This window comes from Rosa chinensis, chromosome 2, assembly GCF_002994745.2.
Source record: "Rosa chinensis cultivar Old Blush chromosome 2, RchiOBHm-V2, whole genome shotgun sequence".
Taxonomy (NCBI): domain Eukaryota; kingdom Viridiplantae; phylum Streptophyta; class Magnoliopsida; order Rosales; family Rosaceae; genus Rosa; species Rosa chinensis.
The window spans coordinates 40,482,353-40,554,441 of record NC_037089.1 but is presented as its reverse complement, the minus strand read 5'-3'; the positions used below and the strand labels follow the sequence as shown (position 1 = coordinate 40,554,441).

The window sequence follows — 72,089 nt, the reverse complement described above, 5'->3', positions numbered from 1 at the left end:
AGATAACAAAGAATGAGTAATATCTGTTGTGTGTTATGAATCTCAGATAACAAAGAATGAGTTATATCTGTTGTGTGTTATGAATCTCACACAACAGTGAATTCTTTCTTCTGTTGTCTGAATGTACCGACACATCCCCGCGCATGCCATGCCAGACACATGCTTGCGTAGAATTCACACAACGGTGAAATCACCGTTGTCTGATTTTTCAATCACACAACACTCGTTTAGACCACGGTTAGTTTGGTCATCACACAATAGAAAATCACCGTCGTCTGATGACGTTTTTGTAGTAGTGAAGACTTAATAAGCGTAGATTCCACCTCTCTTGGGTGTCTGTGTGTGATTTTTGCTATTAATTCACTATCGTTAATTCAAAGTTGTGGTGCTATTTTTGCAATTGCATGTTACTGGGTTTGCGGAGTATGAAGGGGAAGAGAGAGAGAGAGAGAGATGGGTTTGCTGGGTTTAAAGGGGAAGAGAGAGAGTATAGTTTCGTTTTTATTTCTCTCTCTTCATTAATAATTAATATTATTAATTTATTAATACAAATTTTAAAAACTTAACTATAGTTAAATTGTGAGACACGTGGCAAATGTTTATAGAGTGGTGGTATCACCACCTAATCAAAGGTGGTGAGCAAATTTGGTTCCGTCATATTCAGCCAAATTTACAAATTTTATAGCTTAACTTGCTGAGAAATTTTAAATACACAACTCTAATCACTTAATACACATCCCTATTATTTTATATTTCAAATTAGATTTTGTAGGTAGGTTAAATGATCAAAACAGACATCTATGTATTAAAAGAGGAAAAAAATAGTCATGTTTTCCTTATATTATCTTAGGGAAAATTTCGCAAACAGTACACCAAGTAAAGGCCACTAACAATTCTTATACATAAAGTTCCAAACCAAACATTTCGGTACACGAAATCTGAAACTCGACACACTATCAGTACATGACGACAATTTTTGACACAAAAATGTCCATTATGGCCTCAGTTCTTTTTTTTTTAAATAAAATTTTTTTTTCTGTTATTTTTTTTCTTCCTTCGTTTTTATCTCTTTCCACTACTAGAGAAAACCCATTTGGAGACAAATTTTTTCGAGACGAACCAATTTTTCATCCCCCAAACACATGATTAGAGACAAAAAAAATTATTTCGTCCCTAAAAATTTTTGTTTTCAAAACTCTTCATTCGACACTATTTAGAGACAAATAAGTTTCAATTAGAGACAAAAACAATCTGTCCCAAAATTTAATTAGGGACGAAATTTAATTTAGTCTCCTAAACGTTTTAGACTTTGCAAATAATTGGTAAAATTTAACTAGTTAGTTGCGCCAAATTTCAAATTTTGGACAAAAAGAATTAGGGGCGAAAAATTTCTTCTTGTTCAAGGAAAACCTAATTTGTGTTTAGCCCAAACTCTAGGTTACTTGACCTAGTGGTAATAGGATTTAATTAGAAGGATCTAGAATCCTAATCAATGTAGAATTACTTTCCTTGTATGATTGAGATTCTATGCATTGTAATCCTCTATATAAAGAGGCCCCTATTATCAATGAGAATACACAGCAAATTCCTCTCAAATTCAGTTTCTCTATAACACGTTATCAGCACGAGCCCTAACCCTGAAACCATATATTCGTAGCCTTTAAATCCCTGAAACCTCTGCCGCCCACCTTCAAGATCTCAACTCCAGGAGTCCAGAATCGGCGGCCCCACCCCCAGAACCGGCCGGAAAACCACCGAACCGGCCACCGGAAGTATCGAAAGTCCCTCTGCCCGGTTCGATGCTTTCCACCCAGCCAACTGCTACCAAACTTCACCAGCAGCTGTAGCCGGACCCCAGATCACCGGAGACGAAAATTCATCACCGGAACCGGCCTAAATTCTACTGAACCGGCCTCTTGAGTCCACCAGACCTGAACCGGCAGAAAGAAAAAAAAAAAAAAAAAGAACCTGTGCAGCCCAAGCCCGCCTGCAGGCCCAGCGAAGCCCACGTGCAAGCCAAGCCGCCAAGTTACCTGCCACGTCAGCTTCCAGCAGGAGCCCAGTCAGCCCTGCCACGTCAGCAATCGATCTGCCACGTCAGCTCCGATTGCCACGTCAACGGCCTGTCAACCATACTATCAACGGCCGGTCAACACTTTTCCGGCAACTTTTCCGGCCACTTTCCAGTGACTTTTCCGGGCACTTTCCGGTGACTTTTTCCGGTTAGCTACAGTAACTTCCTATCAGCTACAGTACTTTTCCGGCGACATTTTTCTTGCCATCTTTTAAGGTAAACTTTTCTAAAAGTTCCTGTTTTTGAAGTTTTTTTTTTTATTTTTCTTCTACCCCCTTTCTCTACATAGGGGAAACCGAAAGCCGAACTGTGGGGGTTCGCGCTCACTCCAAGCTTGGAGCTTGTAGAGTCCTCCAAACTTAGAGTTTGTTGAGAAGAAAACGATCGACCACATACATCGTTATTTCGATCTAATCCAAAACCCCTCTTGGAATCGGATTTTCTTGGAAGCGACTACGCTCAGAAAATTCCTAATTTCTTGGAAACGACTACGCTAAAAATTTAATAGTTTTTCGTGGTAGCCTTTTCGCTTCGAAACTAACCCGAATCTTGTGTTGTTTTTCAGGATGAGTTACCTGAACAAGTTGAACTTTGTTCCACTCGAGACAACTGGCGCTGGATACCATAGGTGGGTCCGAGATGTGCGCCAACATCTTAAGGCTGATGGAATTCTGGAAACCATCCAAGAGCCTAGTCAGAGCGTGCTCTCCATTGAGCAAGCTACTGCTTTTGAAGCAAAACAAGCTAAAGCCATAATTCTCATGACAAGGTACATGAATGACGCGCTCCAAAATGAATACCTCAATGAAGAAGACCCGAGAAAGCTATGGGTAGAACTTGAGCAGCGATTTGGCAACATTCATGACTCCCTGCTTCCTGATTTAGAAGTGCGATGGCATAGCCTCCGCTTTTGTGATTTCAAGTCTGTGCTTGATTATAACTCGGAAGCTCTTCGTATCAAGTCTCTGATGGAGTATTGTGGCCAAGCCATAACTGATACGATGTTGATCGAGAAGACTCTCTCTACCTTCCCCGTCTCTGCACTGATGATTTCAAAGAATTATCGGATTGATGTAAATGCAGGACGTATCACAAGGTTGCATGAGCTCATTGGAGCCATGAACGTAGCTGAAAAGCACGATAATATCCTTGTGAAGAACTATAATGCTAGACCCGTGGGAACTAAGCCTATTCCGGAGTCTAACTATAGTCGCGCCCCCAATGGAGGACGCAAGGAGCGAAACCCTAAGGATAAGGACAATTATGGACATTCTGGTCCATATGTTCGCCCTAAAGAGGAAGGAAATCGCCAAGAGAGGTGTGCACGGAACCGTGGAGATCAACGTGTGAAGAGAGAGAGAGGCAGAGCCTCCGACCATGTTGGTAACGCCACCAAGAGGATAGGTCGTCCAAATCGCGCCCCAATGGCGCCTCGATCAAGGGAGCCTGACCATAATTATGTTTGTTTTCGATGTGGATCAACTGAACATTGGGCCAAAACATGTACCGCACCCCAGAATGTTGCAAACGCATACAAGACGTATCGTGAAGAAAGGGAAGCAAATTACATGGCACAAGATGATCAAGATGGTGATCTAGATCTAAGGGTGGAAGACTACAAGGAACAAGACCCAGAAATTGGCGATTTTGATTAAGTCTTTTTATTTTCCAAGAGATGTATGCGATTGCCATATTACTTTTATTGGATTAGATTTTCTTTAATCATTGAAACAATGATGTATTCCGTTGGCTTATGAATAAAATTTCGAGTTCTTTTCATTATGACTCAATTTTGATTATGAGCATATGACTTTGTGACTACGATGGCTAGACCATCAATATTAATTCAAGGACATGGAATAGCCCAAGTTCCACTTGCCAAATGGCACCCTGATTACAGTTGTCACAGAAACTCTCTACGCTCTTAGGGCACAAAGTACCCTATGAATAGCCAATGAATTCCATGCGAAAATGCATGTAGAGAACGGAAATGAGTTCCTTTGCATTACCTCTAATGATTGCGAACAAAATCGCATCTTAGAGACGTTTATGTGTCTCTCTAGTGGACTTTATGTCACTATTTGAGCTATTAAATCCAATAAAGTTTTGAGAGAAGATCTCTTGGGTTTAGACACGTATTGGCTTTGTCACGACAGGATAGGTCATCCTAGTCATGATATGATGATCCATCTACAAAAAGACTTCACACGGACATCTTTTCTCTCGAGAGAAACGAAGCATGAATCAAAAGTTGATTCTTAGACTAAGTGTGACTGACGTTGCTGCCTAGGGCACCGCCTCCGTCCACCACCAGCCTAGGGCTGGCGTAGTCCCTATCCATGACTCCATGGATGGCGCCCATCATGGTGATGGCGCCCTAGGTGATGCTGCAATCACCAACTTGCTTCAAAATAGTGTTTCAGACGCTCAGGCCTAACCAAAATTCTCATTGGTTACTTCTAAAGCCTCTCGCTCGTTTTACTAAGCCAGTTCCTTAGGGAAATTAGAACTGAGACCGTCCTATGCAAAGGATATGACAATACTCATTCTGTTCTTACAAAGAATCCGTAGGGATTTTGTGGATTGATTCAACCAACTTGCGGACGCTTAAATATTTCATGATGTTGGTTGACAAGCAAACACGCTGGTCACGTGTTGTGCCATTGTCCACCTATAAATGCTACTTATGCTAGACTCCTAGCACATACCATATGACAATGGGCTCACTCCCCAAATCATCCTATTCAGTCAATTGGATTTGACTATGCTAGTGAGTTTACATCGAAGACTTTCGATGGATATTGCAATGGGTTTGATGTTGGACATCACATTTCCTTGTACACACCCAATTGGTCTCGCGGAAACGACTATGATGGTAGTTCGAACATTGGTAATGCGCACCAATTTTCTTACATCCGCTTGGGGTGATGCAATATCGCATACAGCTATGCTAATTCGTCTACGACCTACCGCCACTCAATGTACCTCTGCGTTACAGCTAGTGACTGGGTACACGTCTTTTGTACTTACGCACATTTGAGTGAGCCATTTATGTGCCAATTGCGCCGCCACAGCGCTCTATGATGGGTCCTTACAGACGAATGGGCAACTACGTTGGATTTGAGCTTCCAACAATCGTTCACCACTTAAATGCCCTTGCTAGGCGATCTCCTTACCGCTAGATTTGCGGATGTCACTTTGATGAGACAGTCTTCCTGTCGTTAGGGGGAGATAAGAACACGAATGTTCAACAGGAACGACAGGAATTGTCGTAGTCTGTCCCCACTATGTCTCATCTTGATCCCTGTTAAAGTGACGAGATCACACAAATATACTGCAAACATGCCTGCAAGGAAGGACGTCCCCACGAGAGGACGTAAGCGCCACCCTACACGGAGGTAGGCATGGCGCCAACGCCAATGAGAGTGGCACTCTGGCGTTACAGGCCATGGCCCCAGCTAGGATGCGTGGGAGGCCCGTGGGTTCGAAGGATACATTGGCACAAACCAATCCTTGATCATCGACACTCAAAAATCCGTCTCATGAATATCTTCCGGGTTATGGTTATCGTTGGGGGACACCTCAACGCCAGAACCTATTCATGAGAATATAGAGCTCTATGAAAATTACACTAGTGTACATGAGACGTGGGATAGAAACTCCATCATAATTGATGATGTAGTTGCGTATTTAGTTGCGCATGAGTTTTTGAGTTAGATGATATCAAACCACGCTCCATTGATGAATGAATGCCAACGTAGAGAGTTTTTTTTTGCCTAAATGGAAAGATGCGATCCAGGTTAAGATGGATTCTCTAACGAAGAGGAAGGTTTTCGAGCTAGATATACCAACACCTCCTAATATAAAACCTGTTGACTAATGGATCTTCGTTAGAAAGCGTAGTGAGAAAAAGAGATGGTAATCTCGCCTTATGGCGCAAGGCTTCTCACAAAACGCCCTGGAATCGACTACGATGAGACATATTCTCTCGTAATGGATGTCATTGCACTCCACTACCCTGTCAGTTTGGTAGTTTCCGAATAACTGAACATGCAGCTTACAAATATGGTCACTACGTATCTCTATAGGGATCTAGATACGGAATATACATGAAGGTTCATGGCGAACTTCATTTACCCAAGTCAAGTAGCTCTAGACCATGGAGCGCTTTTACAAAGAGGTTGAAACGCTCACTAAAGTGACTACTTGATTGGGAAGGGATATGTCCACGCGTTTCTATGACAAGTTTCGGATTCTATCGCTGTTCATGTTGGACATGATCTTCATTAGAAGCCCTCAAAGAGTTAAGGGAAACCGCTGAACACTTGAAATCCGAGTTTGAGATGAAGGATTTTGGGATAACACGATTATGTCTCGGTTTGGAAATTGAGCATCGTGTCGATAGATGCTTAGGCATTTTTGACAAGGTCAAGCTTTCAAGCACCCCATGATCGTCCGTAGTCTTGATCCTGAAAATGATCCTCTTCGTCAAAAGGATGATGACGAAGATGTGCTAGAGGCAGAAGTGCCTTACTTAGTACAATAGGCGCATTATTGTACTAATCTAAATGCACAAGACCGGACATCTCATATGTTGTGAACTTGTTAGCAAGATATAGCTCTGCCCCAATGCGACGCCATTGGATTGGTGTAAAAGATATCTTTCGATACTTGAGATGTATGAATGATATGGGCTTATTCTATCCCTATAGAGAGATGATCGATTCGGACCCATCACACACCAGAAACGCCGCCAACGCTGGCCTGCGTTCTCTACCCCCATCCCAAAACGACATGTGTTTTGGAAGGTTTTGCTGATGTTGGGTATTTGTCTGACCCACACAATGGTCATTCCCAATCCGGTTAAGTGTTCACCATGGGAAAAGACCGTGACATCTTGGAGGTCTACATAATAGACCTTAGTCGCTATATCTTCGAACAATGCAGAGATCATTGCTCTTCATGAAGTGGTTCGTGAATGAGTATGGATTGGATTCATAATTACGCATGTTCGAACAATTGTGGTTTGAGGTCTACCATAGATGAACCTACGAGCATTTAAGATAATGCTACTTGTTTTGAACGAATAAGGCAAGGCTACATCAAAAGCGATAACACCAAGCATAATCAGCAACAACAGACACTCCTCGAGATCAAAGTGAACTAGGTTCGATCTGAGGACAATGAGGTAGACTTGTTTACTAAGTCATTGCCTAATTCCTCGTTCGAGAAACATGTGGCAAGAATTGACTTGCGGAAATTATCTGAACTCCCATGATCGTTGTCATCAGGGGGAGGTGCAGACATCAGGGGGAGATGTCTACATGTTCGTCTCGAATCGTGAAGGGTGTGTTCTGCTCTTTTTCCCCTTCGACCGAGGTTATTTTTGTCCCACTGGGTTTTTGTTACTCGGCAAGGTTTTTAATGAGGCAACGAGAGAAGCACCGCGTTTGGGCAACACAAGGGGGAGTGTTCAAGGAAAACCTAATTTGTGTTTAGCCCAAACTCTAGGTTACTTGACCTAGTGGTAATAGGATTTAATTAGAAGGATCTAGAATCCTAATCAATGTAGAATTACTTTCCTTGTATGATTGAGATTCTATGCATTGTAATCCTCTATATAAAGAGGCCCCTATTATCAATGAGAATACACAGAAAATTCCTCTCAAATTCAGTTTCTCTACAACAGTTCTCTAATTTTGTTGGCGGTATTTTTCTTTTTTTAACTTTTTATCTGGACGGGTTTGGCAAAAATAAACAGTGTATAGTGATTGATTGAGATTGAAATGATGTATTTTCGATCTCACATATAAATAGCCTCTCCATTTATTTTTCTTCTCCCCTAGTCTCAGTTCTTCGAACTATTTGACGATCACTGCTCTGCGACTTGCCCATACGAACATCCGAACACCAATACCTCCCAACAACAGTGTCTCTATCATGCAACCCCTCTCACCTATCTCGCATCTCTTAGTTTCTCTTCTTCTCATTTAGTACTCTAAATATCGCATTAGGGTTTTCAATGTTGCAGAATTTCAATCTTTTTTTAGTTTTGGTACTGCTAATTTTTATTTATTGATGTCGTAGTAAGGTTAGAGGCGCGATTAGAAGACTTGCATTGCTGACTGTTACTAAGAACTTAAGAGAACTTTTTTGAAAATCCGCAACTATATGAAAAGAGTTTATGATTCTTTTATTTTAATTATTTTATCCATTAAAATAATAGAGTTTGTTAACCAAAGCATAGTTTTTTACGTAAATATCCCTTATATAGATACTAGGAGAACTACGTACATGAAAAATGATAAACAAGTACAATTACAAAGAAAAAAGAGATCTTTTGATTTTTATTGAAGGTAGCAAGGATAGAAATCTGTTCAAACAAAAGAAAAGAGGAAACGACCGAATGGAACGCGCTACACGCGCTCAGAGTCGAGTAACTATGTGAAATTGGGGCTTAGGGTTTTTGATCGAAATCTTCTTGATCTCATGGGTAGTTAGGTGGTGATCCTTCTGGTCTCATCCTCTCTCTCATTGGAACCTGTATTCTTCCTTCCCTCGTCATGATTTAAAGCTCGATCAAATCGTTTCTGTATTAGGATTACTATATTAGTCTTTGACACGCTCTTGCTCTGCAGGCTGCAAACCTCCGACGCCGGCTCCGATCTCTCTGCCGCCTCAGCCGCAAATGGGTATTCTCTTCTCTCACTTCTCCACCTCAAAGACCGGTAGTAGTTCTTGGAAGTCGACAACCCTCTTCTGTTCTTGAACCAAATCTAGTTTTACTTCAAACACCGGTTCTTGGGTCTTCTTCTGTTCTTGAATTTGATCTTGAAAGACTGATTCCTTGGGCTTCGACTTCGGCCTCGGTGTCTCTGAAATTATTTGATGTCTTCAAGTAGAAATCAATCTTTAGTTAATTGCTTGATATCTTCACTGTCTATTTTTCATTGCTACTTAGGATTATTTATATCTTATTGGCTTATCCTTGAATAAGTCTTTTGCTGAGCTTCACACTGTATGTGAAAAATTTGCATCGTTAAGCTCTCAGCTTTGAATAAAAGTTTGTCATGTTTATGGATAAAATGCAGAGATATGTTTCTAACAAGGTTGTTGGTAGCTTTTCAATTCTCTTGTGCCTTTGTTAGTGCTGTGATTATCCATCGTGCTATCTAAATTGTTTATGTGCTTTTGCTCATTGATTTCTCTAAATGAAGCTCTGCAAGTCCACTGATAGCAATACTTTGATGCATCGGTTTATTTGATTTGAGACTTTTAATTGGTGATTTTCCTACTGATATGTTAAAGTAGGATATAATGGTTTGAATTACATGAGTTAATTTGAAATTATTGATTGTGTCAGGGGTTAGTACTTTGTAATATCTATTATTCATTCGTTGGCACATAAAGAAGTATGAGAAGGGGGAGGAATAGGAAGACACCAGTTGTTCTGTTTCTGTATCATATGCATATATCCCCATTCTAGTTCTGTTTCGTTCTTTGGCACATGAAGAAGTATGAGAAGGGGGAGGAATAGGAAGACACTAGTTGTTCTGTTTCTGTATCTTATGCATATATCCCTATTCTAGTTCTTGTTGGTTTAATTTCACCTTCCACGTTCTAGTTGTTGCACCTTATTAAGCAGAGTAAATGGAGAACTTATTTTGTGTAACTTACTGACATTTTTTAATGCTCATATGCGTAGAAACTTAAGGTACATATACATTTTGTCCGGTAAGCATATAATAACATAGTTGAATGGTATCACACCAAGGCTTTCACCTCCACAATAAAGTTTAATAGAAAATATTAATGATTGACATTTGCTTCTTCGTGAAGTTGATAAAGGAAACTGGTTACCTTGTCCCAGGAATGCTTGGCATCAGCTTGGCAACATGAGTGCAGAGGTAGCAATGGAGCAGTATATCACTCTTCTTTTAGAAAGTGTTCCTTGGTGGATGCAAGATGTTCATGGTGTAAGCATTTAACTTTTGAATCCTTAGTGCTAGTGCTTCAGTGGTTGTTTTTACCGTGCAATATAAGGTCATACTCCTTGCCTATTGCATTAGAGCAGGACTTTGCAGATCCCCAAGTACATGAGACGGTAACTGCTGATCTGGACACATTGATTCAAAACCAATCAAACGCTGCAGGTGTAAGGTGCTGAGTGTTTCCTTAACTACTAACCATAAGCACTTTCAAGATTTGGAAAACTTTCCCTAACAAATAAAAAAAAAACCTTTTCTGACTTTGCAGAAGAGTAGAAGAACTAAAGCCTGATGTTAAAGGTTTAGATGAGATTGGGGTGGGGGTCGTAACTTCAGCTTAACCTATGGAATACCTTGAGAAGGTTGGAACCTCAAAACAATGAACCCTAGTCTCTTATCGGAGATTTCAATAATATTTGCGAACTGAGGAGAAAATTGGGGGTAACCTTTTAATTGTTATACGCATAATATCTGTTCTGGATATTGGCCTCTTGGCATTTAATTATTTTTTTCTCAGCTAGATTCTTTTCTCTAGTGTATTAATAGTATTATACATGTTTGCTACTTTGCTTCATGCAGGATTAACAGACTCTGCGAGTTGTCTTTCTTTAATAAGGTAATAATAATGTAAAACTCTGATTATTACTATTACAAATTAAATATACTTGTTTGACAAGCTTACACTGCAGTTTGGTATGACTATACAAGTTATTTTTGCTGTGTCATTTAGATTTCAAAATGAATTCAATTATAATAGCTGTTGCCATTTGACATGAGAAAAAAGCTGAACTTGGCTTCCTATTTGTGGCCTTTCTGTATTTTGCAGGTTAGAGTATCTGGTATCCTAGATTATCTCCAATTTCTTGGCTGTGATTGCAGACATCTTGGAGATGACATAGGTAAGAATGTTGTAGGTGAATATAATGAGTGTTTTACGATACTACAAGTTGTATGTGGCCAGACACATTCGTTTAAGTCACTGAACTTTTTGGGTTTCAATGCTGCTGGTGCGTGCATTAGATTGTAGTCTGTGATACTAGAACCGTATTGTATGAAGTTATGGATGAATATATATAGTACTGGAGATAATATGCTAGTTCTGATATTTCTTTATTTTCTGATATTTCTTTGTTTCTGTTTATATACATGATTTTGACCTTGCTGAACTTATACCAAATTGTTTTGTGGCACATGTAGTTCATAAGAGTTCTGCAGCAGGAATTAAATGTCGTTGAGAAGGACAAGGATGCGTTCATTGAGGACTTTTCTAAGGTGAGTTTCTTCCTTGTTTTTTCTGGGCATTTGATATGTTATTACAGTTCTATGCATGAAATTCTGATTCTTTGCAATCAAAATATGTTCAGGAGGACTACAATGACATGGTGAATGGAAGGTAAAAGCTGGCTAGGACTAACTCTAGAGAGCAGAAGGGGGCCTCTTCATTGCCAAGAATAAATGATTGTGACACCTCAAGTTTTGCAAGTGCAATATTGTACTCGAGTTGGATATGCATTTTAGATAAACATTGTATTCAGTTGCTGGTGTGTTGTGCTGTAGACAGTCTTATCTTAAACTATGTCGCTGTCCAATTAGTGTTTGAACGTTTATTGTCTATAATAAAGGAATCGGGGTTTGTCTTTGCTCATGTGTATCTGAATCTGTGTCAAATTCAATATTTGCCTGTTTTAATTGTCTTCTATTCGTCTGATAGGTGTCATTAAATTTGAAAATAATTTAAAATTTGAAAATAGAAAGAGACGGAATGAGTTTCGTCCCCTATTCATCTGATTGGCGCCATTTATAGTTAATTTTCCCACCAACTTGAATGAGAATGGGGGATGAAATTTTGTTGAATAGGAGATAATTTTAATTTCTTCTCCAAATGCACTAGGAGACGGAATTTATCAACCGTTGCCTTTAATAATTAGGGACGAGCTTTACGAGACAACTTTAGCCACAAAATGATTTTGTCTCAAATCTTTTTTTGGGACGAATTCTCAGCTTTTAGAAACAAACTGATTTCGTCCCTAAATGAGTTTTCTCTAGTAGTGTTCTTTCTTTTCACATGACTAAATATTGGCTGAGTTACAAATATAAGCTGTAGAACCATAAATCTCACTAATTGGAGGGCAAGGGCGGCGTTGGAAGTGAGGGAGTGAGCGTGGAGGTGAGGTAGGCAGTGTTGGAAGCGAGGGAGTGAGCCTGGAAGAAGGAAGAAGAAAGAGATAAAAACGAAGGAAAAAAAATAGAGAAGTTTTAAATACACACCCTTCATTACTTAATACACACTCCTTACTCAATACACCTACCATTTAATTTCTCATTATAATATTTTACTAAATACACAACCTAAATTACCTAAAATATCCTTAACCTAAAAAACCATGAAATACACTATTATTTAACTACATTAAGGCTACTATTTAATTTGATTAGTATATATTAACACATTAGTGTTTTATAATTGACCATATTAATTAATTGTGTTAGAAACAAGTTTTGTATTATTAGAGTTCTCATCCACCAAACACCATATTGATCAAGTATAAAATTTTGAGTCGAACATTCAACCAAAACTGTATCAGTAGTTTATCTACAATAGAGGAACTAAGAAATTGTCATTGGATGGTCAAACAAATTAACAATTACAAAGTTTTATACCTCTGATGTTTTAACAAATTAACAATTACAAAGTTTTATACCTCTGATGTTTTATATTAGATAATAAATTGACTAATCACAACTTTTAGAAGGAAAAAAAAAGGACTAAAAGTGGAAGTAAAGCGATTTGTTTTAAAAACATTTAATGCCATTGATTTTGAAATTCTAAATTATATGGTTTCTCACCCTATTAAATTACATTTATTTAAGGAAAATTTAAATTAGATGGTTTCTAGCTTTATTGTTGTTTTAAATGAGGATGCATGTATAGAAATGTACTGTGTTTATAATTATAGAATCATATAAGGAAGATATGATTATTATTATTTTTCTTCTTATACATAGATGTCTATTTTGGTCATTTAATCTACCTATAAAATCTGATTTGAAATATAAAATAATAGGGATGTGTATTAAGTATTTTGGGGTGTGTATTTAAAATTTCTCAAAAAAATAACAGAAAAAACGAAGGAAAAAAAAATAACAGAAAAAAAATTTATTAAAAAAAAAAAGAACTGAGGGCATAATGGATATTTTGGTGTCAAAAATTGACGTCGTGTACTGATAGTGGGTCGAGTTTCAAATTTCGTGTACCGAAATTTTGGTTTGGAACTTTATGTACAAGAATTATTAGTGGCCTTTACTTGGTGTACTGTTTGCGAAATTTTCCCATTATCTTATTTATGTATAAATAGTGAGATAAACACAATAAATTTCTATACATGGCATCCCAATTTAATACAAGAATAAAATTAGAAACTATCTAATTTAATTTTTTCATAAATAAATTGTAATTAAATGAGGTTAGAAACCATAATATTTAGAATTTCAAAATCAATGACATTAAATGTTTTTAAAACATATCGCTTTACTCCAATTTTTTAGTTAATTTTCTTTTTTGTTCTAAGAGTTATGATTAATCAATTTATTTTGTAATAAAAAAATCACCGGTGAAAATTTTTTGTAATTATTCATTTGTTTGGCCCTTCTAATGACAACTTTATAGTTCCACCACTGTGGAGAAACTACTGATATGGTTTTGGTTGAATGTTCAACTCATAATTTTATACTTGATTAACATGGCATTTGGTGGATGAGAGCTCAAATAACACAAAACCTATTTATATGCAACTATTTAAGGGAACAATAATAAATCTTCATGGATTTCTCAATAACTGACACAAGTAATCAATATGGTCATTTACAAAATGTCAATATACTAATCATATTCAATAGTAACCTTAATATAGTCAAAAAGTAGGATTTCGTGATTGAGATTAAGGATATTTGAGGTCATTTGGGTTGTGTATTTCGTAAAATATTAGAATGAGAAATTAAATGGGTGGTGTATTAAATATGGAGTGTGTATTAAGTAATTAGGGGTGTGTATTTAAAACTTCTCTAACTTGCTATTACCTAAGTAACAAAAAAAATACTACAAGTTTTCCTCTTCGGGAACATGATTTGGGTTCCATGCATGCCTTCTTTTTTGTTAAAGTAGGGTTCTATGCCTTCTAAGCTCTCTCACTTTGCTCTGTTCTTTTCTTCCTCAAGTCCTCTTACGAAATGACATTGAATTTTAGATTTGAACATCCAAAGAAGTTTTGCTCTATATAATTATTAGGTAAGTTCAATTTGATTAATTTTCTCCTTGGATAAACTCAATTTTCTCTACATAAACAACGACATATATATTTTTTTTTTCAATTTGTCGTCTTTGAAAACAAGCCTAAGTATTGCAGAATAGTTATAGTTTTTTTTTTTTTCTTCTTAGGTCAAGCATGGTTTTATTCAATATGGTTAACCTTCTTTTCTTTATTTGAATGAGTCCCTTTTGTTTCATATTGAGTATAAACTGTAAACTATATACAAAAAAAAATGGATCTACAAAGAATGAATTGAAAATTTGTCAATTGAAGCGGAGAGAAAAAGATTAAAGGAAGTATGATAGAAGATCAATTAAGATTATTATCTAAAAAGCCCTTTTCTTGAGAGTAATTGAGGGAAAAAAGATCAAGGACAAAAAGAGAGCTTAGAAGAAGGGATAGAACCCAGATCGATCATATTCACGAAGAAAAGAAACAGAAGAAGAGAATTGTTTTTTTTTTTCCCTTCTTTTTCTTTCTCTAACGGAGGTAACGGCAAGTTCGGCTATAAGAGCATCTTTAGCAGACTCTCTATTTTGACTCCTTAGCCATTTTGGAGAGCATGTTTAACTTTTTAACTATTTTAGCAGCTGCACCAGACTCCTAAGTAGCTCTCCATTAAAACTTTTATCTATCTTGCTCCTAAATATAGAGAGCGAGATGAGGTTCTCTATAATTTAAAACATTCATTCTAAGCTATTTTATGTAATTTATAAATACATTTAAACTATTTAATCTTCATTAAAAAATAATATAAATTCAAAACTAGCTAAAATAGAGAGCACTAATGCAAACATATTTCTAAAGTGGCTAGCCAAAATAACATTTTTGCTACTTTGGCTAAAATTTGACTAAAAAATGGCTAGCATTGCTAAAGATGCTCTAAAAACTTTAAATTTGGCTGAATATGATGTCGCGAACTTTGACACCATTAGATCATTTAGAGCATCAAGATTTAATGAACTTTATGTAAATTCACAACCCTCTAACTTTAGAGGAGTCGGATCCTATATGGTGAACAAAAAGATAAAATATAAGTTCATGAGTTAGAGAGAAGCTATATTAGTGGTCATTTACTAATCCACCAAGCACCCCATAACTCGGAAATTAGTTCAGTCCTAACTAATTTCCACCCTCCACATAACTCGGTTAACCCTAATGACATTAATATTATTAACATAAATGATCATCGCAGCGGCTGACTACATTTATGTATAGTGTATTGTCGTTAAACTCTAAAATCTTCACAAGACTTTATTTTATGTAGGGTTTTTGACCATTTACCTTAATTCTATGGACTTTTTCCCCCTTACACCAACCACTTATTTTTTTTTCACACTTACCCATAAACACTCTAATAAGGTCTTTCTTAATACACAATTAATTAATTTTTAATAATTTTTGAGATTATTTTGCCCGTCACCCTTTGTTACATAGAGAGAGAGAGAGAGAGAGAGAGAGAGAGAGAGAGAGAGAGAGAGAGAGAGAGAGAATTGAAGAGTGAGAAGCCATAGGAGACTTCGCCGGAATCCGATCACCGGTCGCCGAAATTCGATCACCAATTGTTGGCCGCCAGACTTCTCTGAAAACCTCGCCGGACGCCTTCAAAGAGACCGTAGGAGATCGCATTGATGACCAGAGAGGTTTATCCCCCAACCTTTATTGCCCCCCCGATAGACCTTTATTAGGGGCAATAAAAGTTTATGAAACCTCGCCGGAGGTCCCCAAAAGGTCGTTTGAGATTTCATAGGGGCTAGAGAGGTTTATTGTCCCCCCAATAGACCTTTCGATCGCCAAAATGAGAATTAATCTTCCTAAAATTAGACAAATAAAACTTTGATTAAGGAAAAAAAAAAAGAATAGATTCCATCAATTCAAAACATTTTGCCCCTCAATAAAACTTTTTTTTTTCTTTCTTTCTAGGCCTTTTTCCCTCACTTAAAAAAAAATAAAAATTGGCGGGCACCTAGAAAATGCTATGGCCACCCACGTCAAGAGCTGGATTCGTTTCTCGCCCGTTCTTCGGAGCTCCGACTTTGAGATCGCCTACCAGGTGTTCGACTCAGACAAGGTAGCTCCGACCGGAGCTTCTTAGTCGTCTTTAGGCATGGATGATGCCAGAGTTCGTCTTGTCATCTGCGATAAGCGCTGCGGCAGAGGTGGAGAGAGAGAGAGAGACCCAATGTATCGAGACTGAGTTAGACGAGTACGTTGATGCCGTCTTCTATCGGTGAGTGGTAGATCAAGTGAGAGTGCAGAAACAGTACAGATCAGAAAGAGAGAGTTTTTATTCCTTACTGTGCCGAACTCGAGAACGACGACTTGCAGCGCCGTCATGAGCGAATACTCACCAAAGCGTCCGTGGAGCGAGCCGACCTCAGAGGCATCGGGTTTGGAATCCCGGAGGGGGGGGGGGGGCAGAGAGAGAGAGAGAGAGAATGTGTGTGTGTGTGGCATGGCAGTGACTGTAGTTTATTAATTAAGCTGAGGGAAAATTTGTCATTTCTCTTTAAATTAGGTTTGTGGGAATAAAAATATGTTGTTGGGGTAAGTGTGATAATTTGGGTCAAGGACCCTTTATTTTTACCTTCCAATGTGATGGATCCTCTTCCAAACTTGATCAAAGCTGTCATGGCTAGGGATCTCAACAGTGGCGGTCGATGCCAACACCAAGCAAAGTATCCTTCTCTACCCTTGCTGCCTTCTTTCGGCAATCCAAAGTTGACTTCATTCGACGAGCCTCACAGCATTTGAAGAAAAGAATGCTTTTTACAATCTATTAGCCAAGGAAGATTTCAATCAGGATCCCGGGTGGGCTTGACCAAGCAGAAAACAGCTCAAGGTTGTAAAGTAGTTGGTGTTACTGAAACGGATTGGATCAGGCTAGATAGGGATGATGAAGATGCAGACGGTCCATTCATGGCAAAGACAGGGTTTAGATGCATAGAGAAATCGACGGTAAAGGGCTATGCCACTGCGGTAGTGGCGTGGAACTTTGTACTCTAGGATAAGGCGGTAGGGACAATCTGAGGGCTTCAACCAGCAAAAGAAACCCTCAGTCTGAGGGTTCGAAGACGAGGTGTCCTGCATTCCACATGTGTGGTGGTGGCATTGCCCGCAATTGTGATTAGTGTAGAAGAGGGTGAGCCCAGATCAGTTTTGTGGTCCAACTCACGTTGGAGGCCCAATTCGGTTTGGGTATGAAATTTTTTGTGTGTATCCAAACAAGGTGGGGTGCTCAAATGAAATCCTGATTTGAGGCTTAAAGTTTTGGGATCTAGTACTATATGGTATCGTATCTGGGATCCAAGAGAAATGACATAGCTAATCACACTTATATTCTTTATGTTTATAGTGGGTCTATGTACTATGTTTATGTTTCATAATGTGATAGGCTTGTTAGAAATAAGTGAGTGAAAAAGTTCATTAGTGGACCTATTCCTATATACCACCGTGGTACCACCACAATTTCTTGTTTGTCTAATGTATATCTACATAATGGCAACGAAAAAAAAAATATGTAATGACAATTCTGACTTGAGATAAATGAATAATCAATTTAATTTTGATTAAAAAAAACTCGAAAATCTTCTTTTATTATATGTGATCTCTTACGAATATTGTTTTAAATTTTGAGTTTTTTTTTTCTATAATTTCTTATTATTTATGGTTATAAGTTTCCTTTGGTACTTCTGTTACAAATACCACAATTGTAGCAAAAATACATGACGAACAACCCATAAGCAAGCCAAATAAGTCTAGATTATACAAATTTGGCAAACGAATCCTCAAAGCCATCTACAATGGACCATACCGATGACAAGTATGCGGAAGAGAATAAGAATCACAAAAACAATGTAAAATTCAAACGTTGATAGACTAACAATACAATGATGATAAGCTCACAAAAGAATGCAGATGACTAGTCGCTACTCGTAATTCTTTCTTTTAGAATTTGCTACCTTAATAAAAATCTACACGTGTTGTAAACAATACATCAATTGTTGTCATCAATGCTTTGAATAGTGGCTAGCCTCCCAGTTTGAAATTGTTTTTTCTTATTTTTCTTTTCCCACTCATGATTTGGTGCTTTAGCTGGCTTGATGCTTAGGATATTCAATGCGCTTCCTCTTAAGAATAAAATGCCGAGGTTACTTCAATATTTTACTGTGAAAGATCTTTCTGTTTATAAGGCCATCTCCAATAAGGAGGGCTATAGGTAACCTTAAGCCATTTTTGCTAAAAAATGGACTCCAACAACTCCAACAAGGGAATGTCCAAAGGGCTATAGGTGGAGAGGTGGGTGGAGAGAGCTACATTTAGCCCTATGAGTGGCCCTTTAGCCCTTGGTGGGGCCTACGGCAAATCAGCCCAATATTGCTATTTGTGATGCAATACTTTAATCCAATGGTTGATAATCAAGCAAATGATTTAATCCAATGGCTTACAATTAATGAGTATAATTATACACATGAGAGCAACTAGCCGTTGGTTGCATAATTATTATTTTTTTAGTATATATGTAATCCAAATAAAACGGTAACATTTGTGTTACCAAGAAAAAAAACGGTAACATTTATGTTACAAAAAAAAAACTGTAACAAAACGGTAACTTTTTTTCCACTTTACCTATATATACATATATTCACTTGGTCATAATTTCTCACACTTTCTACCCTCTCCAACACCACTTCTACTTATTTGAAGCATGCCCTCGTCTTCACGTTGCCTCTCATTCCACTGAGAAACCAGTTCGAATTCATTGCAAAATGTAATGAAAAGTTAGAAAATGAACAAACAATGAGAGAGGAGATAGAGGAAGTAGTGAGATATGCATCTGAAACCACTCTTTTTATTGAGGTTTGAAGCTGAAGATAGAACCGCCACGTATGCATAAAATCTAATCAGAAATCTAGAGAGTTGATCACAACACGACACGTGGCATTCAAAAATCCTATCGGCAAATTTGATAAGACTCTGTAATAATTAATTTTGCCACGTCGACACTTTATCTAATTGGGAATCTACATATTTGCTTCCAAAGTGGCACATGGCACTTAAAAAACTTATCAGAAAATGTTATCAAGAATACCACATAAATACCTCATCCAAATATACACCTTAAAAATTAATTTTTTCCTCATAAATTAATTTTTGTCTAAATTAAAATATTATTAAAATAAAATAAAATCATAAAAATTAAAAAAACATAATGTAAAATCATAAAATACTTGATAGGGCTAAAATTTGGTCATCCCTTACTGGAGATGGTTTACTTGTTCATGAATAAAGAATAATATTTCTGGGGGCTAAATTATAGCCCTGACCCTAATGTAGCCCTCCCTTACTGAAGATGGCCGAACGTGTATTTACTTTGCCATGGAAAAAAAATTTGAGATGATAATGGGGCTGAAATCGCCGTCCCATAAGATCAATACATTTCTTATTTGTGCCGGCACGATAAGGATAAAGTAGTGACAAGCCAATTAAACAAGATAATAATATCTTAATTAGAAATCGGCTAATCTTAAATAAATAAATGGTCATGATTTAGACATTAATATAATCAATCAAACCTAAAGTATTTTTCTACATTAACTCAACCTCAAAAGATGTCACGGAGTGGCAGCCACCAAATATAATCATTTTTAATTTTAAAGAGTGAATTCCACTCTCTTTTATTATACAATTCACATTCATGCATTCTTTCTTTATTGAAATTTTTATAAAAAAATAAAACTAAGGTACTAAAGACAAAATACCAACTAACCACCTAACATACTACATAGTAAATAAGAGGCCTTCGTGAGTTTCAGAGTGACCTCGGCAGCCGAAACCTAGGGTTTCGTGCTCATAATGACAGTGAACCTTCGTTCCCTAGATCAGGTAACGACGCTTCGAAAAGAGGAAGGTGTGAGGCGACGGGCATGGCAACGACGCGATTAGGTGAGGCTGCGGTGCTTCTGTACAGCGACAGCGGTTCTCGATCCAGGTAGTAGCTTCAGCTCAGGTGCATATCTCCCCTAGGTGCTACAGCTCTGGTGTTGAGGCAACGATCCTGGTGGTGCGGCAACTATTTATTTAGGGGTGCGATAAGCTTTACGGCGGTGACTTTGAGGAGACGGTTCTAACCATCATTTGATTTCCTAGTCGGGGCCCAAGGGACTTTCTCCCTAGCTTAGGCAATGGTGGAGGACAGAGGCCGACCGCAGGAATGGTAATGGGATGCTATTCCCATAGAGGTTCGTTGTAGGATGTTCTGGAAAGGCGAGGTGCAAGAGATGAGCTTTGGCTATTGGGCCTCCGCCTGCACTGGGCGGACTGGGCTAGCCCATTCTCCTTTCACTTTTTCTATATTGGATCAGGCCTGTGGTGGGCTTTCTAGGGGAGTAGCAAAGCCCTATTTTGTTTTTTTTTTTTTTTTGCTTTGAATAATTGCTCTTACCTTTGCCCATGGTTGTAGCTCTTTACTGGTTGATGAGTGGCGATGTACACCAAAAAGGTCTTAGGTGTCAATGCTTGTCAAGATAGTGGTTGTAATTTAGAGTTGTTGGTTGTATCTGTTTGCTGGTTGATGAGTGGCGATGACCAGAAAGGTCTTAGGCGTCAACACTTGTCAACACAGTGGCTGTGATTTAGGATTGGATAGGTGTGGGGTTTTTTCTTTTTGCATTTCTCTCTTTTATTTTTTTAAATATTTTTTTAGGCCTTTTTGCTTTGTGCATATTTGATTGGTGCTTTGCTAAATCAATTAAGTAAAGAAAAGAGTAATAAGGGACATTGTTTTCTTTTAACTTTGTTTCTTGGTTGATGACGTTCCATGATTACTAGTAAAGGTTTAAGGATGCATGTAGTAAATTCAGCTTGAATTGTGGTTAATGAATTGTTTTTCAAAGATTTTTCTCTTCCCACCTTTGTAAATAAAATCATTTTATGTTCTTTTATTTTCTGAAAATTTCAACTTTGATCTTTAAAATCCTCCTTGTTCTTGCATTTTTGTGTTTGTATATATGTAAAATCAAATTAGGTTTTGTGCACATAGAAATCGTAAATAACACAAGATAATAATCTGATCTTAGGTAATTAAAATCGTAAATATGTGTTTTAGCTTTCTTGTTTTGCGTTTTGTTAAGTGCTCTTGCTTGTTAACATTTTAGGATTTGTATACTTGTAAATATAATATGAAATTCTTAACTTAATTCGTAAATAATCTAATTTGTAACAAGTTGAATCATAGAAATTAATTTAGGATTGTGTTTGTGACGTTTTAGTGTTAGAGTTTGTGTTGGATTTGCATTTGTGTAGTTAGAGTTTGTTTAGGATTTTTTGTTCGTGTTTGTGTTATTTAATTTCTAATTCGTTTTAGTTTAGAATTTGTTTTCTGTATGGATTTGGTTTCCTACTTTTGTGTGTTTAGGATTTCTAGTTTGACTATTGTTGAGATATAAAAAATAATAATATGTTTTAGGGAATCAGAAATCGATAGGAATTTGCTGTGTACTCTCATTGATAATAGGGGTCTCTTTATATAGAGTATTACAATGCATAGAGTTAGAATCATACAAGGAAAGATAATCTCTAGATTCTTCTAATTGAACCCTATTACCACTAGGTCAAGTAACCTAGAGTTTGGATCAAACACAAATAGAGATATCCTTAAACACTCCCCCTTATGTTGTCCAAACGCGGTGGTTCTCTCGTTGCCTAGTTAAAAACCTTGCCGAGTAACAAAAACCGAGTGGGACACAAATAACCTCGGTCGAAGGGGAAAAAGAGCACAACACACCCTTCACGATTCGAGACGAACATGTAGACATCTCCCCCTGATGTCTGTGCCTCCCCCTGATGACTACGATCATGGGAGTTCAGATAATTTCCGCAAGTCAATTCTTGCCACATGTTTCTCGAATGTGGATTTGGGCAATGAATTAGTAAACAAGTCTGCCTCACTGTCCTCAGATCGAACCTAGTTCACTTTGATCTCGACGAGAGTCTGTTGTTGCTATGCTTGGTGTTATCGCTTTTGATGTAGCCTTGCCTCATTTGTTCAAAATAAGCAGCATTATCCTAAATGCTCGTAGGCTCATCTATGGTAGACTTCAAACCACAATTGTTCGAACATGCGTAATTATGAATCCAATCCATAGTCTTTCACGAACCACTTCATGAAGAGCAATGATCTCTGCATTGTTCAAAGATATAGCGACTAGAGTCTATTCTGTACACCTCCAAGATGTCACGGTCTTTTCCCATGGTGAACACTTGACTGGATTGGGAATGACCTTTGTGTGGGTCAGAGAGATACCCAACATCAGCAAAACCTTCCAAAACACATGTCGTTTTGGGATGGGCATAGTGGACGTAGGCCAATGTTGGCGGCGTACCTGGTGTGTGATGGGTCCGAATCCATCATCTCTTTGTAGGGATAAAACAAGCCCATATCAATCATACATCTCAAATATCGAAAGATATCTTTTACATCAATCCAATGGCGTCGCATTGGTGCAGAGTTATATCTAGCTAACAAGTTCACAACATATGAGATGTCCGGTCTTGTGCATTGGGATAAGTACAATAATGCGCCTATTGTACTAAGTAAGGCACTTCTGCCTCTAGCACATCTTTGTCATCATCCTTTCGAAGCAGAGGATCCTTTTCAGGATCAAGAATATGGACGATCATGGGGGTGCTTGAAGGCTTGACCTTGTCAAAATGCCTAAGCATCTATCGACACGATGCTCAATTTCCAAACCGCGACATAATCGTGTTCCCCCAAAATCCTTCATCTCAAACTCGGATTTCAAATGTTCAGCAGTTTCCCTTAACTCTTTAAGGGCTTCTAATGAAGATCATATCCAACATGAACCGCGATAGAATCCGAAACTTGTTATGGAAACACGTGGGCATATCCCTTCCCAATCAAGTAGTCACTTTAGTGAGCGTTTCAACCTCTTTGTAAACGCGCTCCATGGTCTAGAGCCACTTGTTTTGGGTAAATGAAGTTCACCATGAACCTTCATGTATATTCCGTATCTAGATCCTTATAGAGATACGTAGTGACCACATTTGTAAGCTGCATGTTCAGTTATTCAGAAACTACCAAACTGATAGGGTAGTGGAGTGCAATGACATCCAATACGAGAGAATCTGTCTCATCGTAGTCTATTTCAGGGCGTTTTATGAGAAGCCTTGCGCCATAAGGCGAGAGTACCATCTCTTTTTCTCACTACACTTTCTAACGAAGACCCCATTAGTCAACAGGTTTTATGTTAGGAGGTGTTGGCATCTCTAGCTCGAAAACCTTCCTCTTCGTTAGAAAATCCATCTTAACCTGGACCGCATATTTCCATTTAGGCCAAATCTCTCTACGTTGGCATTCATTCATCAACGGAGTGTGGTTCGATATCATCGGACTCAACAAACTCATGTGCAACGAAGTGCGTGACTACATCAATTATGATGGAGTTTCTATCCCACGTCTCATGTACACTAGTGTAAGTTTCATAGAGCTCTATATTCTCAGGAATAGGTTCTGACGTTGAGGCGTCCCCCAACGATAACCATAACCCAGAAGATACTCATGAGACAGATTTTGAGTCCTTATGATCAAAGGATTGGAATGTGCCAAAGTATCCTTCGAACCCATGGGCCTCCCATGCATCCTAGATAGGGCCATGGCCTGTAACGCCAGAGTGCCACTCTCTTTGGCGTTGGCGCCATGCCTACCTCCGTGTAGGGTGGCGCTACGTCCTCTCGTAGGAATGTCCTTCCTTGCAGGCATGTTTGCAGCATATTTGTGTGATCTCTTCACTGTAATAGGGATCGAGATGAGACATAGTGGGGACAGGCCACGACAATTTCTGTCGTTCCTGCTGAACATCCGTGTTCTTATCTCCCCCCTAACGACAGGAAGACTGTCTCATCAAAGTGACAACCCGCAAATCTAGCAGTAATGAGATTGTCTTGTAAGGGCATTAAGTGGCGGACGATTGTTGGAGTCTCAAATACAACTGAGTGGCCCATCGTCTATAAGGACCTATCATAGTGTGCTATGGCGGCGCAATGGGCACATAAATGGCTCACTCAAATGTGCGTATGTACAAAATACGTGTACCCAGTCACTAGCTGTAACGCAGAGGTACATTGAGTGGTTGTAGGTCGTAGACGAATTAGCATAGCTGCATGCGATATTGCATCACCTCAAGCGGATGTAAGAAGATTGGTGCGCATTACCAATGTTCGGACTACCATCGTAGAAGTTTCCGCAAGACCAATTAGGTGTGTTCATGGGAATATAATGTCCAACATTAGTCCTAATGCAATAACCATCGAAAGTCTTCGATGTAAACACTCTAGCACAGTCAAATCAAATTGACTGAATAGGATGATCTGGGGAGTGAGCCCGTTGTCATATGATATGTGCTAGGAGTGTAGCATGAGCAGCATTTCAAGGGGACAGTGGCACAACACGTGACCAGCATGTGTGCGTGTCAACCAACATTATGAGATATTTAAATGTCCGCAAGTTGGTTGAACTAGTCCACAGAATCCCTAAGGATTCAATGTAAGAACATAATGAGTATTTTCATAACCTTTGACGGGACAGTCTTAGTCCTAAGTTCCCTAAGAAATGGGCTTTATAAAAACAAGCGAGAGGCTTTAGAAGCAACCAATGAGGATTTTAGTTGGGTATGAGCGTCTAAAAAGCTATTTGAAGCAAGTTGGTGATTGCAGCATCACCTGGGCGCCATCACCATGATGGACGCCAGGGAACGCCATCCATGGCATCAGGGATAGGGACTACGCCGGCCCTAGGCTGGTGGTGGACGGAGGCGGTGCCCTAGGCAGCAACGTCGGTCACACTTAGTCCAGGAATCAACTTTTGATTCATGCTTCATTTCGCTCGAGAGAAAAAAATGTCCATGTGAAGTCTTTAGTAGACGGATCATCATATCATGACCAGGATGACCTATCCTGTCGTGACAAAGCCAATATGTGTCTAAATCCAAGAGATCTTCTCTCATAACTTTTATTGGATTAATAGCTCGAATAGTGACATAGAGTCCACTAGAGAGACACATAAACTTCTCTAAGATGCGTCTTTATTCGCAATCATTAGAGGTATTGCAAAGGAACTCATCTCCATTCTCTACATGCATTTTCGCATGAAATTCGTTGGCTATTCATAGGGTACGATTTGCCCTAAAAGCGTAGAGAGTTTCTGTGACAGCAGTAATCAAGGTGCCATTTGGCAAGTGGAACTTGGGCTATTCCATGTCCTTGAATTAATACTGATGGCCCAGCCGTCGTAGTCACAAAGTCATATGCTCAGAATCAAAATGGAGTCATAATGAAAAGAACTCGAAATTTTATTCATAAGACAACATAGTACATCATTGTCTCTTAACCATTAGGAGAATCTAATCCAAATGCTAGCTAATGCAAAACAATGGTAGTCGTCTAACTTCTTTCGGTAATTCCAAAATAAATGTGACCAGGTGAGTAGAGAGATGTCGGTGGAGCAAGGCTCGCTTAAGTACCTCTAATCTCATAACCTTCCTAGACATCACACTTACTTTGGGTGAGCCTACTTTGAAGAAAGACTAAACCATTGGCATTTACTACAAAGTATATGGCAATTGCCTATTACACCTCTTGGCAAAATAAAGACTTAAACAGAATTGGCGATCTATTGATCCCAGCCAGATTTGTAGTCTTCAACCCTTCACTTTAGATCATCTTCTTGATCTTCTTGTTCCACATAGTGAGCTTCTCTTGCTTCACAATATGCTTTGTAGGCGGTGACAAGTTCTTCACGAGCTCTACAAATGTGTGCCCAATGGTCAGACACTCCACATCGAGAACATACATCTCTTTGCTCGAACTACATTGATTGAGGCGCTTTGAAAGCGTCATTTAGATGGCTCTTAGTGTTGGTGGCGCCACTAACATGGCCAGAGGCTTTGCCTCCCTCTCTCTTTGTTTTTTTTTTTTCTTGTGGCAGCACGTGGCTTACTTCATCTTCTTCTTTTGGTGCCTTTTTTTTTTTTTCTTTCTCTTTTGGCAGTGGGCTGCGTCTCCCATTCTCTTTCATTTTTCTTTCTTTTCTCTTCTGCCTTTGACCGAGATTGTCTACTTCCTTTATCTTCTGGTATTTTTTTTTTCTTTTTGATGTAGTAGAGGCGCTAGGCAGTTGCTAGGTAGCAGGGAGGTTGCAGACGCTGGGTGCAGGCACACATTTTTTCAAGGGTTTTGGATTTTTAAGATTTCAGGGTTAGGGCTTTGTGCTGATAACGTGTTTTAGGGAATCAGAAATTGACAGGAATTTGCTGTGTATTCTCATTGATAATAGGGGTCTCTTTATATAGATGATTACAATGCATAGAGTTAGAATCATACAAGGAAAGATAATATCTAGATTCTTCTAATTGAACCCTATTACCACTAGGTCAAGTAACCTAGAGTTTGGATCAAACACAAATAGAGATATCTTTCAACATTATAATAATTATAAACAATGAACATATGAGACAAAAGAGGAGCTGTAACGTCTCGTACCTCAATTTACCAGTTTACTAGTCATTTGGACGGTAAATGACGATTACTTTCACTTTTTACTTTGTTGAATACTTTTAGTGGCCCTAAAAGTTGACTTTTTGTTCGGGTCAAAATTTGAGAAATTTTCTTCACAAAAGTTGTAGAGGACATTAAACCGAGTCTGCACATATGTGGTACGCTTAAATTGGAGTTCGTATATAAAAGTTATAAGCGAAAATGTGAATGTTACTGTTCATGGTAACTTTATATATATAGAAAGTTACTGTGGTAGATTTCTGATAAGCTCATAAATGTACATGATTTTGTGTTGATTTCTTCATGTTTCTTAGCTAGTTTTCCATCTATTTGAGTCATTTACTTTATTTTTATGTTTTGTAGGTGTTTTGGAGCAAAGTAGAAGAAAGGAAGCTAAATAAGTAAATATGCCTGTGCAGATCAGTCAACTTCAACATGAAGCTGAGAGTAGCTCAACATGAACTAGACAGTGAACTTTATATGGTTGGAAAGCTTCGGATGTCTAGTTTCCAGAACTTTTAACGGTTCATTCATATCATTTTTCTAGAAAACGTTATGGCTGATTTAGTACAGCAAGGTCGAGCAGTATGAGAATCTGACACTTTGACGGAAATCCATGATTTGAGGCCCGAATTCCTTTTAGAAGCCCACCGACGAGTATTAACTGAATATCTCAGTTTATTAGAGATATATGACATATTTTTATGTGTGAAAATTATTAGGAATCTAAAAGGAGAAGCTACTTGATTCCTAAAAGGAAAAGAAGTGAAAATCTCCTAACCTAATCAATAAAAGAGGGACGTGATCAGTTTGGACGCAGAGGGCCGCACAAGAGAAAGAAAGAACGACATCTTCTGCCATCAACTAGCCGCCATCTCTTCTTTTTCCTTTCTTCTAGTTTTTGTTTTGTTCTTGACTATGTCTAGCTAAATACTTTTGTAGGTAGGGGCGATTTCAAAGCCCCAAACATGTTCAATTCATATTGATGATAATTCAGTTTTTGGTTTTCTATATTATCAATTGAGTGTTTGTTTCACCGTGTCTACAAGATGAATCTTTGCTTGTTTGTTGAGGTGCGCAGCTAAATGAATAGGTTAGGGTTCTAATGCTAGGAGTAACACTATATTCGTATATGTCGTGTGTTGATTCCAATTGAGTAGCAAAATGTTTTCTTGAATTACATGTGACTCAAACCCTAGGTTTAGCAAGACTACCAATGTACTTGTGCCCCTAGATTTATCCAAACCCTTTTATTGCTTAATGATTTTGATATGTTAAACTTAGCGAGCTTCTGTCTAGGTTACATAATCGGAAATAGATTAAGTGGTGAGCTTGTATTCACTTAACGAGGAACTAAGAAAGGGTAATGGGTTAATTCGAGCTTGTGAGTTAACTTCGGGTGAATTCAATTGAGAATTAAGATTCCATAACTGAGCTTTGATATGATTGAGTGTGTTTGGTGGTGGAGAATGAGTCCTTAGCTTTGTTTCTATCAATAGTTTAAAGATATAAAATATGTTTCTGCTTTGTTATCTTTCTGTGTTGAGTTTTACGTGAATTCTTTCATATAGCAAATCAACTCCGATTGTTCTGAAATTATGTATGCGTGTTACTAAATGTGTTTTTAGTGTCTTGTAAAATTTATATAAAATTACATTGAGTCTAGGTTAGTTAATTAATTTATTTTCATTAACTGTTCAGTAGCATGATTTAGAGTAGTTTGTGACATTTGGTTAGCAGTTTAGGAACAATCTTCATTGGGTAATGACCCTTGCTTGATCACTATATTACCAACAATGATATTTGAGTGCAAGGTTTAAGTTGTGCATCTTTTAGACGTATCAATTTCCATTTCCATTTCCGGAAATCTACCTTCTCTCTCCTCTCCCCCGAATTCTCTTCTTTCCCTTTCGGGTCCTTCTTCCTTCCTTCGATTCCACACATTCTGGCCACTAACCGGCGTGCAGCAGGCCACCACAGGAGCGCCTCCCTCCCCTCTGCACCCTAGTAGCCTTAGGTTGTGGCGATTTGGCCGAGAAACCTTGAATCGAAGTAAAGTTCCTCATAGGTGCAGTTTGGCTTTTTCAGGAAAATCTTCCATTTCCGGTCGTTTCCGACCACCAAATTGGGACCGTAGGAGCGCCTCAAGCCGGTGATCATTTCCCCTAATCATTCATTTCAATTTGCAGTGTGGAGGATGAATTGAAGGAAATTTCAAACCTAGGGTTTGAAATTTCTGGGTTTTTCTTCACCGCCGGTTTCGACTATTTCAAGATAAAATTTGGATGTGTTGTAGTTGAGAAAAATGATCAGTGTATCGAGTTGTTGTTGTACATGGAATTTGGCCGCCGGTTATGGAGATTGGTACCGGCGCGTGGACCCCACGTGCCGCCACTGTGGGTGGCACGTGGAGGCGTGTAGGGCAGTGTCTTAATTCCAGTTTTTAGCCCATTAAATTGTATAATTGTTGTAGAGCTTGTATGTGAGGTTTGGTGAATTTTGGAAGAGTTTGGAATTGTTTGTGATTTTTCCGAAGTTCGGAGTTTTGTGATTGAATTGTGGGAAATTCGGTCATCAGATTTCCCTCATTTCCGCTATGGAGTATGTAAATTGAGGGATTGGTGTTATGGGGGAGATTTGGGTTGAATCAGAGAAGTTATGAAGATGAGATTTCGTTTTAGGCTCGTAAGTATTTTATCGGATTGTCGTTTACGGAAATATAATTAATTGTGTACAGGACGATGTCGCGAGCTACGGCTAGATGAAGGAACTCGTTTGTGTGGTCGCCCAATAGTATTGTGAGTGGACTTTTGATTTTAAATTGATGCATGCAAATTAATTTCCGCAAATTTTGATTTTATTGATTTATCAACTTAATTATCGAGCATTTTATTTTGGTTTGGATTATTGATTGATTTATTGGTTTGAACTTTTGAATTAAGATTCATTATGCTCGATTTGAGGATTTTGATTTATGTAATAGTTACTAGATTTTTTATTCAGTGGAATTTCCGGAAATTTTTATTATAATTAATTATCAATTCTTGAGATTTCAAGAGAGATTCGGAATTGGTTTTGGAATATATGATTATTATTTTGGAAATATGATTTACGTGATTTCTTTTGACGATTTATTTTACCGAGATGATTTCCGGATTACATATTATATTTAGTAGCCAATTTTGAGATATCCTGGAATATTTTTGGAAATCGGATTTTTCCGAAGGAATTTGTGCTCGTACTAATTTCCGGGTTTGGTTACGGATTTGAGAATATTTTGGCGTGCGGGGCAACATCATTGGAATGGCTATTTTTCTCGTGAGAGATTGGGGAAGTCTTTTGAATTTTTCGGATTTTTGAATGTTTTCTTCACCATACCGGGGTCCAATTACTAGGTCTCCTCCTCACTTACTTTGTGTTTGTGAGTGGCAGTTGAGGTAGTTTATTCTCCTCCTCACGTGAGTGGCAGTCGAGGTTATTAGTTCTCCTCCTCACACAATCTATGTGTGGGTGGCAGTCGAGGTTAGGGGTTCCTTTACCCTATCCGTATGGTGACATCTCTTCCCCATATCCTTTTATTTGTTACTTGACTAGCAGGGCTAGTCCGATTCTCTTAACCAGCGGAGATTGGTATGTTTTCACGAGACTCCGAGTTTTAATGACTTACGTTTTATAAACGTTGCATGCATCGAAGTTTTATGAATTTAAATCCGTGGGAAAGTAATATGACTTCTTTTCTTTTAAATTATTTACTTAGTTGTATATTTTTGTCCACTCACACTGACGTGTTTTTCAATTACTTTCCCCTGGGCCCTTCGGTTTCAAATGCCCAGTTTGCAGGCGAAATTAGTTGAGGTCGGGCGTACACGGAGTTGAGGCATAGTCAACAGCATGGCTTCCGCATTTGCCTTTGAATTAGGTTTTCCTTGTTTACCTTTCTATTAGAATTGCTCTGATTACCTGTGGGATTTATGTTATTCAAGTTGCGCTTTGTGTTTTGTGAATTGGGGAATGTTGTGATTTGGGGAGCAGGGTGGCTCCAGGAGAATAAGGATGGATGGTTAAGAAGTGTAAATGTTTTTCTACAGGTTTTGGGTAATCCATTTTTAAGGGAAGTTCTACCAAATTTTTGGTAGCATTTCTTCTAAGGTGGGCCCCGCAGGGCCTCTTCTGAAATCCGGGGCGGGTCCTGTCAGGAGCAAAATTCCATAATGACGTCATTGACGTGCTACACTTTGCTGGTAGCTTTCTTTATTATATAAGATAGAGTTCCAGCCAAGTAATGATAAAAAAAAGAAAGAGAAAGAATAGGAGTAGCAGGAGAACGTCTCAATCAAAGATAAGGACAATTTATCTTCAAGAGCCTTGAAGAAAGGAGACTCTAGCTATTTCATTTCATGTGGGAGTTAACAACATTCACGTTAATCTCTCCATCAGTCTACTATATAAAGCTAGCAATATTGACGCAGAGGACACAGAAAAAAGAGAAGAAGAGAGCCAAGGCCCTGCTGCAAGCAAGAAGAATTCAACAACGTGCTTTTATCACAAAGGTTGAGACTCCCTCTCTTTCATGATCTTCACTTTCTTTTGTGTTCACAGGTTTGTCAATGATGCCATGCAAAAGGAAAACATGTCGGAGCAGTGTCTCCAATGAACATGCCAGAGTAGCGTCTCTGATGAACCATGTCGGGCAGCGTCCTGATGACTCATGCCGGGCAGCGTCCCGATGAATATACCAGAGCAACGTCTACGATGGTCTACAAACAGAAGAGTCCCTCAAAATTAAAATGGACCTGCCTTTTGAAACACCAATACGAGCAATTTCCCTTCCGCCTTCGTCTCTTTTTCAAACCACCATACCATAAAGCATGTCCCCAAATTCCATCCTTTCTTCCCAAGAGCACCAACTCAAATAACAAAAAAAAAAATATAATAAACAAAGTCTAAGTAGTCAGACTCACCCTCAAATTGAAACTCTGGAGTCTTGACTGCAGTTGTTGTCCTCGCCTTTTATGCCTGCACAAAAGGTTTTATCAAATTTAAAATCCTTACGGTTGCAGCAATGGGAGTTGACAAACCACAAACAAATTATTTTCGGTGCAAAGAAACTAAGAGAAAAGGAAAGAAGACTCACCGCTGAATCAAATTCTAGAACTCTGGAATTTATGCCACCGCAACTCCCATACTTACCTGCATTAAAGAGTAATAAGGTTCAGATTTACAAGAGCCTTGAAATTGCAGCAGTTGGCAATGCAAATGAAAGGTAACGTCTTCAGGCTCACAATGAAACAAAAGCATTCTATCCAGATCAAATGACAATCGCAGAAATTACCAAAGTACAACAGCAAGGAAAAAGGGAGCAGGAATGATGTTCAACCAAATTGTGCAAATATAACGAGACTGACAAAGGAAAATGACAAGTATGTGTTCGTGGGTGCAGCGTGTCAAGAGAAGAAAGAAAGTTGAAAGCTTAGTGGTGGAATGACAAAGTAAAAACTTGAAGCTCTAATTAAGTGCACAAGACAAATGGGCACTCTGTTTGTCAGAGATGTGCTGAAATGCAAGGCATATATTAAAGCCAATTTCAACTTCTTCCAGGGGCTGCAGCAAGTTTTTGGTGCAAGAGATCGAAGTGGTGCCGACATAAAAAAAAATAATAACAAAAGTCTCTGGCGGTGGAATCCTTGTATAGGGATGAAGCCTTAACCCAAGGTATGGTCAATGTCAACGAAGCAATCCCAGAAATCCAAAAAAGCACAAAGCAATATAAAAAAAACAAAGAATGAGTATTCTGGTGATGTTGCAGACCACAAGATAATTTAATTAAGCTATATGCATAAGACAAAAGCTTAATTAACAAGGTGCCCAAGGCAATGGTGGAAGCTGACAAAGTGCAAAGCAAAAATAAAAGAAAGAAAATTGAGTGGTGGCGTTGCAGACCATCAATTTTTGCACAAGACAAAAGCTTAACCAACATATTCAAAGCAAGAAAGGTCAAGATGCAGCAATTCAAGTCATTTGGGTAGAGGAAAAAAATAGGTTTAGGCACCCACAGATTAAAGAAGTCTCTGGAGGAACTAGAAAAGAGCTAATGTGGTAGAGGTCTTACACAAGATTTTTCCCAGAAGCCAAATGCAGTAGAACGTTGGAATTTATGTTCCTGTGAAGCCGGCCACGACCTCGTCTTCCACACAGGTTCTACTCCAGGCCCCAGTTTCAATTCCTTCCAGTCAGATTGTGTTGACAAATCCATCTCCAATTCGGACTCGCAGGAGATCAGTATCGAGCTTGTGATGCCCAGGAAATTCGTATTTTTTTTCCAAGGATTTTCCGGAATTTAAATTGTGGGTATCAGACGGTTTCGTAGATACAGCGGAAGTGTTTCAGATGAATTTTTATTCGGAAAGTATGACTTTAGGGGGGGTTGCTAAGGTTGACTTTGGATATGTGATGCCCTGGAAATTCGTATTTATTGTCCGGAATTTAATTTAGTGATTATCGGACTATTTCGGGGCTCGTGGATGGAGCGGAAGTGTTTCAGGCGAATAATGTTTCAGGAAGCGTCATTTTAGGGGGGGCACAAGGGTTGACTTTTTATTCGTTGGGTATCTCCGAAAACTTCCTTCAAGAAAGTTGTAGAGCGTGTCGATACGAGTTCGTGGACATGTGGAACGCGGAAATCGGAGTTCGTATGAGAAAGTTATGAGCGATTGAAATTTGGGAAATTTCTATAAATATGAGAAATTTCGGGATTTTTCATTAAATCCCAAAATTTCCCATTTTCTTATTTTCCTCCCCTCAGTTTCTCTCCGTTCTCTCTCCTCAGACCCGCCAAAAATAGCTTGACCCGACCCGGCTTTTTCTCCCAGCTCCGGCGTCCTTCGACCAAGCCACCAAGGCAGCCTTCTTCGCCGCTACCTCCTCATCTTCCCTCTGGTGCTCGATGGCGACGACAACCACCATAAGCGGCGGATCGGAGCAGCGTTTTCCTACCCGGTCGGAACTTTCTGATTCCGGCAGCGGTTGGGCCGATCCTTTCCATTTTCGTGATCTCCTATTCCTCCTGATCATCCTCATACCTACCTTGTAGGACGATTTTGAGTGTACAGTGGTAGATCAAGGTTTGAAGTTTTCGACGTCCCTGATTCGATCTAGGATCTGATCAGACGCACGAGAGTGATCCAACTTCCAAGCTTGATCTAGACCGAATCTCACTTAGCTCCAGATATGAAAGTGGCTCATCTCTTCATTTTGAACAAGTTTGTAGTTGATGACTTTTGCATCGGAGGTGGTTGACTCGGCGTTAACAGCCACCGTTGACCGCTTGCTGACCCGTCGCTTGTGGAGGCGCGTCAGACCATATTTTTGTATTATGTTTTCAGTTTATGCATCTACTCATCGATACAGTCGTTTTGATATATTATAAGGTTATTTTGGAGAAAGTTGATGCATGTTAGGGTTTTAGGGTTTTCGATTCGTTTCGGTTTTCTATTCGTTTCGGTTTTCGATCCGTGAGGATTTGGCCGTCCGATCGACTTGTAGTTTTGATTTGTTGACCGTAGAGCTGTTCCGATGACTTTGTGTGGTCACGGATGAGGATCTAACCGTTGGATCGTCGTTTTAGTGTGTTTATTGAATCAATTGCTAAGTTAGAATCGTATTTTGATTAGGTGATTGACGGTTTTGGTTAGGTGGATGGTTGTGATTGTGATTTTGGACTGTATTGAAGACGTAGCTGGAATTGAGGTGAGTAAATCTCACGGTGTTTCAGTCGATAGATTTATTATGTTTAATTTAGTAGATTTAATTGTTAGTATGCAAAATCATATTTATCAAAATAAATTATTTGTTTTAAAATATATGAACTTGATCGACAACAGTTCATGGGTAAGTTAAAACAATGTTTTGATATAAAATGATTTTCGAGAAGTATATTTTATAAAACTATAGTTGGTATTAGTGGTCATTCCTACGTGAATGACTAGGTATATATATATTTACGTGGAATATATATATGGATGGTGTAGCATTGTGTGAAATATAATAATTGTGATTTTATTCGGATTATTATATTGGAGCATTTACTCTTGTCGGAAATGTGAATTGTTGATTTATATTGTTGAAAGAGTGATTTGGAGTAGTGGTCTGACAATTGTGAGTCGGAAGGTTTCAGTGGTAAACCTGAGTTTGTTCTAAGGGCCGAATAGTACGAAGTCTGAAGGTTACAATGGTAAACCTGGGTATTGTTCTGAGGGCCAGGTGGTCTGAAGTTGATAGGTTCATAATTTCATATATTTTTATACCCTTAAATGTAGGATTCTAGGCTTAGAACTTGTCATCTTTGAGTCATTTACTTTGTTTTTGTGTTTTGTAGGTTAAATTGAAGAAAAGAAGGATTTGGAGCTTAAGTCAAACGCAGGATTGAAAGGATGCTGGCCATTCTGATCTTCCAGAATTGTCTCTGTTTTGCGTCAACTTCAAAGATTAAACTGTACCTTCTCAGAAGGAATTATCAGGCAAGCCTTATACCATTGGAAAGATACGGATGTTAGCTTTCTGAGGAATTTTACGGAAGTGGATTCGCATTCTTTTGGAGGAAGTTATGATGATTTAAGTGAAACTAGTTCGGGAAGGCAGATTCTGACGGATTTTGCATATATTTTCGGAATCTGACTTGTGAGGCCCAAGTCTGTTGATCTTAGCACCCGAATAGAATAAGACTGAACGTGTTTGACATACTTGGAGTAATTACTTGCATTGACTATAGTAACCTTGCGTTTTCTTTGGAGAGAAGAAAGCAATTCCAAGTTGGACTAGAAGACCCAAGAAGCCCAAGTCAAATAGGAATTAAAAAGAGATATACAAGGAGAAACCTAGGACGTTTTTGGAGACACAAGAGGGGCCTGGAGAGCAGATTCGAATGCAATAAGAGCAAGAGGAGTCACCTCCATCTTGATTCCTCCTTCACTATATTTTTCTTAGTTAGGGCTGAGATGAAGCCCCTAGTATGACTATTCTATTTGTTTAGTTGGCTTGCTATTGAATTTCTGGATTTCTATGTTAAACTCTTAATCACCGTTTCAATAGAACTTTTATTCAAAATCTTTGCTCGGGATCAATAAGACCTAGGTTTTGTTTATTAGTTATTTGGTTGGAGAACATGATGCTTGATCAAAGAGTAGATGTTTTCTAGGGTGCCAAAAGATAATTCAATCTTGTGATTAAAGAGTTGTGAATTGAGAATACAAGTGCTTGATCATAGTCGATATTCTTGTTTGCATGATTTCCTAGTTCTTTTGTGCTTAATGGAGTTGAACATGTTTGCTTGAACCTGATCATTAAGTGAAGTAAATTATAGTTTGGCTACTTAAGTTCTATATGGGATCAATAAGTTAGAATTCATAAGTTAGAAGAACTTTGGCATATGTCCAGGATCAATAAGGCTTATGTACGGGAATCATTAGCATGAAATCTAGGGAAATTCAATGGTTGTCAGCTAGCAATATAGTAGAAGTAGTAGGTGGTGGATTCAAAGTCTTAGCATTCAACTCTCATATTTTTCAACCTTCTAAAAAACCCTTCTCTCAATTCTTTTGTTTCTATTCTTAGTTGTTTAGTTATAATTTCAATCATCACAATCTTCCCCAAATGTTTGTTTATTTTTGTGTTCAATTGGTTATTTGAGTTAGAATCAATTCGAGTTTCAATCCTTGTTGGAACAACCTCGTGCTTGCACTAACTATACTACAATCGATTCGTGCGCTTGCGAGTAATCATTTAAAACACAACAGAAGTCTGAAGGTTACAGTGGTAAACCTGGGTTTGTTCTTAGGGCGGAAAGGTCTGAAGTCCGAAGGTTACAGTGGTAAACCTAGGTGTAAAGATATCGTAAAGTTGAACCTCGGCCGAGGTGACAGGTTATGATTCAGTTAGAGCTCTAGTCTGTCTGTAGTTGTACTTCTTGGGGGATAACTTTTTGTTATGGCACTCAAGGGTACATGTTTTTAAAAGAGAGTTTCGAGTGGGAATTGAGATAATATGATTTATTGGGAGTTGATGGGTGATTATTGACTTTAGTGTGAGTTGTTCGACTTCTTCATTTATTTTCCTTTTCCTTCTAATTGTTGAATTTTATGTAATCTCCTGAACTAAGTTATATGCAGGGATTACTGTCTTTTGAATTGTTTTTTTTAATGTAATCTCCTGAACTAAGTTATATGCAGGGATTACTGCCTTTTGTATTGTTTGCTTTATTGTAATCTCCTGAACTAAGTTACATGCAGGGATTACTGCTTTATGTATTGTTTGTTTTAATGTAAATTCCTGAACTAAACTCCATGTAGGGATTTATATGATTTCTTTTGTTTGTTTTCATGTGATCTCCCGAACTAAGTTTCTATGCAGGGATTATTGATTTTGCTAAATTCTTATTGTGGGTACAGTTGTGGGTTGTGATCTGTAGTGATTGATAAATGAGTTGGGATGGCATGATTTTGGCAACCGCGTTATGTTGAGGGAAATGAGTATGATTTCCTGGTTGTGCCGTTGAGGAAAAGGAATTATGATCTAATAGATTGTGGAGACGTAAAATGAATTGAGAGACAGAGCATGTGGGTTTTTAGTTAGGTTGAAATTGTTGAGCATGTTATTGATTAATTTGAACTTGACGTTTTGTTGTGATAATTGCATATTGTTTTTGTTAAGCTAAGATGGTGAAAGCATGTATTTTGTGGAATTAAATGTTGTTGCTTTAATTATCTCACGAGCTGAGAAATTATAAGCATGAGTGACGTGAGTCACTTTAATTGAGTTTACTCATACGGGCTGAAAAGCTTACCGGTTTTGTTTTGTTCATTCCCGGTGCACTATTCTATGGTGTAGCGGTTATTCTTGCAGGTGAGGACCACCAGGGCTGAGTATGTACATACCTCCAATAATATGGAGTATTTACTACATCACCAAGCATAAGTAACACCTACTTTGGGACATCCACAAGACATGGCAAGGCCCAACCGAGACATGCATCGTGTAGCCCTATGTTCAGGCTACGCGGCGGTATCCGGAAGTCCCAAATCCGCCACCGGGAAGCCACCTTTCCGCCCTTGCCAAGATGCCCTCACAAACATAGCTTTCTACATGTTAAATAGACTAGAATAGTAACTTTGCTTGTCCCACATCGAAGAACAAGTAAATGAGAAGCATTCCTTCATCTATAAAAGGAATGCCTCCTCCCACAACTCAACATATTCATTACATCTCTTGTAATCTTGTTAGGCCGCAGGGCTCGACATACTAGTATAGCTTTCAAGTGGACGTAGTCTCCCGCTCATGCGGAGGCGAACCACTATATATCTTGTGTCAATCTCTCTCTCTCTCTCTCTCTCTCTTTTACTTATCGTTAATTAGATCCCCACGGATCCAAGCATTAACATTGGCGCCGTCTGTGGGAAGCCAACACAAAGGCTTCGTCACCTACCACGAACTTTGACCCGAAAATGTCGAGTCGACGCTCATTCAACATCAAATTGGGTCCGGTCAACGCCCGGCGGGGTCGGTCAACGCCCGGCGGGGTCGGTCAACGCCCGGCGGGGTCGGTCAACGCCCAGCGGAGTCGGTCAACGCCCAGCGGGTCCGGTCAACGCCCGGCGGAGCAGGTCAACGCCCGTCAAGGCTTGGTCAGCGCTGACCATGGTTGGTCAACGCCCAACAATAAAGTCAACTCTTACATCAAAAAAAAAAAAAAAAAAAAAAAAAATTGGCGGCAAAATCTTCTCTGGACACCCAGAACTCTTCTCTGGGCACCCCACAACAAGGCATGAAGATGACGATCCGCTCCGCCAGCACACCGGTCCCTCCTCCGCTAAAGATTCGTCAGCGGTAAATTTCTCGTTAAAACACCATCAAAGGCAAACTGCCTCCGCTGCACAGCCGTCCGCCGGCAAGGCTCCGCTGAGAAACTCCAAGGATCCACTGACCTCAAAGCCTCCGCTTAACTCGGCGTCTCCGCCGCACTTTGAGCATTCGCCGAGCTCTAGACCTGCTCTCTCCACCTCAGCGTCTCTGGTGGTCGATCACCGCTGGGCAACCCCAGCTGACATCCTCCTCCGCTGAGTTTTACCCACTGGCCAAAGCTCCGATGAGCTTCACCGCCAAACTCCTCCGCTGGGCTTCACAGCTGGGAGGTCTCCGCCGAGCACCGAGCTCCGCTCCGCCGGACTGTCTCCGCTAAGCTTCCACTGCCAAACCATCTCCTCCGCTGCCTCAGGCCAACGACAGCAAGGCAGGGGTTCAAACCTCCCTCTAGCGCTAACAAACTTAATGCCCAGCGCTCCGCCAGAAAGTCCAGCGGCAGCATCGTCAACCAGCGCGTCCAGCGGCTACTTCTTCCGCTAATATCAGTCAGCGGCAAAGCAAGCTTCTCAGCCTCAGTCAGCATCAGCGGCACCGCTAGCTGCCACCAGCGCCAAGTCTTGCACCGCAAAGCTCCAGGTCGCTCACTGCCAAGCTTCGTCTCTGTCGTCAACGGAACCTCTCTTCCGCTCACCTCTATCAGCGCCTCCGCTACGCTCCGCCAGCGCCCGCCCACCAGCCTGCCAGCTCTAGGCAGGCAGCAGCCCTCCCCGCGCACAGCAGCAGCACCGACGGAACTGCTAGCCTTACGCCAGCGGCACCGGCCTCCTCCGCCAGCTGCCAGGCTGTCCTCCGCTGAGCTCTGACTAAGAGCTTCGCTGGCCAAACACCACCGATGAGCACCAGGTCTCCGCTGAGCACCAACTCCTCCGCTCCGCTAGCCATATATCCTCCGCTAGGCATTACTGGCACAAGTATATCAGTCCAAACAACCGCCAGCGACAAAGCAAGCAAGGCACCGCTGTCACCCGTCTATCTACTTTGGACACCCATGGGTGTCTCTCTCTCAGACTCTTATTTACTCTGGGTAGTAAGCATTGTGCTTTGCGTTATTCTCTGAGTAATTGACAGCAATGGTAAACCGACGGGACTCAACCTTGCTTGGACACCAGAACCAGCAGCTAAGATAAAGCTAAGTTTTCTGACTCCCTATACAGCCTACTGCCTGTGCAAATATCTAGTCCAAAGAAAAACTTCTTTGACCTGTTGCTTATTCGTTTATAAATAGAAATCACGCCACGTGCCACACAACTCAAGTGTCAGATGCCTGTCATTGAACTTGACTCACCCCTCTATCTGTCCAGACTGCGCTCTTGTCTGTGCTGCACATATCAATCACCTTAATTATGTGCCCCATGCCAATATTGATAAGGGGAATAATTGATGCCCACATCCGATTCCACTTCTTGCACATACATCATATCATGGGCACATATAATGGACTTGATTTATTTCTTTCTATTTCAGAGCACACAGAGTTGTTGTGTACATGCTATATAATCAATGCACATGATCTATCATAGCTGTGATTTACCACCAATTGCTAGTCAACCACATATATATGACTCGTTACCTACTGCCACGTACATAGCCTACACATATATGTTTGGTGCATGTCCGCCAGCCACATGTCTCGATAAGGGGTTCGGAAGACACACTACGTGCACATAGCTTGCACATGTTTAATTACTTGCTGCCTTCACATACATACCTTCACATTATGTTTATATGTATGTGCTCCTACCACCCAAGTGCAAATAAATGTGGGACACATCAATTAGACAGCATACAAGCATGCAAAGACACTTGTTCAAATGTTAATCTCACATGCTCATAATCATCTTATCACTTTATATGACCATCTTTCTTTAACTCAAAACTACAAAGCTGCACGTTGGCTCATAATAATCAAATTGACATATGGGTCAAGCATAACCCCTAGCATGATCACCCCAATCTCGTCTCTTCTATGCCCATGCTGCTTCACTCTTTATCATTGATATCAAATATCATAATTACCAAAGTCTGCATATCATGAAGCATTGCTAGCATCCACGAGAACTCTGTCATTGATAGTTTGGTACAATGTCATCAAGTTGCCTGATCCGCTAGCTGCCAGTTTTTTAACGCACATTATATGCAAGTTATTTGTCATCAACCACTACATTGCTTGTACACTTTGCTTACAATTTTATCAAAGTACATATGCAAATTATTGATGTTGATTTTACAAATACACATATTAATCATCTATTTTGTTTCAAGGAAATTCAACTATTTCTACCGAGCATCCAACTACTTGCAAATGATACCTCAACTACGGGTTGATGTACATTATCGGAACACTTTATCCGCCAAAGCAATGGACCGCCATGCTCGGCCAACTCCGCTAGCCTCCAAGTCGGCATAAGATAAGTCTTATCTCTTACGCTCTTGCAATTAGAGCTATTGTCATGTCTATACATGTCTCCATGACCATTAAGCATGCCTACAAAATGTTATTAGCAACTTTACTACAAGTACACGCTACACACATATACCATGCTTTTACTACTTCTAAGCATGCTTATAGAATATCACACTTGATATATCTTTACATGCAACAATGATCCATTACCATATCTACAAAAAATGCAAAAATGATATTACCATCCACATTACAAGTAAATGCTATACACATATGCCATGCTTCTATTGCAAAATTAAATAAGTATGGGACACTCAAACAAAATTTTATTACTTGCTCTATGTGTTTATCATTTTTCAACCAACCGCCAAGCGGTAAGGCTACGCCTCATAATGACAATGACCGCTACGCGACATTGCAGTCAAGTTTCTCATTTGAGAAAACAGTAAGGGACTAGTTAACACAGCCTACGGCAGCCATTGATCCGGCAGTTAACCCCGACGCTTGGGTACCAAAGATTGGGCTCGCTACCCAACACCCTCTGCTCCGCGCAGCTCCCCTCATCAAACAATTTTCCGACCATCCGGAGGTCTATAGCCAGGAGTGGGGGACTCCTCGCAGGGCCTAGCAGGGGCCCACCCGAAAGGGCAAAAGCGTTCGCTCCAACCAATTCTAGATGGACGACGCACTCGCACTAATTATGCTTGATATACGGCACAAAGCTACGCTTTGGTATCAACCCGCAAGACCACCCTCCTTGACTGGGGACTTCGGGGACTTGCACATACAGCCCAGCATAATTAGCAACGGCCACGCTCATGCCCCAGGGCATCACCATCGAGCTACCCGTTAGTGCCTCAGCGGCACCGGCACGCTTTCGCGCTCGTGCCTCAGTGGCATTACCGACCTTTTCGCGCTCGTGCCTCAGCGGCACCCCCGAGCTCCCCGCTCATGCCTTCCTGGCATCCCCGAGCTTCCGCTCACGAGCTTACCGCTCATGCCTTCGCGGCACCCTTGAGCTTCCGCTCATGCCTTCCCGGCATCCCCGAGCTTCCGCTCACGAGCTTACCGCTCATGCCTTCGCGGCACCCTTGAGCTTCCGCTCATGCCTTCCCGGCATCCCCGAGCTTCCGCTCATGCCTTCCCGGCATCCCCGAGCTTCCGCTCATGCCTTCCCGGCAACCCACGAGCTTCCGCTCATGCCTTCCCGGCACCCCCGAGCTTCCCGCTCATGCCTTCGAGGCAACCCTTGAGCTTCCGCTCACGAGCTTCCGCTCATGCCTTCCCGGCACCCCGAGCTTCCCGCTCATGCCTTCCTGGCACCCCCGAGCTCCCCGCTCATGCCTTCCCGGCATCCCCGAGCTTCCGCTCACGAGCTTACCGCTCATGCCTTCCCGGCATCCCCGAGCTTCCGCTCACGAGCTTACCGCTCATGCCTTCGCGGCACCCTTGAGCTTCCGCTCATGCCTTCCCGGCATCCCCGAGCTTCCGCTCATGCCTTCCCGGCAACCCTTGAGCTTCCGCTCATGCCTTCCCGGCATCCCCGAGCTTCCGCTCATGCCTTCCCGGCATCCCCGAGCTTCCGTTCATGCCTTCCCGGCAACCCACGAGCTTCCGCTCATGCCTTCCCGGCATCCCCGAGCTTCCGCTCATGCCTTCCCGGCAACCCCCGAGCTTCCTCTCATGCCTTCCCGGCAACCCCGAGTGTTTCGCTCATGCCTGCCCGGCAATTCTCGAGCTTTACACTCATGTCTACTCGACACACCACACGTTAATGGAACATTGAATTCTTCTACCATTTGTCGCTTGCGACAAATTGAATTCTTTTCTCGTTCCATTAATACGAGAGACAACCAAACAAACACAACGTACTCGCGATCATCGTTCATGAGTCACAAACGCTTACCTCCGCAACGCTCATGCAACTTACATTTATCATATGCAATCCATATGCTCACACGACCATACGCGTTCTCGAGTTTGTACGTCATAGGGAATCGTACTCGGCGCCATTCCAGCGTATACATCAACATGTATCATGCACCCCGTACGTTCGTATATGCCAACGCATATCAATGCAACTCACATTTGTTGCCCAATGCAACGAGCATTCTACATATGCCTGTTTTTTTGTCTTTGTTGTGCAGGTTAACGAGTCCCTTCTTGCTTACGGAGTTCGGGGACTTGTAGGGGCTCCGTACCGCCCGGTTACTTATGCTTGATGACTTCATGATTTGAACTCCCCAACCAAGAAGCTACTCTTACTCGGGGACTTCGGGGACTTGTACATACCTCCAATAATATGGAGTATTTACTACATCACCAAGCATAAGTAACACCTACTTTGGGACATCCACAAGACATGGCAAGGCCCAACCGAGACATGCATCGTGTAGCCCTATGTTCAGGCTACGCGGCGGTATCCGGAAGTCGCAAATCCGCCACCGGGAAGCCACCTTTCCGCCCTTGCCAAGATGCCCTCACAAACATAGCTTTCTACATGTTAAATAGACTAGAATAGTAACTTTGCTTGTCCCACATCGAAGAACAAGTAAATGAGAAGCATTCCTTCATCTATAAAAGGAATGCCTCCTCCCACAACTCAACATATTCATTACATCTCTTGTAATCTTGTTAGGCCGCAGGGCTCGACATACTAGTATAGCTTTCAAGTGGACGTAGTCTCCCGCTCATGCGGAGGCGAACCACTATATATCTTGTGTCAATCTCTCTCTCTCTCTCTCTCTCTCTTTTACTTATCGTTAATTAGATCCCCACGGATCCAAGCATTAACAGAGTACAAGGGCGAGGAGTGCAGCAGTGTTAGGTTCATAACCTATTTTTGTTAGCGCACTGCTGTTTTTGGTATGCTCCTTGTGAGTGTGTACATTTGTATATTAGATCTCTCGAGTTTTGTATACACTTGTTCATGTGATATTCGACTTAAGTGACCAAGTCTTTATTAACTTGTAGTTTTTACTCTAAAGTATCTAAAAAAGTTTCTTGTAATTTTAAGAGTTGGTTTAATTATAGTGTTTCGGATTCGAATATCTTTATTCGAAATTCGGGGCGTGACTGGATACGTTGAGATTCTCTGGAACCTTCCTTACGAAAGTTATAGAGCGCGTCGATACGGAGATTTTATGCGGAAGTTGTGGCCATTGGAAGAAGTTTCCATTTTGGTATAAATAGAAGTTTCCCAAGTGAGAAACTTACTATTTTCAGTTGGTTTCCTTTTCTAGAAACTCTCTTCCTCTCTCTTCTCTCTCTCTCTCGACTCCTTCAGTGTCAAAATATTTTGACTGACCCGACCTGGATTTTCCGGCGGTCTCCGGCAGTGAAAGTTTCCAGATCAGATCGTCTCCTCCGTCTGGTCGTCCCTCTAGTGTCCTCTAGCAGCGATTCTCCTCCACGGTGGCGCTAGAAGGCTGCAAACTTTGAAGTATTCGGACCCAGACGGAAAATGCAGCTCCGGCAATGTCGTGGCTTCTTGCGTCCTTGGTTGAGTTCAGAGAAGGCTGACTGATCGATCTGTGGTGGTTGTTTGGGTCGATTTACGTGGAACATGGTTCAACTCTGGTTAAACAGTAATCCACGGCTTGTGAGGTAGTTTTTGACCCTTTATGCTTGTTTTCTGACTTCGAGCTAGTTATGAAAATTCACAGGCATGCTTAGATGAACAGCTTTGATGTTGGGAGTTTTGTGAAATATTGAGTTTTGGCCGGCGGCGGTGCGCCACCTCCTGTGGCAGTGTTCTGGTGGTTTTCCGGCCATGTAGGGAACTTTTTTTGGTATTATATATGTTCTACTCGTTGATACGAGCGTTTCGATATATAATATGCAAATTTTGGAGTTCGTATGGATTTGTTATGATTTTTACAGTTTCATAGCATTCGATTTATTCAATCCGTGAGTATTCGAGCTTCCGATCGACTTGTGGTTTTGGCATATCGATCGTAGAAGTATTCCGGAGACATGGGGTGGTCTCAGATGTGGTTTTGCCTCGATTGGCGTCACTTTGGAGATTTTAGTTCAAAACAGGGGTTTCAGACTTAAATCGTTTGTGGATTGTTGCTAAGTTGAAACCTTATGTGATTAGGTACTTGATGAGGTATCCTTGGACGGTTGTTTTGTGGTGTAGCTGCCTTGTTCTATATTGAAGACGCAGCAGGAGTTTCGAGGTGAGTAATCTCACGATGTTCATTCACGAACAGGTTTATCATATTGTTTTGAGAGTTATTTAGTTAATTGCAAACTATTGTTGGTATTAGTGGCATTCTTGAGTGAATGATCTCACACGTGTATATATATATTTACTTGAAATATGTATATTCTTGTGGGTTGATGGGTGATTTATGCAATAGGGATTGATGGGTTTTATTCTTTTGCTTGAGGCTTGACTTTCGGGAGACAATGTGTTAGGAATTGGGAATTCCTATTGTTTGGGAAGTCTCAAGATCTGTGTGGGTTGTTTAATGTTTTGATCTGACGACCTGGGAAGGTATGAGGATTCGGGGTTGCTGGGAGTGATCCGTGTGGTGATCTGTGTGATGATATGTGTAGTGATCTGTGTAGTGACCTATGTGATGATATGTGTAGTGATCTGTGAAATGATCTGTGTGATGATATGTGTAGTAATCTGTGTGATGATCTGTGAAGTGATCTGTGTGATGATATGTGTAGTGATCTGTGTGATGATCCGTGTGGCGATCTGTTTGACTATTGGGACTTCACGCCTTTGACCGGGTGAGTGGATACGATCAGTTAGCGCTCTGATTTATTGTTGGTCCATCATGGGGAGTAGCAGGGAGCTATCTGATGCTCATGAGTATGTGTTTTTAAAAGAGAGTTTCGGGGATTCTTTCTTTTAAATGTCCTAGGAGGACTTGTGAATCATATTCTATTTGTTAGGCTAACGATAGATATAATTGAGGATGTGTTGATGTGTTGTTTTGTCCAGGTTGGACTGATTTGTTGTTGGTACATCATGGGGGGTAGCGGGGAGCTATCTGATGCTCATGAGTATGTGTTTTTAAAAGAGAGTTTCGGGGATTCTTTCTTTTAAATATCCTGGAAGGACTTGTGAATCATATTCTATTTGTTAGGTTAACGATAGATATGATTGAGGATGTGTTGATGTGTTGTGTGTCTAGGTTGGACCGATGTGTTGTTTTGTCCAGGTTGGACTGATTTGTTGTTGGTACATCATGGGGGGGTAGAGGGGAGCTATCTGATGCTCATGAGTACGTGTTTTTAAAAGAGAGTTTCGGGGATTCTTTCTTTTAAATGTCCTGGGAGGACTTGTGAATTATATTTTATTTGTTAGGTTAACGATAGATATGATTGAGGATATGTTGATGTGTTGTGTGTCCAGGTTGGACCGATGTGTTTTGTCTAGGTTAGACTGATTTGTTGTTGGTACATCATGGGGGGTATCAGGGAGCTATTTGATGCTCATGAGTACGTGTTTTTAAAAGAGAGTTTCGGGGACTCTTTCTTTAAATGTCCGGGGAGGAATTGTGTATCATATTTAATTGTCAGAGTTTCAATCAATATGATTCCGTCACTGGGTGATTTGAGTTGTTTTGTTTTGCGAAAAGAATGTGTTGTTTTGCGAAAACAGGGTGTGTGTTCCTTTTTACGAGTTGATAGGTTTCCTAGTTGGGCGAGTTGTGCATGTGTGGTTTTGAGTTACTCATACGGGCTTTGACAGGACCCGCCCCGAATTTCACCCTGAAATCCGAGGTGGCCCTGTGGGGCCCACCTTAGGGATAACTCTACCAAAAATTCGGCAGAGTCACCTCTAAAATGGACTACCCAAAAACCTGTAAAACCCACAAAACACTTCAAGCAAACCAACCTTATACTCCTGGAGCCACCTGCTCCCAATTACCAACAACTCCACTTTTACAAAACACAAAACTCAGAAATACTAATCCCAAAGGTTAATCAGAGCAATACTACTGTACACAGAGATATAAAAGAAGAGTAAAGGATCAAGCGATCCTACACTGCGGAAGTAGTGACAACTATGCCTCAAATGTCATGTACGCCCGACCTCCACTAATTCGCCTGCAAACTGGGCATTAGAAACCGAAAGGCCCAGGGGAAAGTAGACGAAAAACGTTAGCGTGAGTGGACAAAAATAAACAATTTAAAGGAAAAAGGATTTCATACTTTCCCACATTTAATCTCTTTAATAACCGATGCATGCAGCAATTAGAAAAATACATTTAGCTTTAAATCCAAGAATCCAAAACGATAAATTGACTAGCCTCGCTAGTCACCACATTCGAAAACTATATCGTAAAATCGAAATCTCATTTCTCAAGAAAATAAGACCAGCCCCGCTGGCTACAATGAAAATCGGACTAGCCCCGCTAGTCAAATAAAGATAAAATATGGGGAAGAAGTTTCACCATACGAAAGAATGGAGCCTCCCAGGCTCGGGTCGGAGTGTCCCACACTCTGGAGCATCCCATGCTCTACTCTTACTCGCCCACAAACACATAGTAAGCAGGGAGGAGTACTAATAGGCTAGCTAGCAATATAATATATATATAACGACCCAGGTATGGTGGGTAAAAAAAAAATAATAAAATCCCATAAATCCTTAAGGCTTCCCCATGTCCCACGAATAAAGAAAACACGGGTACGATTCCCAACCGTACCCGGAAATTCTCGTAAAGTCGTATAAATTAACAGCGTGTCCCACACGCTAAAGAAATAAGTAGATTGTCAATGAGGCATTCCCAATGCCAAAATCGAAAATCGATAATCTCTTAAAAATCTCAAATCGACGAATATAAATATAATATAAATAGTACAATTCCGAAAATCGTATCGAAAACCATTCGTCGAAAATCAACATCAATTATAAATTCGAATCCGAGCATAACAACTTAATATCCAAAACTCACAACCGGTATAAATCATAAATACTTCATGAGGATCATTATTTAAAAGCAAATCCATGAGATAATTTGCAATCAACTTTATATGCTCGGAAAATAACATGTTAATTAAATAGAACAAGCTTTAATAAATATATGCATGCATCACTTATTTAAAACAAACGTCCACTCACAGTGTACGGCTAAGACTGCCGTCGATTCGAACCCCCCTCGAGGGAATCCTGTTCACGTCCTGTACAATATAACGTTCGTAAATCTTAATTACTGGATGGAAAACTAAATTACGATAATTAAAACCAAACCCTAACATCATCTTTATTTGCCCAAAATCTCCCAATCTTCTTCACTAATATTATCCCCTTAATATATGGGCTCAAAGGCCGAACCGAGGAAATCCGATGGACGGATTCCTCGTAATTCAATCATCAATTTCCACCCTTGAATAAACATCAAAATCCATAATCACTCTTCTCCAATTTTTATCCCAAAACTGCAATTATAGAACTAAAAGTATAATTGACTAATTATATCAACAACAGAAGTCAAATTCCGGCCAAAACACAATCTCACGCGCCACCTACAGTGGCGGTGCGTGGCACCCACGCGCCGGTACCAACCTCCACCACCGGCTACCAAATTTCATATACAGCAACTACTCAACACACTGATTAAACTTCTCAACTACAACAATCCCAAATTATACCTGGAAATAGTCGAATTCAACCGGCGAAATTAACCCAGAAAATCAAGAACCCTAGATTTTCGATTCGGCCTCTACACTTCAAATCGTGGTTCGAGGCTAGGGGCAAAATGATCTCCGTGGAAAACCCAAGCTTCGACGGCAAGATGGTGACCGGAGGTGGCCGGAATCGCCGGAAATCGGCAATAATGGCTAACTGCTACAGTGACTTTCCCCGCTCCAAATCGAGTTTCTCCGGCCAAATCTCCGTAAAATACCTCCGCAGACGTGACAAGGGGAAGAAACCGAGCTTGGGGGTGGCCGGATTACGTCCTGGGTCGGCCGGAGGAGGAAGAGATCGGAGGGGGAAGCGATCGGGCCGAGAGGGAGGAAGGGTCGGGGAGAGAGAGAAGGGAGAGTTACCCGGCTAGGTAGATTTCCGAAAATAGAAATCTACCAACAGTAATTTCCATATATATATATAACTTACCATGAACAGTAAATTCTACATTTTTGGCCATAACTCTCACATGCTAAGTCCAATTTTTACGCACCACATATGCACGCGCTCGGTTTAACGTCCCCTACAACTTTCATGAAGAACATTTCCTCAAATTTTGACTCGAACAAAAAGTCAACTTTTAGGGCCACTAAAAGTACTAAACCGAAAGTAAAAGTGAAAGTAAAGGTCGTTTACCGTCCAAATGACTAGTAAACCGGTGAATTTAGGTTCGGGACGTTACGGGCTTGCAAAAGCTTACCAGGTTTGTTGTGTGGCAACCCGGTACACCATTCAAATGGTGTAGGGGTTATTTCTGCAGGTCAGGATAATCGTGGCTGAACCTGAGGTGGCGTGCTGGTAGTATCACGGTAGGAAGTCAATTTTGTGACTTTGCCGTTATAAAGACTTCCGTTGTAGTGAGCTCTGAGAAGCATTTACGTTTTATTTTGTGATTGACAATTTAATTCGTTAGCTTGTGTAAGACATAACTCTGTGGAGTGAGTGTATATTGATTTTGAGGGTTCAGAGCATCAGTATGTACTTGGTTTAAAAGGAAAAAGTTTCCAGGTATTTTGTATAGATGGCTGAACGATCGTGCATATATAAGTATTTAATATATATCGATTTTTATTTTGTTAAAAATCAGGGGCGTGACAGAGCTCATGTTCTACTCGGTTTGGGATAAGACGAACTGACGAAGCACAAAAAAAAAAAAAGGAGCATTGAAGGGAAAAAGAAATTAAAAAAAATTGTAGCTAGGTGTCCTTATCAGTTTTGGACCTCCAAGAAGGCTGGGCCTCTGAGAAGTTTTCTGATGGGTGTCGGGTTTGATGCCCAAAATAAAAATTTGAACCATGTCTCCGAATTCTACACAAGAAAAATTGAGACTCATGATACGCTAAAAGTAAGCGCGCAATTTAACCCTGTAAAAATGTAGTTGTCAGTATAGAATAAGTATGGATCGTTCTAGCCGGGGATTGAGGATACACTTGTAATTGCAAAAACAAATAAAGAATTAAAGTATAAAGTAAAAATTTACAAAAAGAATATATAAAAATAATGAAATAAAAGGGGGGTTTAAGAATTAGAGTTTTGAAAATTAAAATAAATAAAAGAAAGAAAATATAAAAACACATATACAAGAATGAAACGTAAGAAACAAAGATCAAAACCAATTCCATATGATTAAACTCGATTCAAATCCTATAATTGATCATCTAAGTCATGAGAAAGAAGTTGATCATGTGAAACATTCGACGCAATTGATTTCCCATATTTTACTTTCCTTTACTAATTAACCTAAGTGAAAGCACCTAGATCAATCCTATTAAACATGCAATCATAGTCTAGAAAGCTAGCTAATCAAAACATGTTCAACGCATGAAGCATCGAAAGGTTATCAACTTAAGTGCACAACCTAGTTATGAATAAGTTCACCTATTTGCAATCCTCTTCAATTGAATTCGACCTTTGTCCAAAGCCTTTACTACTTGTGATGTAGATTCACAAAACTATTAGGTGAATAGTTTACCTAAATCTAGCACCAATTACATGCAAATCCTATAAGTGTCGACCCAAATAAGATAAACATATAAAAGTTTTCTGTAAAGCAAATTCAATCGAACAAACTCACATAAGCAACTTAGAATCACAATTATGGAATTTGAAATTTTTATTCAAACATAAAATTGGGCTTGAACTTTGCCCTAAATGTTATTGTTAACTAGAAACAAATTCATACGAAATCAAACAAGGAAATCAAAAGATTACACCGTGAGTGGAGATGGAGATGGAGAGCTTGATGGTTGGATCTTGCATCTTGGAAGCAAACCTTCAAGGTGGATGATGGAGGATATGACCTTCACGGCTCCTTCCTCTTCTTCCTTTCCTTGCTTGAAAACGTAGAACTTTACAACTAGAGAATGGAGAGAGAGAGAGCTTATAATGGAGATTTTTCTGAATGAAAGTGTGTGTCTTAAAATGTCTAGCATAGGGGGGTTTATATAAGGGGACAGCCAAGCTTCATGATCCATCTTTTAATTTCCCCAGGAATTAATTTGATAATGCCACATAGCTTCGACCAATCACGTAGCGCCACGTCAGCTCTGCCATGTTATCCAACCAATCAAAAAGCTCCAAAATCAATCCCTAATATATTGTTGCTGATTTTATTCACAATTTTTGGCCAAATATCTAGGCATGAACCTAGACAATGTATTTGGATGCATTTTGGACCTTTCTTCCCTTAAATCTCTCCATGGATTTATCCTTAACATCCTCCCCTTGATTTTCTCTTGATTTTCACAATAAAACTACATATTTTAATTCCTTAATTTCTGCCAACATATATTGAGGGAATTGAGGGATGAATCTGGACTTGTTTTGAGCCTTTTCTTGTTGCACAATTCCTTGAAACTCTCCCACGATTTTCTCAACGTAATCTCCTTAATTTCCCATGGAAAAAATCAGATTTAATCTCCCAAAATATCTCCAACGTCATCTTCAAGCCATGTGGTCTCCTAATGCCTTCAGGTTTCCTAGCCTCATCAGGATTCCTGCGTTGACTGGGATTCTTAGTAGGACCAGGAAAACTCCATTTCTTCATTTCAGCTCATTTCTGCATTCCTTGTGCCTTGCCTTTGTCATCTCCAATGTCTCACATCCTTCATGTGTCTTTAAGCTTATTTTCTTGTCATTTATTCCAATGTACCTAGAAAATAGAAACTAAATTAAAAATGATTAAGTAAAGGAAATAACTAAGAAAAATATGAGGAAATAATTATTAAAACGCCGTATAAAAATGCTCCTATCAACTCGGAGTCCACTCGGTACGTTGAAGGTGCCAGTATTAAATTCGGGGCCGAAAAAGCTTCATGGATCAAGGAACATGATTCGTGAGGATACAAAAGAAGCCCAGTTCAAAATTTGGGCCCATTGGAAGAATTCGGCAAAGCATGACGCTATGGGTTCCATTTTCAAATATCCAGGCTTTGGTTTCGTAAAAAAATGCTCCGGAACCTAAAAAATATCATTTTGGTACAAAACCAAGAAAAATCCCAAATTCCCAAAATGTATGAACTACAATGGTTTGATCCCTTCATAGGGTATGTAGGCAATCTGGATTTAAATCTGGATACAACCACAACTTAAACCGAATCCCCCTGGTTCTTTTAAAACCAAATTCACTCAAACACATAACCAAAATTGTTTCGATAGGTCATCTACCCGTTGAAACTCCAAAGCCACAAAAACTTGAACTAGAAGTGGCTTGATCCCTTCCGGGGTACGTAGGCAGCCTGTAAAACAACCCAGGTGCAACCACAATTTTTCACAAACACACACATCTCCATATGTTGACTTTGTACTTGGAATCAAAGGGTTTTCCCTTAAAGTGAGGGATTGTAAATAAGAGATTATTGTTATCTTGAATGGGTCGAACCTGACATAATAAAAGCTCTATTTTCAATAGGATAGAGAGAAATTGTGTTGGGTATATTAATTTAGAATTTGTGCTCAACAACTATGACTTGTATTCAGTATCTGTTTTGGAGTAGGATTCCTAATCTGTTTCTAATTTGGATTCTGTATTTGACTTGGATTCTAATTCCTCTTGTAATTGCCGAAATATATGTAAATAAATACTTGTTATTTTCGTATGAGTACCCTCAATCGCCGGCGTGAACGATCCCTATTTATGCTATACTAATGATGATAATTTTTAGGATTTAAATTGGCACTCATTTCGAGCGTATCACTCATACAGTAGGAAATTATGTGAAGGCTAGTTTTTCAGATGCTGCTATGTTTTGTAGTTAAGAGGGACATGACCCGGATTTGCCGAGTGGTGTTGAAGAAACTTCACAGTGTGTCTTGAACTCGGGTGTCCAGCTTTCTTTCGGACATGCGAATTTTTAGGGTGTTTGTTCAACGAGAGGTGAAGAATAGAAGGAATTGAAGGTTTCTCCTCGTAAATGTTGAATCTCGTAAAGGTTTCTCCTATTGCGAAGTCTTCGAATAATGACATGGGGAAGCGTAAACATGGAAGTGGAACAAGCGCAGATAAAAAAAAAGTAATGCTTAATATGGATGTTACTGAAGTGGTGGGTATAGTTGATCTGCCCCACCACGAGCAATGAGGCTTTTATGCTGGAACGTCCAAGGTATGGGAAGGGCCCGGACGTTCCGTGAATTGAAGGACTTCCTATTTGTTCACATGCCGGATTTAATTTTTCTTATTGAGACAAACATGACTGAAGCTCAAATGGGGAAGTTGAAAAACAAGGCTAGGAATGGATGGTGTCCTTTGTGTAGGGAGGAACGAAGATAATAGTGGAGCTCGTGGAGGGTTGTGTTTTATGTGGAATAATAAAGTTTCGGTTTCATTTGTTCCGTGAAGTATCTTTTTTATTAATGTATTTGTGACTTCGAAGAATAAGAAGAAATGTCATGTTATTGGCTTTTATGGCCATCCTAAAACTTCTCACTGACATTTATCTTGGGATTTGTTGCGATCACTGGGGGGGAGTTCGGATCCATGGTTCTGTTGTGGGGATTTTAAAGAACTACTTTATTTTTATGAGAAAACGGTTCTATGATGAGGTCTTAACGTCAAATTGATGGTTTCCGGCATGCGGTTGAAGATTGTGGGCTCTATGAATTTTCTTATACTTGCTCTAAGTTCGCTTGGGATAACAAAAGGGTAGGGGAGGCCAATGTTAAAGAAAGGTTAGATCGGGATTTTGGAAATTTGACCGTTATTTAGCAGTGGGGGGGGCTAACTTGTCACCATCTTGTGTCCATGTCTTCTATCATGTCTATTATCGGTAGTGATATGCCTTTAACCGATTTTCATATTAGGGATATGAGTACCACACATACCTCTGTGCCTAGGGAGGGAGCTGGGAGTACACAAAATCATTCACATGCTTGTATTGACTTAATCTAAGGAATAAAATTTTATCTTTATCTCAAAAAAAAATAAAGGTAGACAGATCCATGGAGAGAATGTAAGATATGAAAGAAGAAATTAGTTGTTGTCTTTCTCGGGGGAGCCAGTCGACAGCGGTCCATAGTCATTCTGCAATGGGGTTTGAACTTCAATAGTGATGCAGAGTTTTGTACATTGTTTTTTTCATATATAAATATTTTATTTTTATTTTAGGTTTGTTATGTGATTGTTTTTAGGGGTAAAAGAGGAAGAACATTGCTTGTAGAGTGAACTAAGAAAATAAGCAGGTTGATATAGCCGGACTCTAAAATAAATAATTAATTTAGGAGATTCTTGATGGTACATGCATGCTAACCAAATGTGAACACGTTGTTGTAATTTAGAGAGAGAGAGAGAGAGAGAGAGAGAGAGAGAGAGAGTGATGATCTCTACAACAATGCCACGCATGCGCTCTGGATCCGCACACAACGATCTCTCATCTCAATCTCCCACAAACAAAATCCCCATTCTTCTTCTTTCTTCTTGTATTTACTGACCCTTTTTGTTTAGATTGGAAATTTCAAATTCATTATAGGATGTCGTCCTTCGACTCATTTCCTAATGAGGACGAACCCCAGAACCTATCCCCCACGATTCAACCTTTCAACGACGATGGTTACATGGGCTACGACCCGTCGTTCAACCCTCCCACCCAAGTCGACTTCTCCTCCTCCGACCCACCACCTCCGCCTCAACCACTCCACTCGGATTTTCATGACGATGTTGTTCTTCCCAACGAGCAGCAGCAGCAGCAGCACTCACCTGACCCCTACGGAGGAGGAGGGTTTGGAATTGAAGCCTCCAACCCCAACCCCAATGACTACGCGTTGCCATTTGATTCGGCGGTTTCTGAGAGCAATGCAGATGGTAATAATGAGGGTGACATTTTCACCTCCGATGGGCCGGTGCTTCCGCCTCCAGAGCAAATGCGCGAGGAAGGCTTTGCACGCCGTGAGTGGCGCCGGTGAGTTCTTATTTAATATAACAATGTATGCTTGTTATGTACGTGGACATTGCTCTAACCAAATTTCACTTTACATGATCTGTTTAGATCCTGATTTGTGAGGAAGAACTTGTCCCTGTATTTCAGGATTGCGTTTTCTTGTGATTTAATGTGTTTGGGTGGATATATAATAACATAATATATATTTTATTTAGTCCTTAATTTGCTTGCAGATGAATGCAGTAAACTTATGATATCAACCTTTGTTACACAAATAATAGCATGTCGAATACCAAGATGGGATGCAATGACGAAGAGATACTTCACACAATATTCATTGCAAACTCAATTAAAGAAGAACACCTTCTCTTCTAGTTGTTACTGCTTACAGCTTCTCTGATATATAAAGCATAATAGATTGTTGAATAAGCTACTACAATTACTCGAGTCAACAATACATACACTAAGCAACTAGCTCTAGTACTGTTTTAACTAAGGGCAGAGATTTGTCATCTTGCCAAGATATTAGATTGTGAATTTCTAAATCTAGTTGTAAATGCATAACATCCCTTATTGGATTTCTTATATGGAACTTTCTAGTATAAACTTTAACTATGATGTTGTTTGCTAATAGGAAAGCTATAACCTATAAGCTATAAACTTTGTGATAATGGTGATAAGGATTATCATGAACTTGATACCTCTTCCAACAAAGAAAAGAGAAATATCATTGGACTACAAGTTAGTTGGTAGGTATGAGCATTTTTAGAATCTAACTCCGCCATAGTTTCATTTGGTTAATTGACATTAATATTCTTTAGAATCTAAAATTCGTGTTTCATTTTTTTAGAACCAATTTTCCAATATATAATATTATCTTAAGGTACGGATGAAGGGGTTTTGAAGATGTAGACTCAGCTTATTTTCTTTATCACTAGGCAATGCAACATAGTTAGCTCTTATATCTCTATATTATAGTTGCTGAATTAAAGATATAAGGGAATGAAGGGTTGTTTGTTCATTAGCATTATATACCAATATTGGAAGAAAAGATCATTACTTTTCTTTTTGATCCTTTTGTCTTTGTTTTAATTTTTGTTTTTTTTCTGGTCATTGGTTTCCGTCAAGGGATTAAAATATATAAATAATAACCATTGGATGTGCATACTTGCAGTCTAAATGCCATTCATCTTGAGGAAAAGGAGAAAAGAGAAAAAGAGATGCGAAACCAGATTATTGAAGAAGCTGAAGAGTTTAAACGGGCCTTTTATGAGAAAAGGAAGCTCAATTGTGAAACTAACAAAGCTAACAATAGAGAAAGAGAGAAGGTAGTACTAAGAACATATCTAATGTAGACTCATCATTGTCTACCTACTTTATCTGTCTCTTGCAATTTTACACACATTCGTGTGCGCAATTGCAAACATAACCACCTTCCTTGCTTGTTATCTAAGAGATAAAATTAATCTGACTTTCTTTGCAGCTGTACTTGGCCAACCAAGAAAAGTTCCACAAAGAAGCTGACAAGCATTACTGGAAAGCAATAGCGGAGCTCATTCCTCGAGAGGTTCCTAATATTGAGAAGAAGAGAGGTAAAAAGGATCCTGATAAAAAGCCTTCAATCGTTGTCATCCAGGGTCCCAAACCTGGGAAACCTACAGATCTTTCACGAATGCGCCAAATTTTTCTGAAGCTAAAACAAACCCCTCCTCCACACATGATGCCTCCTCCACCGACACCTGCCAAAGATGGCAATGATGCAAAGGATGGAAAGGATGGAAAGGAAGGGAAAGACACAAAGGACGAAAAGGATGGAAAGGAAGGGAAAGACACAAAGGAAAGGAAGGATCCAAAGAATGAAAAAATAAATACACCAACTGCAGTTGGAAAAACACCAGTCTCACCTTCCAAAGGTGTTACTGCTAATGATACGAAGGATGCTTCAACACCAGAGGCTCCTGCTGAACCAAAAGTTGAGCAAACTGGTGAACATGAAGGTCGACTACCTGCTGAACCCAAAGGTGAGCAACCTTTAGAACCCAAGGGTGAGCAGCAACTCGCTGATGCAGGGCCAACCCTTAAAGAGTGATGTTACATCCTCCTATTTTCATTTTCTGATTTTCACTCATCAGGAAGAATAAGCACAGTCATATATTGATGCTCCAGAGTCTGCAGCATGAAGTGTACAGTCTGCAGAGATTTCTTTCCAACTTGCTTTAGGATTTTGTAGGTTAGCTTCATAAGTGAACTACTTTTTTGTGTTCACTCTTTTTATGTTGACTACTTAGCTATTTGAAATTGCATATGTTCTATGGTTTGGCTTCCTAATACTTGGGTATTGTACTTGTTCATCTCTAATCATCAGTTTGAATATATGTTGAAAGACAAGGTATAGTTTGAGCTAAGACTGCACAATCATTCCAATAGTGAAAGAGTGCATAAACAATGTTGTAGAAAATTTTAAGCAAAGATGCAGAGGAATTATTAGTGGAACTACACAGCTGACACCCTTATGGTCAAGTTTTGCACAAGTTGGATTGCATCATTGCCTTTCTGATTGGTATAGGATGATTGTCTTCCTTTCGAGCTAAATTGTTGTATGATGAAGGATAGCCAATCAGCTCATATCACCACTCTTTGAAATATCTACGCCGGCATACTGCTGAAGTACTTTCTAGTGTCTGGAAAGCCCGTGGTAATTTTCTGTAAGCACGTGCATGTTGTCAACCTGGATGGTTAATATGGTAGAGCATTAGACTAAACCCTAGATTGAGGCATAGGATGCCTGGACTGGGCTTAGATCTGATGGCCAGGCTAGAAGCTCAGCATGGGCTACATACTTTAAAGTGTGACTAAGATAGATTCTTAGCATGGAAGGCCTGGACTTAGAATTAGACTAGATGACCAGGCTAGAAGCTAGATACTTGAGACTTGAGAGTGCACTTTCTGCATCTTTGTTCTGCTCAAGGTTTGGGGGCTGAGCTCCCTCTGCAAATTTTGAATTCAAACGTTCTATATCAAAACCTTGGTCGGCCGCGAGACCTAGATTTCAACCAAACGCAGCTAAGACCAATTAAAAAATATTATCCTCTTAATAAATGCTAATGCATGTGTCAATTCACATCTTTTAAATTTAACTATACAGTTTTTGTTTAAATGTGTGTGTGGCTTTTATTTATTTATTTATTTATTTTTTATGCAAATGCAACTGCAGTTATATATAGTAAGCCTAACCATTACAGAGGAACCGTTGGTAAATAAATCAGAATTAATAACTTCATCTGATTCCTAATATAAAAAAAAAAGAAACAAATTTATTTTTAAAGTTAGGTCTCAATTCTTAAATTTTTGAAGGGGAAATTATTGGTCACTCCCTATACTTTTTGGGCGTCAACAATTCAGTACCTACTATTCTAGTTTTAACAAATTACTCCTCAGACATTCAAATTTCACACAATGTGGTCCAAAATGACTATTTTACCTCTCTCTCTCTCTCTCTCTCTCTCTCTCTCTCTCTCTCTCTCTCTCTCTCTCTCTCTCTCTCTCTCTCTCTCTCTCTCTCTCTCTCTCTCTCTCTCTCTCTCTCTCTCTCTCTCTCTCTCTGGAGTCAAACTCTCACAGTCCGTCACCTAGGGATTGATCCGAAATCCGAATTCAATAACGACGATGTTGTGGAATCACTTGTAGAATGGGATCGAGGCGCTGAAGCTGGCCTGGTCTAGCTTCCTGAACTCTGATGAAGGCAAGAACGACATCATTGGGTTGAGGAAGAAGGATGACGAGGGTGCCGATTTAATTTGGGGTTTCTTGGAGCTTTGGGATTTGTTCTCGCCTCCCGAACTTAGATGAATCACTTACAATTCTGAGTTCAATTGCTGGTTTAAATTTTGGAGCTTTGGGTTTCATCTGGGGTAGGCGGCCTGGGAACGGAGCTTGATAGGAGCAAAAAGTGCGACAATATTATTGAGTATATGCCCCATTTTAGTCTTGTTTCTTCCTTAGTTTTGTGTTTTGAGTCATTAAGTTGTTTTTAGAGTCTTATAGAGTGTTTGGCGTGAAATAAGCGGAAAATGCAAAATTCATGAAAAATCCTAGCTGGATCAGGATTCCTCACTGTCGATGTTTATCCGGCCTTTACATTTAATTCCCTTTTATTTTCTCTAAAAAAAATCTGATATTCTTTTGCTTGTTGTAGGAAACCTTGCCTGGTGGAACTCTTGGAAACAGCAATGATGGAATCAGAAAATAAAGGAGAAAGACGTTTTCAGTTGGGGAATAAAGGAGAAAGACATTTTTTCAGTTGGGGAATAAAAGAGAAAGACGTTTCAGCTGGAAAATAAATAAAGGAGAAAAATGTTTCAATTGGAAAATAAATAAGAGAAAGACATTTCAGCTTGTTAAGAGACCCCATTATGAGAGGAATTAAGGCCATAAAGGAGATGTTTCAGCTGGGAAATTAAAGGAATTATGATGCAATCCCATCCGTCCAAATGATGAAGGGTATGATCGACAAAAGCCAACCAATGCTCCCCTATAAATAGGCAACTTCCAGACCAGAATTATCATCGCTTCTTGGCCGATCCCTTCCTGGCCTATCACTTACTTATCACTTCCTGGCCAAAAACTATTCCAAGACTCTGCCAAATTCACTCCTCAAACCTCCATCACCTACAAGACCGTGACCATCATCCATCCATCAATCCACAAAGCTCTTAGGCGCTGAGTCAAGGACACTCCACCACCATAGCAGAGACAAGTTCATTACCGTGTTGCTAAGCCGCTAAGGAAAGCTTCAAAGTGTAACTATGACTCTACTTACAATTTTTGTTTCGGTTTTGTGTGTTTGGATTTGCGAGTTGCGTAATTGGAAACATGAAATTTTCAGAATATTTTTATTAATATTTTTGAGATTTTCAGTTTATTATTGAGTTAATTTCGAGAATTCTTTTATGATGCATGTTACAATCTTGTGCCCTTTTACGTGTTTAGGTAATTTTCAGAGTTAGGTTCATAAGTTTGCATGCTAGAATAACGGTGAGAGTTCTTGTGTGTTTGCTTAATTTGCCAAGAGTAATTGTTATTTGTTAAGATGCTGAGTTAAACAAGTAGTAATTAGTTCTAACAAGTGGTAAAAATCATGCTTTAATGATTTAACGATTCTGGAAATTACGTGTTAAATTCTATGTGTAATGGTTAATTTGCACGTGTGAGTTGATTCGAGGGTTAGATAATACTACTATTTAAGAGAATTACGCTGAGTGTTTTCGATAATTAGTAGTATTAGGCTTGGTAAGGACTTTTCCGATCCAAGCCTACATTGGAACGAATCAGATAAATGGATTGATCCGCTGAGGCTTTTCATTTGGGCTCTTATCTAGGCATTTAAGATGGGCACATTTTTATTGCATGTTGAAATGGATTTTCTGTTTTTACACTGAGTAATTTTCGAGTGGTTAGTGTCTAGGTTAGGGAAGTCGATCATTGTATATAGTTTTATTTGTTTTGTTTTTATTTTAAGGAGATTAGGAACCAAATTTGAAAACCCCCATTTTATTCTTTTGTTAATTGACCTTTTTGTGTAGGTGTACCCTACAATCCCCGGACTGAACGATCCCTGCTTATCCTATATTGCAACTATATTTTGCATGGTTAAATTGTGAGACTATTTCAGCCACATCAATTTTTGGCGCCGTTGCCGGGGATTGTTAAAATCCCTAACGCTTAAAGTGTCATCGATTTTGTTATTTATATAGAATACATGCTAATTTTTGTACTACATTTGTCAAATGGTGACAAATTGCGATTTCTGTTAGGCCAAGCTTTAATTGTGATTTATTTTAAGTTTTATGAGTGTTACAAAATTAAGCATATCTTTTATAATTGTTGTGCAATTTGTAGAAGTTTTTTTAAGCATATTGTAAATTGCATGTGTTTCACTTAGATTTTTTTTTAGCATGTTGTAAATTGTATGTGTTTCACTTAGAATAGTATACTTAATTGTTGTAAATTGTATGTTGTCATGAATTTAGTTAAATACTTAATTGTTGTAAGTGTGTAAAATCGTATGAGTAGACAAGGGCCCTTTTGTTAATATTGGCCTAAACCCTTCATTAGTACTTGCTAAGGTCACCTGAGGTTGAGGGAGGCCTTTATTAGCACTTGGAGAACGGTCCAACACATAAGTTAATTTCTCAGCTGAGTAAGGGGCATACGGATGGTGTCTTAGATTGGGACGTTGGGTGTTAGGTTCAATTGGATCTCAAAGATACTATAGAATGAGCCTAAACCACTATGTGGGAGTAGCCAATAGGGGCCTAAACCTCAATGAAGGAGTAGGCTCCGTAGTATCACCAAAATGAGTCATCCCTCTCACTTACCTCTTAATCTGGCCATCCAGCCTTCTGAAACAAAGGAAAGAGACTTATGTCTAGGCGACTATCCCTATATCGTATCTCACCAATAGTAGTTATTTCTAGTGTGCTCGACTTACAACTTGGAATCAATTGAGATATTATCTATGTTTATAACAAACTCAAAAAATGTTGTGTGACATGCGTAAGGTATATTGGATTAAACATGACCTTGTCGAGGGTAGCTGTTCTATAGTCTCATTGCACATTGAGGTTCTCTGTTCCAGTACCCAAGTATGTAAATGTAAATATAACTTAGAAAGTTAAGGAAAGGCAAAATGATTGTATTCCGAACCATGTATATGTTACTAACACTTGTGAAAAAGGAGAAGAGTCCAGGCTAAAGGACTATAAATATTAAGCGCTGCATGGGAGGCAACCAATTTCAACCGAAGCTGTGGAGGAGCCATCAACGAGAGTTTGACATTTCTATCCCTTCACTTGCTTAGGTTGAATTGTACTTGTGTCTTTGTTTGTTTGTTTGCCCCCCATATTTAAGGTCTATATACCATATTTCTTGCCTACATTGAGGACAATGTAGATTCTAACTATGGGGTGGGTTTACATCTTTATTTCAGAATATTTTCAGATTAAAAAAATTTATTAAAAAAAAAACAAAAAAAACATTTTGTTGGTTTTATAGTCTTTTTGTTTGTTTGAGTCTTACAATGTCCCTAATGTCTAGGATGAACATGTCTCTGAATTGATGGCTGAAGGCTTTCACAATCGAAATAGGACTTAATTGAATTATGTGGTTAATCGACATTGTGATACTTGTATGAAGACTTGAGATAGGATTGTAACTTGGTTCATTAAGCATGCTAGGATTAAGTCTAATTCATTTGACCCTAAGTGAGCTGTTGAGCTAAAATACTTTCTTTTTGAGTGCTTATTGATAAATTCAGAATTTCATGGTTGTATTTGCAAAACCTCATCATTCTTTGAAAATCCAATCATCATGTGCCATAAATTTTAATAGACTAGAGAATACTAGAACTCGACTGTTGTGATTGTTAAAACTTGTATGCCATAATATGCCTTGATCTTGGATGGGATAGAAGGCATTAAGTTAACCACCATAGCCAAACAAGCATGTGTCCCCAATTGTGCCCGTCGTGGGACTCCTTAGAATGAACCATTTTGAGCCTACGTTGAAAATCTTTGTTTCATCACCCTCACTACCCTACCATGAGCTTAGTATAGGATATCTCTACCCTTGTGCTAGGGACTTAGTAGAGCATGACATAATGTGTAGGGGTGACGATGAAAGACAAGTGTGGGGTGGGGAAAATCCAAGAAAAGAAAGAGAAAAAAAAAGAAAGAAAGAAAATGAAAATGAAAAAGGAAAGAAAGAAAAACAGCAAAAGAGAAGAAAAATTGAAAAGAAAACTCTTAGAAAATTGTTTAAGTGTGGTTTTGGACTTTCAAAGTTATAGAAGGCTCAAAGTTGAAAACTAAGCCTTTGTCCATTCTCATGTTGGTTAGAGTGAAGGTTGGGCCCAAAACAATGATAATTGGCCCACAAAAATGGTGACATAAGGTGGTCCATATATGCTTTGCTAGGTCCTTAGGATTTTTGTATCCTTAATCTTCATTTCGAAAACCCTAGCTTAGCCCCATGACAACCTGTTTCAAGTCCTTACTTGATCCTTGAGATGGGCAGCTTTTGATTAGTGGAGTTAGTTACAAAGTCAAGCTTATGGTTTAGGTCCATTTGTGCACTTAGTCATTTCATGAGGTCTTTAAAAATTCATCACAAAATGCGTTTATTGATGAAACATGTAAGCCGTTTGTTTCCTTACAATTTGTTCTCTTGCATATACTTGAGTGTGAAGCTTTTAAGCTAACCATTTATGAGAGAAAAATTGAGAGTATGCCCTGTGAGTTTGGATTGGACTTGTTCGAAACATGCTATCATTCACTGTATAACTTAAGTTCTCCATATATTTCTTAGTCATATGAGTGTCACAGTTTATTAACCATGGAATTATCTATGCGATTTTGATTAATTGTTTAACGTGAAAGCCATGAGTTTGGAGTCTCTGAGACAACAGTTAGGGAAGTAGAGTCATTTACTTGTTTTTTAACGTCACATTTCTGGGAGAACTTCCATTTCTTCATTTCTTCTCATTTCTGTGCCACTTGTGCATTCCTTAGCCATTTTTGGACCTTGAGACTCCATTTTCACCTGCAAAACACTAACTAAGTTAAATTGATCAAGTTAAGAGGCAATAACTTAGCAAAATATAGGGTTTTGATATTATTAACGTCACATTTCATGCTCCTATTGATGTCGCTTTTGGGAGCGACCAATTTAACCCTGAAAATATCGTTAGTAGTATAAAGTAAATAGGGATCGTTCTATTCCGGGGATTGAGGGTACACCTGTCAATGTAGGACACACAAATAATTATAATTAAAACAAAGTATAATATTTACAAAATATAACAAAGTATATACATATTTACGAAAAAGGGGGGGATTTTTGGTTTTTGGTTTTCGGAAATTAAACTAAGTAAAGAAAACAATTAAAATGCAAAAACATAAAAATACAAATGGAATGCAAGAACAAAGATCAAATCGAAACATATAATCAAAGTTAATTCAAGTTCATCATTGTTCATCATAGTCATGCAAGAGGAATTGATCATGTGAAACGTTCTAAGCAAACAATTTCCCATATTTTACTTTCAATGCTAATTAACCTAAGTGAAAGCACCTAAGTCAATCCTATCAAACATGCATTCAAGCCCTAGAAAGCTAGTCAATCATACATGTTTAACGCATTAAGCATCTAGAAAGGTTATCAATTCAAATGTGCAACTTAGTATGAAAAAGTTCACCTAATTGCAATCTCCTTTGATTAAATTTCGGTTTTTGTACAAAACCTTTACTACTTATTGATTTAAGAACACAAAACCAAAAAGTTGATTCATGTTCTCAAATTCGTAGCAACATTCACATAAAAACCCTAAATGTTTCGAACCATTCAAGATTATCATACAAACGATTTCTATCATGCAAATTCAATCAAACACTTACACAAAAGCAACCATAAATCACAATATATGAATCTGAAAATTAACAATTAATCATAAAATTTCAGAAAACAATATTCGTTCATACATATGTGTCAACTAAGGCAAACCAACGAAAATTACAAAGCAAAGGTACAAGGAGAATCGGATTACACCGTGATGAAGATGAGATGAATGAAGTGATGATGTGGTCTCTTGAATTTCGAAAGCAATCTTCAAGGTGGAGGGTGGATGGTATGCACGGCTTGTCTTCTTCTTCCTTGGCCTTGCTTGAACTTCGTGGTTGCCCTAGAGGATGGAGAAGAGCACGGCTAAGCTAGAAGGATTTCTGAATTATTTTCTCAAAGTGTAAACGCAAAAGTGGGAACTAGGAACTCCAAAACGTTGAGAGAAGAGATGAATATATAGGGGACGACTTCTAGGTCTTCAAGCCGTGTAAAACCCTAGAGAAACTCACGGCAATAGCTTGCTTCCTCCACATAATTTCCTCCAATGGTTTCGTGCCACATAAGCCCTATGAGGTGGTGCAACCAATCACGAAATTCCAATATAAATTCCCTAAATAATCTTGCCGAAATATATAGAGATATTTTCTGATTTCCTTCACCAATTTCGGCAACAATATATTTAGAGAATAAAGGGGGACGAACCTAGACTCCTTTGAGAGCTTTTTGTGTTCAACACATATTCTCTTTCCTTTAAAAGCTCCCTAAGAAATCTCCACGAAATCTCCCTTGAATTTCTGATTTTCCACACGGCAAAACCCTAGTCTCTCTCTTCATTATCCCTTTGCCGAATTCTCTAGGGTTTCTCTTGATTTATTTCCATAAAAATAGCCCTAGAAAATCTCCTTTTAATTTCTGATTTTCTTGGACGCTATCTCCTTGTTTCTCTCTTGCAACTTCACGGCAAACACATCTTTAGGGCTAGGGTTTGCGTCACAAACCCTAGTTCCATGGGCTTTGGTGGGCTTTCCTCCAATTAGCCGAAAATCCAACAAGTCTTGAGAGTTTATGGGCCTCCATGCGTCACTTCTGTGCCATGTCATCTTCCAACGTCACAACACTTTATTTTTCCATTTCTTTTTCATAGTAACGTTGGAAACTTCATTGATGGGCTTTCCTCCTTTCCGCAGAGTTTCCTGGTTGGACCAGGAAAACTTCTTTTCTTCATTTCTGCTCATTTCTGTGGCTCATTGTTCTTCATTTTTGCTCCCCTTGGTGATCGCAAGCTCCTCTTTCCATTTGTGAGTTCATTTCCACTTTCTAGCTCGGAGGTCCTGAAAATAGAAACTAGTAAGAAAAATAGAAACTTTCCTAAAATGAAAAATGGCAAACTTTCTAAAAATGAAAAATAGAAACTACTGAAAATAGAAACTTTCTACAAATAGGAACTTTCCCAATCAAAGAATGGAAACTTTCCTAAACAGGGTTTTATTAAGGAAATAGCGCAGAAAATGTAGGGAAAAACAAGTAAAACGTCGCATTAAAATGCTCCTATCAAATTCCCCCACACTTAGCTTTTGCTAGTCCCTTAGCAAAATCACACTAAGACTCAACAGAAATTAAAGACTCTACAAGAACAATGACTCTATTGCCCTTCAACTATTTGTCTCAGCAATCTCTTACTTTCATAACACCAAGATTAGCACTTAACCAAAATTCAATGTTAGGCATTCGAGAGTTAATTGAAACATATAATTTACACATACACAAGTAGGACTTGGTTGTAACAATGGTGATGGGTTCTGTTAAGCATGTTTCAGACAAGTATGATTCAAATCCTCACAAGGTATGTCCACTCTTTCTTCTCTCAGATCATGGCAATGCTTAAAAGCTTATACACTCAAGTATATGTGAAAGATAACAAGTATATCACATAATGCAAGAAACGAAAGCACATGTATAATTTTCTTTTAAAGATCTCATGAAAGATACCAACTACTTGCACAGATAGACCCAAGCCATAGGTTCAACTCTTGTAACTCATCTCCACATCAAGGGCTGTCCCATCTTAAGGATCAAGAAGGTCTTCTTAAGGGTTGTAATGGGGCCAAGGCTCAAGGTTTTGAGAAACGAAGGGTAAGGATTTATCAAAGTGTCCTAAAAACCTAGCAGAGCACATGTAGATGTAGAGACCCCAAGAATTTCCACCAATGCATTGTAAAAACGTCACTTTCCCTAGAGGTAACGTAAAAGGGGCCTAATGTCTTCATGTTGGGCCCAATCTTCATTGTAAACTTCCCTTGACTCTAGTGGAATGGACAAAGGCCAAATTTTCTGTAGTGGGCCTTCAATTCAAAGTAAACTCCAAAATCACTAGGTATGGGGGACTAAAATCCATAAACATTTTTCTTTCTTTTTAGCCGTACACATTTTTTTCTTTCTTTCATTTTTCATGGCTTTCACATATTTTTTTTCTTTATGGACAAGTCTACCCCCACACTTGAACTTTCACCTCTTCTCAATCTTCATCCTTAGCACCAAACCCATGTAGTATGTCTCAAAAGATAGCTCCACTAAGTTCTTAGAACAAAGGGTAGGGTTTTAACTATACTAAGCTTCATGGTTAAGGGTTTTAAGGGTGATGAATAAAAAGGCTCAATGTAGGCTCAAAGGGGTTTATCTAGGGGAGTCCCACGACGGGCACAAATGGGGACACAAGTTTATATGGCAATGGTGGTAATTCCTAGGGTGCCTCTATCCCTTCCAGAATCAGGGCCATGTATTGATATAACGTCTCAACAAGCACAAGAGTGAATTCTAGCATTCTCTAGTCCATCAAACTTAATCTATGGCAAGCAATCAATCAAAATGAAAGAATAATGAGATCATCAAAACATCGCCAAGAAATTAAGAATATATTTCATTTATCACTCCAAGAAAAAGGGACATGGCTCAATTATCTCACATGGGCTTTATGAATCAAAACTCATCTTAACATGCTTTATATTCTGTACCAAAGTTTCGAAATCCATATCCACTACACATGCATACATTTTTCATATATCTCAATTAACCAAAGAATACCATGTTAAAATATCATCTCAATCTTGTGATCCTCTTTTAGTCATGATTTCAGAGATATAGAATCATCCTAGACAGTTGAAAGGGCATCCTAAGACTCAAAAACAAAAATAAAAGCAACGAAAATTTTTGAATTTTTGACATTTTTCGATTTTTTTTTTTTGTATTTTTCAATATATGACTCAAACTAAAAGTGTAAATCCCTTCCCCCACACTTAAATATTGCATTGTCCTCAATGTAATCAATTATAAGCATGCAATGAAACACTTAAGCATATAGGGCTAGAATTTACGAAAATGACTAAGTACAAAGAAAAGTTGGAGGAGTAAAAGGGAAGGATAAAACAAATCTGCGTTGATGACTCCTCCACAGCAACTTCTGAATTGGGTTGCCTCCCAAGCAGCGCTTAATGTTTATAGTTTTTCAGCCAAGACTTGTACCTCCATTTAATCCTCAGGGTTTGGAACGTTTTGGAGGGGTACGGCCTCCACTTCATGTTCCACAAATGCCTCATAGTAAGGCTTCAAGCGGTGGCCATTCACCTTGAACTCGTTATTTGTTTGTTCACTCTTTATCTGCACAGCTCCATGAGGAAACACATGAGTGATAACAAAAGGTCCAATCCAACGAGAACGAAGCTTACCTGGGAAGAGTTTGAGACGAGAATGGAAGAGAAGAACTTTTTGACCCACAACAAAAGTCTTCCTTCGAATCATTTTGTCATGGAATGCCTTAGTCTTATCCTTGTAAATTTTAGCACTTTCAAAGGCATCATTCCTTATCTCCTCTAACTCTTGCAATTGCAACTTCCTATGAAGCCCAGCTGCATCCATATCCATGTTGAACTGCTTCACAGCCCACCAAGCTTTGTGCTCCAACTCCACAGGTAAATGGCAAGGTTTGCCATAGATAATTCGATATGGTGACATACCTATGGGAGTTTTGTATGCAGTTCTGTAGGCCCACAGAGCATCCTCTAAACGCAAGGACCAGTCCTTCCTGTTGGGGTTCACAGTCTTCTCCAATATCCCCTTAATCTGACGATTAGAGACCTCAGCCTGCCCACTAGTTTGTGGGTGATAAGGTGTAGAAACCTTATGTGTGACATCATATCTCCTCAAGAGAGCCTCAATCGTTCGATTGCAAAAATGGGATCCTCCATCACTAATGAGAACTCTAGGCATTCCAAACCTGCTAAAGATGTTAGACTTGATAAAATCTGCAACAACCTTAGAGTCATTAGTTCTAGTGGCCTTTGCTTCCACCCATTTGGAAACATAGTCCACTGCAAGTAAGATATAGAGAAACCCAAAAGATGAAGGGAAAGGTCCCATGAAATCTATACCCCATACATCAAAGATTTCCACATTTATGATATTAGTTAAGGGCATTTGATCTCTAGGACCTAGGTTTCCTGTTCTTTGGCACTTATCACAAGTTATACAATAGGCATGTGCATCCCTAAACAATGTTGGCCAATAGAACCCAGACTCTAATACCTTAAATGCGGTCTTCTTAGACCCAAAATATCCCCCACATGCTTTAGAATGGCAAAAAGAAAGTATGGCAGTTTGTTCATGTTCAGGCACACATCTCCTAATCAATTGATCAGGGCAATATTTCCATAGATAAGGTTCATCCCAAACATATTGCTTAACAATTTTCTTTAGCCTATCCTTATGAGCACGTGACATGGTATCAGGAATCTTTCTAGACACAATATAGTTCACAATATCTGCATACCATGGTTCACTTACCTGAAGTCCAAAGAGCTGCTCATCTGGAAATGTCTCCACCAGAGGGAGATGATCTTCTTCATGCACCAAGCGGCTCAAATGGTCAGCTACCACGTTTTCACTACCCTTCTTGTCCTTGATTTTCACATCAAACTCTTGCAAGAATAGGATCCATCTGATAAGCCTTGGTTTCGCCTCCTTCTTGGTCATCAAGTATTTCAAAGCTGCATGGTCAGTAAAGATAGTAACTTTGGTACCAAGTAAATAAGAGCGAAACTTCTCAAGGGCAAATACAACTGCAAGGAGCTCTTTCTCTGTGGTGGAGTAATTCATTTGCGCATCATTGAGAGTCCTTGAGGCGTAGTAGATGGCATAGGGTAGCTTGTCCTTCCTTTGCCCCAAAACAGCTCCAACTGCATAGTCAGAGGCATCACACATCAACTCAAAGGGCAATGACCAATCAGGAGGTAACATGATGGGGGCAGACGTCAGCAACTCCTTAAGCTTGTCAAAAGCTTCTTGACACTCCTTGTCAAAGTGAAAGGGCACATCCTTCTGGAGTAGTTGACATAAGGGTCTCGAAATCTTAGAGAAGTCCTTGATGAACCTCCTATAAAAACCTGCATGGCTAAGGAAAGAACGAATCTCTCTCACAGAAGTGGGAGAGGGTAAGTGACGCACAATATCCACCTTGGCCTTATCAACCTCTATACCCCTAGCAGAGACAATATGTCCTAGAACTATCCCTTGTTGAACCATAAAATGGCATTTTTCCCAATTAAGTACAAGGTTAGTTTCCATGCAACGTTTCAAAATTATCTCCAGATTATTAAGACAATCATCAAAATTCTTTCCAAAAACTGAAAAGTCATCCATGAATACCTCTATGATTTTCTCAATATAATCTGAAAAGATACTTACCATACATCTCTGAAAAGTACCTGGAGCGTTGCAAAGTCCGAAGGGCATACGTCTATAGGCAAATGTTCCAAAGGGGCAAGTGAAGGTTGTCTTCTCTTGATCTTCATTTGCAATTGCAATCTGGTTGTAACCAGAGTATCCATCCAGAAAGCAATAGTAGTCATGTCCAGCTAGGCGCTCAAGCATCTGATCAATGAATGGCAGAGGAAAGTGGTCTTTCCTTGTAGTTGCGTTGAGCCTCCTATAGTCAATGCACACTCTGTGGCCTGTGACTGTCCTTTGGGGCACCAGTTCGTTATCAGCATTCTTAACCACAGTGATCCCAGACTTCTTGGGCACGACCTGAACTGGGGAGACCCACTTGGAGTCTGAAATAGGGTAGATTACCCCACAATCAAGGAGTTTGATAACCTCCTTCTTCACAACTTCCATCATTGGAGGGTTGAGACGGCGTTGAGCCTCTCTAGTGGGTTTAGACCCCTCCTCCAGAAGTATCCTATGGACGCAAGTTGTAGGGCTGATTCCCTTGATGTCCGCCAATGTCCATCCTATGGCGGTCTTGTGTTGCTTCAACATCTCCACCAATTTCTCTTCTTGTGGAGTCGTTAGTGCAGAGGACACAATCACTGGTAAGGTCTCCTTGTCCCCTAAGTAGACATACTTCAAATGGTCTGGAAGAGGTTTTAGCTCAAGTTCTGGGGCCTGGACCACTGAAGGTAAAGTCTTGTTAGTGGATAACTGAATGGACAAGGGAGAAACAGACTTACCTATATAGGGAGATGCCTCAAGGAAGGAGACGTTCTCAATGATTTTCTCCTCACAAGTGTCTTTCAACTTGTCCTCTGAAATGGTGACTCCTTCCTTTGTATAGCCTACCCCACTCTCAAGGGTAGTGACTAAGGTATCCTCATGCATAATGTCAAACATTTTCTGCGCAAGTTCATCCAAAATATCAGTAGAAAAACAATCATGAACTTCTAGGGGATACCTCATGGCTTCAAAAATGTTAAAGCCAATAATGTCACCATCGAACTCCATTGTAAGAGAGCCTTCATACACATCAATCTTCGTCCTAGCTGTCCTTAAGAAAGGACGTCCCAAAAGCAATGGAGTGGAACTCACAGGGGAGTCCTCCATTTCTAAAACATAAAAATCTGCTGGGAAGATAAGATGGTTAACTTGTACAAGTACATCCTCTAACAAACCTTTAGGGTAGGCATTGGATCTATCAGCTAATTGAATGATAACATTGTCAGATTTAAGTTCCCCTAGACCTAGGGTTTCATAAACAGAGTAGGGCATAACATTAACAGATGCTCCTAGGTCTAGCATGGCATTCTTAAATCTAGAATTACCAATAGTACAAGGAATGGTGAAGCTTCCAGGATCCTTACACTTTGGAGGGATCTTCCTCTGAATTAGGGCAGAGACATTCTCACTTACCTTTACCACCTCCTTTTCACGGTTTACTCTCCTAGTAGTGCAAAGCTCTTTGAGGAACTTGGCATACTTAGGGACTTGCTTGATGGCCTCTAGGAGGGGTAGGTTTACTTGCACCTTCTTGAAAGTTTCCAAGATAGCTTGGTCACTTTCATCCTTCTTAGATTGGGCAAACCTGCGTGGGAAGGGCATGCAAGAAGAAGAAGGGTTAGCAATAACCGAATTTGTTAAGT

General features: G+C 39.5%; 1 protein-coding gene and 1 long non-coding RNA gene across 2 annotated transcripts; one reads left to right on the top strand and one right to left on the bottom strand.

Annotated features, from left to right (window-relative positions):
* Positions 1–31,708: 31,708 nt before the first annotated feature.
* On the bottom strand, positions 31,709–32,574 carry LOC121051934. Its single transcript, XR_005807516.1, has 3 exons — positions 32,275–32,574; positions 32,077–32,132; positions 31,709–31,958 (listed from the first exon to the last, which is right to left on the bottom strand). It is a non-coding gene; the product is annotated as an uncharacterized LOC121051934 (long non-coding RNA).
* A 22,144-nt stretch (positions 32,575–54,718) lies between these two features.
* On the top strand, positions 54,719–57,708 carry LOC112184279 (clathrin light chain 1). Its single transcript, XM_024322547.2, has 3 exons — positions 54,719–55,305; positions 56,459–56,612; positions 56,768–57,708. Exons 1-3 carry the CDS (start codon positions 54,878–54,880, stop codon positions 57,371–57,373), a joined length of 1,188 nt encoding a protein of 395 aa, XP_024178315.1. The 5' UTR covers positions 54,719–54,877; the 3' UTR covers positions 57,374–57,708.
* Positions 57,709–72,089: the final 14,381 nt, after the last annotated feature.

Coding starts and splice junctions, on each gene's coding strand:
- LOC112184279 (XM_024322547.2), top strand. CDS start 54,878: ATGTCGTCCTTCGACTCATTTCCTAATGAGGACGAACCCCAGAACCTA. Junction 55,306..56,458: donor GCACGCCGTGAGTGGCGCCG/GTGAGTTCTTAT, acceptor GCATACTTGCAG/TCTAAATGCCATTCATCTTG. Junction 56,613..56,767: donor ACAATAGAGAAAGAGAGAAG/GTAGTACTAAGA, acceptor CTTTCTTTGCAG/CTGTACTTGGCCAACCAAGA.